Consider the following 72089-nt stretch of genomic DNA (forward strand, 5'->3'; position numbering starts at 1 on the left):
ATATCCAACGACTGCTATTCATAAAATCGTCGTACAACGCACAGGTACATCACCTGTATTATATAATTAACAGGGAAATTTACTTTTACAATCTTTGGCTGTGGTGTACCTGCCATAGAGTCATGGGACATGACTGGTAGGGAGTCCAGCATTAAAGAGGTTGTGTCAAGGTATAAAGTTATTCCTTATTCACAGGATAGGGGATAACTTTATGATCAGTAGGGGTCAACCCCTTTAAACTGATTCCAATGACGCCAAAGTTGCCCATGTGAAAGAGGCCTAATACAAATATTATACAACTACTGTAAAGCGCCACTCCGGACATTTTTTTTATTCATTCATAATGTAGCCATCTCCCCGTATATAAAAGTTGGCTAGTGTTACCTTGGTTAGTTATTCCCTTCTCTCTGAAACTCCCAATCTCCTCCTCTTCAGATAGTTATATAATCTCAGGTCTATTTGGGGTTATGATGTCTGAAACTAGTCAATTTCACAGTCCGTATGATGCTATTGTCAGACTTCTAGCACAGTAATTGCCTAGAGGGGAGTACAGGCATTCATGTCACAGTTACAGATGATGATTAGAGGCTCCTGGCACACAGATATAATAAAGGAGATCACAGCTCATCCTCCTGACTGTATGCTTATTGTCTATAGATTATTTAGGATATTATAGAAGGTAAGGGTAATAAAACTGTTCCCCTAACAGACAAAATGGTATAGTTTCTGCTAATATTGGGCTGATGCATCATGGGATTGGTTTGAAGGTAAAAAAATTTAGCCTCAAGAAGGTGCCTGAAAAGTATCAAACAGGAGGCTGCAGTGCATGCAATACACAGAGGATACCCCAGAGTTTGACAGACAAAAAGTTGAGGGGGGCATGGATGGAAAAATGTGTTTTTGCCAAAGTGATCTCTTATATATATATATATATATATATATATATATATATATGAGACATCAGGAAGTGAGAGAATTAGATTCCGTCCGTAAAATTTGGACGCTAATTCTTTTGCGCTTAGAATTGAATAATCGAGTTGGGACCCTTTAACTTTTCCTATTTATGACATAATCAATGCTCATGCCAAATTACATCAGGAAGTGAGAGAATTAGATTCCATGTGTAAAATTTGGACGCTAATTCTTTTGCGCTTAGAATTGAAAAATCGAGTTGGGACCCATTAACGTTTCCTATTCATGACATAATCAATGCTCATGCCAAATTTCAAGTTTCTATGACATTGGGAAGCGAGAAAATTAGATTGCGTACGTAAAATTTGGACGCTAATTCTTTGGCGCTTAGAATTGAATAATCGAGTTGGGACCCATTAACTTTTCCTTTTTATGACATAATCAATGCTTGTGCCAAAGTTCAAGTTTCTATGACATTGGGAAGCGAGAAAATTAGATTCCGTACGTAAAATTTGGACGCTAATTCTTTTGCGCTTAGAATTGAATAATCGAGTTGGGACCCTTTAATTTTCCTATTTATGACATAATCAATGCTTGTGCCAAATTACATCAGGAAATGAGAAAATTAGATTCCGTACGTAAAATTTGGACGCTAATTCTTTGGCGCTTAGAATTGAATAATCGAGTTGGGACCCATTAACGTTTCCTATTTATGACATAATCAATGCTCGTGCCAAATTTCAAGTTTCTATGACTTTGGAAAGTGAGAGAATTAGATTCCATACGTAAAATTTGGACGCTAATTCTTTTGCACTTAGAATTGAATAATCGAGTTGGGACCTATTAACTTTTCCTATTTCTGACATAATCAATGCTTATGCCAAATTTCAAATTTCTATGACATTGGAAAGTGAGAGAATTAAATTCCGTACATAAAATTTGGACGCTAATTCTTTTGCGCTTAGAATTGAATAATCGAGTTGGGACCCATTAGCTTTTCCTATTTATGACATAATCAATGCTCGTGCCAAATTTCAAGTTTTTATGATATCGGGAAGTGAGAGAATCGGTGGCAATGATGGAAATCGAACGATCTACGTGGGGGGGGCGTAACTGTCGACGCTCGCACGTGCGCCATTTATCATAGGATAGTTGTACTATGCCTATAATCTTCCCAGGAGTGTACTCAACAACTTCCCAAAGTTTCATGGCGATCGGATGAATGGTGTAGTAGCACATAAAGGACAAACAGACAGACACGCAGACACGCATACATTCAATTTTATATATATAGATGATACATTAATAGAATGGTCCCACAAAGTGTTTGTTACATGCTGCCGCCTGACCATTAAGCATGAACAGTCACTAATCATTAGTGAGTCGCTACTAGCCGACACCTTCAGCCTCATAGTGGCCGCAGTACTGTTGTATCTTGTCTCCACCAGAAGAATGGGTGGAGATGAGATGCACACTAACAAGCAATGCCCACAACTTGATTGGCTGGGCCCTGCCGCTCTCTCTTGTCCCCTTACCGGCTTCTGCGCTGTCAGTGTCCTCGCTGGCTTCACATATTGCAAGCATTATGCAAGACTGGAGAAGCCAGAGCGCCGGGGGCCAGTGACACCCCACGCTCTCCCTTCTCCCCTTCACAGATCCTGCGCTGTCAGTTTCCTTGGTGCCGTCACATATTGCAAGCATTATTCAATGTCGTCGAGGAGAGAGACAGCGGGTGACCGACTTTGGCGTAGCAGGGACGGGAGACGGCAGAGCGCCGGGGGCAGTGCCAGCGAGCGGGGGGATCAAAGGTACCAACGGCCACAGGGAAGAAGCTCTGCGGCCACTGCGAACCTACGAGCCCACAACGTCAGGAGTTTGACAGCAGGGCCGACACCGGCAGGGCAGAAGGTTTCCAGGCACTGTGGAGCTACGAGCTCACAGTGGTGCCGCCTTCAGGGGTTTGCCACCCTCAGAACTTGACAGCGGGGGAATGTCATGGACGGGAGGAGGGAACAGACACCGCCGAAACTGGAAGAGCTAATTATCCGGCAAAGCCAATCAAGTTGTGGGCGTTGGTTTTGGGCGTGCATCTTGTCTCCACCCATTCTTCTAGTAAAGACAAGATACAACAGTACCAGTGGCCGCACTATATACATGCAATAGCTGTGCTATGAACACTTCATGGGACACACAATAAATCTGATCTCCTCATGCCCTTGTACTCACTCTTTGGTAAATCAATCCCTCTTTCTACCAATATAAATTATGCTAAACTATGTGCAGCCCCTTTGTAAATGAAGAGTTTGGAGGAGACCATTGAACAGTTTTATTCCCGTATACTCTGGACAACTGCTGCTATGTGATCTTCAGAAGTCCAAGTTTTCTTCTTGCAGTCGCACGCTCTGGTTATGTCTCATGCAGGAGGTATCTGATCATCGTCTGGGGAATCTCTAAGCGGTGAAGATGTTGTATCTTTCCCTCTTGTCTCACCAATGTCAGGATAGTCAGACGGCACTGCGACATCAGAGACTTTGGATGCACTGCGAAGTGACAGAAATGAATACTTTTAAAAATATATCACGATCGACATATTCCTGCAGCCAAAAAATCCATCATGAACCCGTGGCAAAATCTGCACGTGTTACATGTGGATTGCCACGGAATTCACCCCATGCAGTATGAATAGTAAAATCCATAACAAAAATACGTAGAATAGATTGATATCATGTGGATATGAAATCTGCAGGGCAGGTCGATTTACGCTGCCAAATTTTGTTTTATGCAGCCTATATATGGTAAAATCTCATCCACTACGCTGCTGCTATAAATGCGGCAAACTTTCCACGCACAATTCAGTGGCGAAAAATCGGTGGCATTTAAAGAGGTTCACAACTTTAGGGTGCAAAATTTCACATAGGTCCTAATGTGTGAAAACACAACTCTAAACTGTCTAAACTTTGCCACTCTTCCAAGTTACACTCCTTGACTTTGAAACTGCCGCTGTCATCCACTGCAGCATGTGACATGGTGAGTCAGCTAATTAGGGCACGTCTACGCCATAACTTCCTGTCATGCAGGTGCGTATGCGCTACTCTGTAGCACCATCCTGGGGCGCAAGTGCAGAGACCAATATTCCTAGTGGCACAGGCCGAGTTGTGTAAGCAGCTGTGTACATCCTAGCCCTAGAAGAATGGCGCATGTGCAGCTGCTTATTCAACTCGGACTGTACCGATAGAAATACCGGTGACTGCGTTTGCACCCCGAGACATAGTAACATAGTATGCACGAGGCTGAAAAAAAAAAATGTCCATCCAGCTCAGCCTATTTTCCCCCTCCCCACCCCCTTGTTGATCCAGAGGAAGGCAAAAAAAAACACTGAGACAGATGCCAATTTACCCCATTTTACGGGAAAAAATTCCTTCTTGTCTCCATAATGGCAATCAGAATAATCCCTGGACCCGGATCAACATCCCCTCTGGTTATTTAATGTCTACATCCTGCAATCTCGTAGCGCTCCAAAAAGACGTCTAGTCCCCACTGAAACTCCTCCATTGAGATGACGCTATAGAGCAGAAAGATTTCAAAACTTAGTCAAAACTATGCCATGATGAATTGCTGTGGTTCTCAAGGCCAAAGTGGATTCAACATGGCCGTTCAGTGTTTTTTCATACATGTCATTATGCCTCTTCCTTTGGAAACACAGTGTACCCGATTCCCGATGGCTAAAACTTGCATACGTGCAGATGGCAAGTACACTGTGTTTTAATGGAGGAGGCATGAAGACGTGTTTGGTGACAGGCCCCACCATCTGGATCCATGTTATGGAGGAAAATGGAACCATGGAAAACGGGACACATCTTCAATAAAAAGTATATTACATAAAGCCATCATTGGCAATCATTGGTAAATTGTACCAATAGAGTGGCCAACCCCTTTAAGGCACAGCTATTATTAATGACCTTACATCCTTCGTACTTACCCCATAAGCTTCTGTATGATTTAAATGATTTTCCCACAGCCCATGCCATAACCCCTAGGAACTCCACTTATCCAAAATCTGCCATGTGTGAACACACCTTTAAAATTTAAGCTGCTACTTATGCTTTTAGAGAAGCGCTTTTCTCTAGCTGAACATTTTTATTACATGTCAATCAAACTAGAAAACAAAAGGAAAACTGGTGGGGGTCTAAATATTATTAGAGCCCATTCTTGAGATCCCCATCAAAAAATTGGATTTTTCTAGACATAGCCACCTCTCCACTAAAAATGGCGTCAAAGTTGCCAAGCCTCCACCAATTTTGCTTTTATGGCATGTCCGATTGGCACTTATTGCATTTTATAAGGACACTTGTATTTGTTTGCAAGGACTCTTCATTGCAACTTCAACAATTACCTCTTTCTCTCGCCAGAAGTTCCATTGCCTCTTGATTGGGGAATGACTTAGAAATGTGCATATCCGGCAAATAGACATTCGCTCCAAAATCAATAAGTAACTTCATAAATGATGTCCTACATCCATGTTTGAGGCACACATCTAGTACTGTTTTAGGATGTTTTATCCTTCTAAGAAGTTTCTCATCTGTGCAGTTGTAATCTGGGTCAGCCCCACAAAGGAGCAAGGTCCTAAAACACTCCAAGTGCCCATAGACAGCGGAGAGGTACAACGGTCCTGTAGTTGTTGCAATGTTTGTAGCCCAGTCAGGTAACTTGCATTTGACATTGGGTTCCGCACCGTAATCTAATAGTTCTCTTAGGATACTGACGTTGCCTTCTCTGGCGGCATTCAGTACCGGAGTGCAGTTGTTATAGACACTTCCCGATGGACAAGCTCCAGCCTTGAGTAACTCTCGGACACAATCAAAATGGCCAGCACTGACTGCCGTGAATAAAGGAGTTTGGGCCTTCACATCTAAGATGTCCACTTCTGCCCCATTAGCCAGGAGTATCTTCAAACATTCCAGAGAGCCTTTGGAGGCAGCTAAGCGAAGAGGCGTTACTGGAACACCCCAGCCACTTGGACTGTTGATCATTTGCTTATATTTGTATTCTGAAAGCAGACTTGTTAAGTATTCGGGGTTATCCATGGTCACCGCCAAATGTAATTCACGACTCTCTTCAGCTGCCTGCTCGCCTTCTTCTCTTGGCCTTAGAATGGAAAACATCTTTGTGATATCCATGATGCTCATCTTCAGACATCTGCAGATTACCATTTTCCAGATCAATAATAGATGTTAAGGCTACGAAAAAAAAAAGTAAATATTTTTAGTCAAATTACTCCACAATGGAGAGTTTTTTTAGGACATCAAGTTTTCATTCATTGTATCATTTTGTGGCGTTCGTTTGAGGACAAATTCTGATGACTGAGAAACTAATTCAAATAATGGGCAGCTTGGAACTTCTGCGTGAATTCTGTGACAAAATTTATAAGCTCCTTTTGGACTCATTTAGGACTACAGCGAAGCTGTGGACCTCTGTAGAACTTCTGGTGACTCAGATATATGTAAGAAGGTCTCATCTCTACAAGTTTATGGACCGTCTTCATTTGTCCTGCATGAATCGGAGAGAACCCAATGAAGGATGAAAGGGCAGGACGCTCTACAGAGAGCACCAGAATTTTCATTTTAGTAATCTTTGGGGGACTTCATAGCTGGTGGTTTTATAGAGCTGTCCATACCCACTCCATAAATCTTGGAAGATCCCGTTGTTTTCATAGGGACCTGCCAAAAATATGAAGTATATGAGAGCAGCCTGAAAAAAGTCATTATCTGCTCCCAGGGGAAACAAGGATGGTTTGGATTTCCCCTTTGGACCCACTCTCGGTCAGCAGCTTATTTCCTTTCTTTGCTATTTCTGCGTAACTTTTTATGTGATACCTGTGAAGGTAACTATTTTTATTTATAGCCAGTTCAATAGGAATTTATCAGCTACTTTTAGCCCTATGAGCTAAGCTTATGGAGTGAAACTAGGTGACCCATTGAGTTACTTCCACTAGTATCAGCACTGAAAGCTGCCGCTGAATACATAGGGGGGCTCCATTAAGTAGTCCACCCATTATAAAGTTAGAATGGGCAGGCTACTTAGCAGCCTTGCTCAATGTATTTAGAGGTAGGGGAACCGCAGGGAAACAAGGATAACACTTACATCCCTTGACTCAGTGCGGGTCACCTACTTCCAGCCCCTAAGCTTAGCTCATAGGACTAAGTAGATTCACTTTTTCTTTCTATATTCTAATTACTATGGCAGTAAGGTCAGATCATACCTTCTTGCTACAGTTGCTTTTTTCAGCAGAAAAAGCCACACTGGAGCTGAGAAAATTGAGAATGATTATCTCTCATCCTTGGGGTTTGCTGTTCGCATGAGGCAACCGTGCCGAACATTCAATATACGACTTGACTATGTTTGTTCTTTACACTCAGCTCATTGGCTATTTGACTTTGAGCTGAAGACTTATAATTGGAGACAGATAGATGCCTTTACATAGAACAATTATTGCTCAAAAAAATCGTTGGATCACTCGAATTTGAACGCTCAGTGTAAATATGACTGAATGATGAACGATAATTCATTCATTTTATGCAGGCATCAAAATCGTTGTTGGCTCATTCAATAATCCAGTTTAAACACTGATCATTCAGTCCTTCTCTTCACTTATACAGCAAACTGAATGATCCCGTAATAAAAAAATCCCCAAAACGATTTATCTTTGTATTTAAATTGGCGGCCGAGTAAACAAACAAACAATTTCCTGCCCGGTGTAAAGCCGGTCTCACACAAACGGGTCGGATTCCGCATGCAGGAGCCTGCAGTGGAATCCAGCACCGAGTGCTGCCGGCATCCACGCGTACCTTCATTTATCTATACTGCGGATGGTCCGGACAGCTTGCCATCGGTCATGCATAGTACAGATTTTTCTTTAAAATCACTGCTTTTCCCGTGCTGTCGCTAAGCGATGACATGGGTACCCAATCCGGAATGGAAGTCCGTAATGACTTCAATGGAAGCCGTCCGCACAGAATCCAGACAAAAAGAGAGCATGCTGTGATTTTATTTCCGCAAGTGGAAATCGGAATTGCTGTCCGCTCATGCCAGCGGACATCCCCATGCTCTATTCTTGTTAATGGGTGCGGAATACCGCGGATTGTCCACACAGGCGACGATTCTGCTATCCAAATCCTGTCGCCTAAAAATGCCCTGAGGATTTGCTACCTGACAACCCTATTTAAAAGGCTGCTGCATTGAGGCAGTTTATCCCTAGGAAGCATTCTGTCTATGACTTCACAATTGATTGGAACTTTGCTGATAACAGAGATAAGGAGAGACTTCTTGGCCATTCCCTATCAACGTCTTAATTATCAATCTAAAGAAAGATGTAGGAGAATAAACTGGTAATTCTTGTGCTTACTACTATTATGTAATTATATGGCATCAATATACTTCTATAAGTAATAAGTGATTCAGATTACTAAACTATTCACTTTTTAAGATCGTTAAATTAAAGGGATCATCAAGAAAGGCACAGTCTATATGCCCCATTAGGAGTCAGGCCCAAAGTTATCATTGACCACACCTCGGAGATAGTTGACAACAGATTCCTCCGACTCCAACATAAACCCTACACTCAACACTTGGTCAAGTGATACTATGTGATAACAAAGACCTATTGATACAGTGTAATAGTGGTGTAGAAAACACGTGTACTCCTCATGCTTGTTTGCTTGAAATAATATTAAAAGTGTGCATCTGGTGGTATTAATAACGGAGAGGTAAAAACAGCAGAATTTTGCCTGGATTTATATACAAAAAGGTAACAAAAAGTATATCTGTGATGTTATACATTATGTTCCGATTGCTTAGATTTTTTAGCTAACTTTTTTTTAATCCCCTTTAGTAATCTCCATTGTTAATAAAGTGAATTAGTTCACTTATTTGTTTTATGTTTTAAATGTAACAAATATTATTATTATTACTACTGAATAAATCCTGCAATACTTGTATTGCGACTCATTCTCATGTTCCATTTAAATTTCCATGTAATCTCCGTCCCATTCTTCCCCATGGATCTAGTTTGTCCAACTGAAATATGAATGTAAATACCCCTTTATGAAAAATTCTGCAGAAAATTGCAATGATATATAAATATATATATTAGGTGTTGGCAGCCAGTGCCAGTCTATAGCACTGGCCTGTAAAATACTGTAAATGACACTAATTACATTTCTTTCATTTAAGCCACTGATTAGAAATACAACATACTCACGGGTCTCTCAGGCCAAGATGTAATAATAATAAACCCTCAATGTGTCCACCCGGAGGTAATTGTCTCTTACCTTTATGAGCTGTGTGATGAGTCGAGTCAATGCAATTGTCCAGGGGGGGATAACATCCTGAAGCCCAAGTTGCCAACCTCACATTTCTTCCTGCCGCTCTTACCAGGCAGGATCCAATAATTAACCAAACTAGTGCGGGACTGTAACGGCAAGTGACTAAAACAAACTTCCAACAAATGGATAAGGACTGAGCTAAAAATACTTCTGGAGAGGCTCTGCTCGCCATGTCCATTCTTGGATAGCTGACCTCACTAGATGGGTAAATATAGAGAGGGGCTTGGCAGGTGCTCATTCTAGTGCTAGGATCTACACAGTGAGACAAGGGGCATGGGGGCAGACATTGTTATTTACAGCTTCAATTACAGACAGCTGATTTACCCTTCCCTACAAGTATACGGACCGAATGCATGACACCAATCTATTGTATCAACACATTTATAGATGCAATTGTAAGATTTTACTGGTACAGTATTCAAAAAACAATTGTAAACTGTGTTCCACCTGGTCCACTGGGTCCACCAAAGGAACACCACTCTAAAAGGATCATCAAGGACTGATTGGTACTTTATAAAGAATCCCACAAAAAGTTATAAAACTCAATAGCCAGTGCTTCATAAGACTGGTTGGACCTTGAAGATCCTCTCATGTGCCAGTCCAATCCTGAGTATAGATATATTTGATGTCACTACAAAATTATTAACCTTTGCTCCCTAACCCTCCTGGTCACTTCTATGGTGTATGCTCTAATAATATAATTACCACAATGATAAATATGTATTATGAATATCAGTTTGGGGTTTGTATGAGAGATATATTAGGGTGCTTTCACATCTTTGTTGGGGGTTCCGTTTTTCTGCTCCATTCGGGGAGCATGAAAAAGGAATCCCCTGACCAAACGCCTCGGTCTTACGATGGAACAAAACAGCACCGAATGGGGTCTATTCGGTTTTCGCTCAGCTGCCGCTATTTTGTCCCGGGTCTCTCTCTGGCCGGAGAGTCCAACGTAGATGTGAAACCACCCTTACTAGATTTTCTCTTTTCTACACTACATTTTGTACTATTTTGTTATTACCACTATTTCAGTTCTGGTCTCTAGAGATTAGTCCCTATAGGCTGAGTAGCAGAAATGATCTGCATTGGGGATTTTTTTTTTGCTACCCACTGACTTATTACATCATTAAAAAATATTTTGCATGTCGGAATCCCTTTCCTTTTACTTCTTGCAATGTCCTCTGCTGAGGTGGCTTGAAGATCAGCAAATATTGAGCTGTCTGTGATTGTCCTTATGCAGTACTGTGCAAAAATGATGCAAAAAAGTATGCTTTCAAAAATAGAAGTGTTAATAGTTTTTTTTCCCTTTACTCATATTTACTTAAAGGGGTTTTCAAGGGTTCGAAAAACACGGCTCCCCGAATGGAGTAGGAAAACGGAACCCCTGATGCAGATAAGATAGCACGCTTAAACCAAAAATTTTAGTACAAGATGTGTCCTCCTTTCTATTGCTTAGTTGCTTCCCCCTCCTAGGGCTCTTTCACACCAGCGTATATCAGCTGCCGTTTTCATGGCTGACCATTATACGCTACAATCTGATGCATTGGATTCCAATGCATCAGATCACATGGCTGTATTCCCACTACGTAAAAGCACCCAGCCACGCCAATATAGCGCCGGGCGTTTTCATGCCAGGTCGAAAAGATAGTCCTAAAACTATCTTTCCGGACGGAATACATCAGCCACTGCATGGACTCCTATGTGAGCCAATGACAGCAGGCGGAAAAAGAAGGTGGGAGGGAGTTTAGCAGTGTGACTGCTAAACTCCCTCACTCTTATCTCCTCCCCTCTGGTTGTTTGCAATGGGAGGGGGCATAGCTAAGCTCCGTCCCCTCCCATTGCTAGCTGCTGAGAAGGGGCAGGTGCTTAGCCCATGCCCACTCCCATTGCAAACAGTGGAGGTGAGTCGGGAAGGGGAGGCAACAGCATTGCGGCCTCGGCGTATATGCGCTGGGGCCCATGCTGTCTGAACGGGCGCACAAACGTTAGATTTCTGCACCCATTTACGCAGGGGCGCACGTAAAAACGCCAAGACCGTGTAAAAGAGCCCTTAGGCATCGATTCCACCAGTTTTCTACACACCACCTTTCACTTCTTGATCCTGGAACAGATCTTTGTTTTTCCAATTAATTTGCACAGTACTGTAACATGTGAGTCGGTGCCTGTACTGTATCTATCCTTAGGTCAGGCCATGTCTCCTCTGCTACATGTAGTGCTCCAGCCTCCGGTGAGGTTTGTGAAGTACAACTGAGTTTGGTGCTGTGACTGCTAAATGTCACTTTGAAGGGAGATGTGATAGCCAGAGTGACATAGCCGTTATCTTCTTCAGCTGGCCTGGGCCACTGACGATTGCCATGTAACTGGTTGTGCTGCACTTCTACAGTATGGATTATTCAATATTCTGGTCTAAACTTTGTGATTAGAGATTGCTATAAAATAGCAATAGCTTTTACTTAAAGAGGACCTATTACATCCTCCAAGGAGTGGGATCAGCTGCATATATTTACAGCTGCATCCCTACCGATTTCTCTGGTGTTTTTTCCCCCGTTGACCCTGCAAATCACTTGTTACTTTCCATGTCGAACACTGGTCAAGTGAGCGGTGTCCACCACAGTGCTGACGAAATGTTACATCATCCACTGACACTGAGTGGTGGAGGCGACCCACCTGACAGGAGACTAGTGTCGGGCGCGGGAAGTAACCAGAACTTTTACAAGAAAATAGAAGGGGGTTCAGAATAAAAATAGAACTTCTAGAGAGATTACTGGGGACGTGGCTGTAAACCCCAATTCACATCTGCTTTGGAGGTTTCATTCTGAGCCTCTGGCACAGATCCAGCAAAAAATCCAGGACAGAATAGAGCGCAGCATGTTGCACTATTTTGTCCAGTCCAATGCATGTGTTGAATCTGGAGGTCCTAGCATTTTTGTTGTTCTGCTATGCAGAATGGGGCTGAACAATGGAAATCTCCTGGAACAAGTGCTTAGTTTCTTTAACCCCTTAATGATAGGTTCATTTTATGCCCAAAGATCTAAAAAAAATCCTAAAATATTGGTTTTGTCATCACATTCCTAGAGCCATAACTTAATCTGTCCATCGACATAGCCATATGAGGCCAATATATAAAAAGTGGTATCTGTGCAAAGAGGTGTATATGCTATGTAATGCTTGTTGCAGCTACCAAGTCATTTGGCACAAAGAACTAAATAAATAAAATATTTAACATAATGAAATATTTATTTATGCAGCCATATAAACGAGTTGTATTTTTTGGGAACATGTATAACTTTTTACATTTTTTTTTTTTTTTTGGGGGGGGGGGGTAATTGCAAAAGAAAATCCTCCATTGGTTTTTATTTAAAGGGAACCTGTCAGTCCTCACAGCACCTTAAATTACGTTATGGTTCAGTTAGGGAACATGACAAGGAGCTGGGTGCTGTAGTTTTTTATACTTACAGCTCCCACAACACACTGCTGTCGCCTACCAAAGATTTTGCGGTGCTCAAAAAACAGACTTTTTTCAGATTCCTGTTTCCACAGTCTCCCATACAAGTCTATGGAAGAGTGCGCACACGACAACAAAAAGCAGTCAGATTGTGATCACTTTTTATTCCATTTTTTTCTAGAGGCAAGATTAACAAAATATGCAATTCTGATATATTTTTTTTGCGGTATTCACCGTGCGGTATTAATATGTCAAATTGTGTTTCTGGTTGGTACCGTATGGTGAGCCATATGATTTTTTTGATCCCTTTCTATTCAATTTTTCGTGAGGCAATATATACAAAATTAGCCATTTTCACCATGTTTATTATATTATAACAAATGTATAATAAATTTGTGATAATTAACATTTTTTTACATAGTAAAAGGAAATTTGGCGTTTTGACTTATATATTTTTTTTTTACACTTTTTAAAAACCTTTTATATTTGTCTGACCATGGGACTTGAATGTCAGTACGTGTGATCATTAGTATGATACACTACTATACTGCAGTCTATTATATTGGTTGAGCCTCATAGGCCACTGTAGTCGGCAGTTCCAGAGGCCAACTTAAAGCCTCCCAGTGTAAGAGCAACCCATCGGTACCCTGTGATCACATCACGTCTGATGGGTGACAGGAGCCCCTCCTCTTTGTCGGCCTTTGACATTCAGCAGTCACGATGAATGTAGCATATAAAAGGTTTTAACAGCAAGGATAGGTGACTTTCTTCAGTCCCCGCTGTTCATTCATGTGCCGGGCTGTCATCTGACAGCTGGGTGTCCTACCGCCACGGGAGATGCAGTGCTGCTAAAAAGGCGCATGCATCAGGATAAAGTCCATTACTAAAAATGCATATGGGCGGTCACTAAGGGTTTAAGTACCTATGAGTGGGTAGGATACCCTGAAGACACACCCAGTGTTGAGATGCAGTGTGGTCCATTATGTTTGTGGGGATGACAATGTAATAAACATACCCCATATGTGTTCAAGCTATCAATAGCAGGCAGCTAACCAACTTGCTGATGGTTTCCATGTGGCAACAGGATTTTTGCACTATAGTGTAAACAAACTGAAAATACAATAATCAATATACTGTATGTAATAACAAGATTCTACACGTGTCAAGATAGCCAAAGGTAATAAAATCGGCAGCTGTCATCTCAGTATGTTATATAGATGCTTTGCATTTTTTCCTTATACCGGAGTAAATCCAGTAAAACAGGTGCAAACTATTAAAGACAAATAGTTCGAGTAGTTGGCATAGTCTAAGGGAATCCGGAATGGCTGGACAAACCATTTACTAATGAGGTATGCTCACACTTCTTCCTATACTCTGTGCAGCTTCTTGGAAGAGGTCAGATACACTTGCTGTATACTTAAGGACATGAATAACATAGAAGGTAGATTAAAGGGAATATATCGCATATATTGTTTTTATGAAGTAAAACCAGATAGAAAAACATTTTCCATTTTTCTAACCTGTTTTTATTTTCTGATAGTAGAATTTTTTTATTCTGGAGTCTGTACATGACTATGGGGGTGGCCATCTTGCCTGAACAACATTTAACAGCATTCAGAGATACTTTACAGCAGCTTCATGGGCCATTCAAACAATGGAGAGATCCATTGACTTGCATGGGAGGCTGTTCTAGACACGCTGTGACCAGAAATTATTGTGGAGAGAGGGGGAGTAGATAGATTGCGACTAGTTTTGAATATAGATTGCAGCCACAAAAAAAAAAAAAAAATCAATAATTATTTAACATAGGTTTAACACAAAAATGCGATTCATATAATAGGTCATTTTTTGAGGACGCATTTCCCTTAAGGCCCTTGAAAAGAGGACAGCGATTCAGACCTGTTGTAGGACTCAACGCTACAGGAGAGCTACTTTATCATAAACCAAGGGACTGGGGAATCGGCCCAAGAGACGTTAACAGAACTAGAATAATAAACAGCAGGCTCTTTTGTGTTGGGTGGCTGTTCCACTATAAGGGGGCAGCGGCAGTGCAAGGGCTTGTTGTGCAGTAAAATGATGACTTGTGTTAGGCTTGTGATTTGCAGAGCTGAGCCTTTGTTGTCTGGTGCCCTGTGAGGTACTTTGTAATTTTGACAGGTTGTCAGATAGCTCCACGGATGATGTGGGCAATTATTGGTTGAGCATGGGTAAGGACAGTTAAAGGGGTTGTTTGCTTTTCTTTCACTGATGACCTATTTGCTGGATAGCTCATCGGTAGTTGAGGGACGGGGGTCTGCCGCTGTCCAGTGCAGTGAGCCGGATGTTGTCATAGTCAGGCAGGGAAAGAAGTGCCAGAGCCAGCTTCACTCTCATTGAAATCAAGGGTAGAGCCACACAACTGCGACACTTCCTGCTTGCAGCGTCACATCCAGTCCTGACCAGGAGATGGGCAGGAAGTGACGCTTCCTCCCATCCGCTTACGACCAAGTGCGTCTGCTGCACAGGACGGCGAGCCAGATGATCAGCTGATGGACAAGGGTCCCGAGCGGCCAATCCCCATCCATCAACTACTAGTAGGTCATTAGTAGAAAAAAAAAAAAAAAGGGCAGACAACCCTTTAATTAAAATTTCTTTAATTTCTGTCCATGATTATCTTTAAAGGGGTATTTCCATTTTATACACTAATGGGACCTGCATCTAACTCTAGAACAGGAGTTCCTGAACCCCCTTTTTGGCTGGCGAGACAAATGTTGGCTGCTACATCCAGACACAGAAGTAATAGAAAGGTGGCTGTAGCGGGAAGGGAGTCTGGGGACCCCTGTTGTGGAGTTAGGTGGGGTCTCATTAATATCCAGGATGGAAATACTCTGGAAATGGTTTGCTTTGCTAGATCCCAGTTTGCACTTTACCAATCCCCTGGTCATAATATTACCCCACAGTGTAGGATTGCCTAAAACAACCTAAAAGGCATGGGTTTGGGACTATGAGAGTAACTAAGACAAGATAGCGCTTACTTAAACTTTTACTCATATTCTGTGTATGGCTGCAAAAGACAAAGATCCGTTCAGTGGTCATCAATGTGTTATTGGGGGTGGGAGGCCAAACATTGATGACCTACCCACTTCTTAGGTGTAAATACTCTCGACCTCAAACATTGAATTTACATTTGTCTTAATATACAACTATTGACAGATCCAACATTGGAGACAATTTAGTGAATGAACCCAAAAGAAGTCAGGACAAGGTTATTTTTAAAAAATGTTGAAAATGTTTTAATTTTTTTTGTTAAGAAAGACAGACAACAGTAACATGGAGGATCCAAACAGTGCAACTGATATACAGGACTTTCATACAAGGCATTTACAACATTGGCAAAGTTCACTGATCCCTACCATATTCTAGTTTGAAAACGAATCAAAACGTATTTAATAGACTTTACGTTCATTGTGTAGAATATCCCATCGTCAAAAATTGTAACAAGAAATACTCTTGAAAGTACTGCAAAATATTCCAGACAATAAGTATTTATACATGGCGGCAATCACTCCTTAAAGCGACCCTCTGATCCCAAGACATCGGTAGGGAGGGGTAACTATTACCTGCCATCAGCCATTTGTGCCAGTGTGCCACAGATCCATTATCTCCAGGGATCCCTATGCAATTTTCTAAGATCTACCTAAGGCATACCAATAGGGCATTAGTACCGTAAGACGCTACCCCCTGCTCTGATGGGTCCCAGTGCAGCTCACTGGCCAATTTAAAGCATTGTGAAGTGTCTCAGACTACTAATGTACAGCATGCATTGGCAACGGGAGGAGCTGCAACCGTCATTTGAAGAGGGGCACCGGAAACCACAGCACGCCTGCAGAAATGGAGACTGGCAGGCAATATTACCCCTCCAGTCCTGGGACAAAATGTTCCCGGGACTGGAGAGTTGCTTTAATTCTTCAGTTTGGCAGATTGCGCCTAGCCCACCATTCTAAGAGCCTTGCTTCTGCATATACTCCTTAGTGAGCATAAGAATGGTCCATAAGGGCCGTCATCTTTGTCCTCAGGTAGGGACCCAGGGAAGACCTGTACTTACGATATGGCAGTGCAAATCACTATTTCCAGTGCAGATTGTGCAACATTATAGACCAACACTGACAGGAACTAGTTTAAAGGGGTACTATGACATTAAGGAGAAAATAAAGCGTTTACTTGAAATAATACAAATCTCGCCCATGGGCCATGTATTGCAGATCAGCACACTACACTTCAATAAGGCTGAGCTGCAATACCGGATAAATCCTATGTACAAGAGTGGCGCTATTCTAGTAAAAGAAAAGAAAACTTTTTCTGATCTCAGACAACCCATTTAAAAGTACGGTAGTTAGGTTTAAGAGAACACCCTGCAATATATATTCAGTAGGACAGTTTACTAGGTTTCATTTATAGCGGACCACTCATTAGAAACGGATAGTTTATAGCTAGACCAAAATGACAGGATCAGCTAAAAAGGGTTCTCTGGAAGTTGGGGTTGGTGGGATTTATTTCAGTTGCCACATCCATACATGCAGTCTGTCAGTGCTTAATTGGGAATACAGGATTGGGAACCCTCCCATAGACCTTTCCTCATCAAGGTCAGATTTTCAATACTCTTACATCCCATTTATGGACACTCACAAGAGGTTTCACTGTAGACCCCTCCATACAGGCCTCTTTATGGCCCCCGCAGCATGCGCCAGTTTGTAACTTCCAGAGGACCCCTTTCATGACTTCTAGTATGGTAAGAACATTTCTAGACCTATCAGGCGGCTTCAGGATGAGACTTTCGTAATATTGTGTACTTACATTTAGATTCTGCACGTAGACATTCAGTGCGGTCAAATATGAAACAGAATTTTGCTACGATTGATATTATAGTTTACAAGAACACTATTGAACAAGCCGTTTAAATGCATTGCATGCTTTACATTTATTAAAGGCTGCTATAATATCACATATAAAATCCAAGTCCCAAAGCTTAAGACATTCATTGCATCCATATGCATTACTTAGGCAAAAAAGGAACACATCCTACTCTCCTTCAGGGGTCCGCAAGCTTTGGCGCTCCAGCCGTTATTATAGTCAATGGGAGCGCCGCTTTGTTCTGTCATAAAACAGAACCGTTCGGCCAGGGGGTACTATATACCTAGCGGACCAGGGAAATGGAGTCCCCTAACGCTGATGAGAACGAACCCTTACATGTGTGTTGTGAAATAGTGTTAGTGCCATTAAATTGGCAACAGATACAGATGCCCCTACCTCCTCCTCTATACACAATATTAGGAAGTAGCTTCAGACCAACTGGATTTCAAGGGGGCCTTCTAGATGCCCTCTTAAAATCAGATGGCAAATTGAATAAGCTGCCCCAATGGTGTTTGACGACTTCTTATATCTCATTTTCCACGTATTTGATAACAGCAACCAAAGTAAGGCTGTACTGCCACGGGCAAGTGCGATGTGCGTCAGTGAAACACTGTCCGTCTTACCTGTGATTTCTCTATATTTTTCATTGCGTTTGTGCGGAAAAAATACACAATTTGCATCATATTTAGAGCAATTTTTCACGCACATTGTAGTTCCAATAGTAAAATGCTTTATTAAAAAAAAAGGGATCACATACACATGCAGATCACATGGCATGCGAGTGCAATGCATATAACGCTGCCATAGAAATTAATGAGCGATTCTTGTACAAGAATTCGTCAAAGACATGCAGTTCCGAGTGGGGGGGGGGGGGGGGGGAAGCGCTCATATGAATTAACCCATTCAAATTAATGGGTTCTTTTTCTGTGCGAGTTCTGTTCATCTAGCAATCGGACAGAACTGGAGCGAGAAGAAGAAAAAAAAAAAAAAGGAATTTCCGGAGTGAATACAGCCTAAATGATCAAAAGCTAAAACACGATAAAGGTCCGGGCTCTGAAACCGCACAGATTATGCAATCATTCAACAGCAAATTCTTGTTTGTTTTCTGCAAAATCATCGTTGGCTCGTTTACTTAGAGCAGCGTTCGTTCAGTCCTTCTAAGTCACTTACGTATACAGCTAATGAATAGAGATGAGCGAACGTACTCGTTTCGAGTAATTACTCGATCGAGCACCGCCATTTTCGAGTACTTCAGTACTCGGGTGAAAAGATTCGGGGGGCGCCGGGAGAGGCGCGGGGGGTAGCAGCAGGGAACAGGGGGGAGCCTTCTCTCTCTCCCTCTCCCCCCCACTCCCCGCTGGAACCCCCCCCCCCTCACCCACGGCGCCCCCCAAATTTTTTCGCCCGAGTACAGAAGTACTCGAAAATCGCGGTATTCGGGCGGAAAAGGGGCGTGGCCGAGCACGTTCGCTCAGCTCTACTAATGAACGATTTCTTGGTTCAATGAGCCAAAACTGTATCTGCCGTATAAATAGCCTGCCCGAGTGAACGATGACATAATTAGCTCAAACGATAAATCGGCTCATCTTAAAGGACCCTTACTTCAGAAAGATTGTTAATCCGGGGATTATTCTGATTGCCAGATTTGGAGTTGGGGAGAAATGTATTCCTTAAAATGAAGAAAATTGTCTTCTACCTCATTGCATTCTTTTTGCCTTCCTCTGGATCAACATTTCGGGATAACAGGCTGGACTGGATGGACTTGTGCCTTCTTTTCAGTCTTCCATATTATATGCTTCAGCATGTATTGCATGGTCGGTTGGCAGTGGGGATAGGTCAGTGAGTATACAGATACAAATCTTTTCTACTAGTTATTCATTACTTTAGTGTATGTGGGTGGCACGTGGGCTGCTTTAATGAAATCAGTGACAATAAATTAAAGACATTTAGAAAATCCATTTAACCCTTTGCAATCCAATTTTGGATTCAAGGTTTCCTAGGGGGTTCGCTCTTTCTGCCATTATACAACAGCACCATCTGCTGGCTAGAGCCAGTACTGTGGTATGAAGCATGCTGGAGAGGCCCCGACAACAGAGCGGCTAGTAATATACAGTAAGAATACCCTGCTGGACGTCTTCCGACATCGGAGCTGTACAGCCTTCAATCAGAATGTCTTTAGACATCAGACAGTGGAGTGTAAAGAGTTAAACAAGATATTATATAGTTTTGGATTTACACAGGGTCTTGTGCCATATAGAACAGACAAAATGGTCATCGGAAAAATATCCCTTTCATTTAGGAGCACAAGAAATAGTTTATCGCAATCCGGAGAGACAGACAAGATAATGACGTCTTCTGGGCAAATGACAATTCTGACTGTTTAAACTTGTTTGTTTAGTTACATGAAATCCCCCCAACATTCCTGGATGGTGGGCTCATGCATGCGATCTACTACAAGACAACGCTGGGGCTGAAATAGGCAACCTGCCATTCATTTCATAACAGTCGTACGCACCAGAAAAGTTGAAGCTTGGCTTCTAGTAGTAAAACCGCTGTTATTTTAGATCCATGACTCCCAGTTTGCTCCGGGAATAAACCTTCCCACTGCTCAGATCCACATTTTACAAGGGCTGATAAATCGTTTAGATTCTCGTTAGTTCATCGTTCAGTGTCTGCATGCAAAAAACTGACCGACGGATTGTTCCGTCTAAACAGGCAGTGAATAGAGGCGGGTGGGCTGGAACAACTCCGACGCGCTTCGCCTCCATTCACTGCACAATGCTGGATCTTGTGTAAAAGCATAGGAATGTTTATTGCTGGGACGTCCTGTCGGGCATCTGCACCCAATATCATCCGATGTAAAAGGGCCCTTACTGTTAGAGGAAAGCACGATAAATCACAGTATACAGCAGCGTACGACACAGACCCTATATTTACAATGTATACATACACACATTCTATAATAGGCATTATAAATTTCCCATAAAAGTTCATAGAAACTAAATTCACTTATGATTTAGAACAGAAAAAAAACAACAATCAAGAATTTACAGTTTTCCCTTTTAAAAGCTCTCAGTTAATGAAATTAATGTAAAATGTGCAAAATATCATGTAAACGTTAAATCACAAAAAGCAACTGAAAATAAAGTGAATGCAAAATATCTGGGCATGATAAATGGCAACAAAGTTAGCTTTTTGCATATTAGGGTTTTAACAGCTTTTGTCTTTTATTGCCCAAGTTAATATCTTATGCATTTAACAGGTTACAAGTAAGGAATCGTAACTAGAGATGAGCGAGTATACTTGCTAAGGCACATTATTCGAGCGAGTAGAGCCTTAGCCGAGTATCTTCCCGCTCGTCTCTAAAGATACGGGGGCCGACGCGGGTGACAGGTGAGTTGGGGAGCGGGGGGGGGGGGGGGAGGGGGGAGGGGAAGAGAGAGAGATCTCCCCTCCGTTCCTCCCCGCTCTCCCCCGCCGCTCCCCGCCTCCCGAATCTTTAGAGACGAGCGGGGAGATACTCGGCTAAGGCACTACTCGCTCGAGTAATGTGCCTTAGCGAGTATACTCGCTCATCTCTAATCGTAACGCTTTGACCTTTACATTTCCGTACAAAGTACTCTTGGAATAAAAACAGGAAGTTCCACTGGTGCCGGGTAACAGTGCAATCGAATGAGTTAATGGAGGGTTATAGAAGGAACAAGGGATGATATCAGAGGTATTTAATCATACATTTCAGGGATGGAAATAGTCAGCCAAGTCCTTCCTGTTTGATACATCCATTCCTGGATAGATACTGCAAACGTAACAGTTTTAGTACAAAGTGGAGACCAAAGTCAGTGTCAATAAGGGTATTGGCACTTTAACACTAAAGGCCTAGAATGTAATGCGTATTATTGACCCATCTGGCAATAGATAAGCAGAACAAAGCTGACTGAACAGAACAGTCAAGGAATCTATTGAAGAAAATGATCTTCCCCTTCACTGCTCAGCAAATCCTGCCTGGTACCCAAATGACCTAGCTGCCATTCCAAAGATGTAGCCACCGGTGGGCAAATGAAGTATCAGTGTTGACTGACAGATCAGCCAAATCTTCAACGAGACCAACGGCCTGTCCAAGATTTTGGTATGTGGCATCCATGGCATAAGCATGATCATGAAGGCTCATTAATGTCCGAGTTTTAGACATTTTACTTTTGCCTTTACTCAGCAATGATAAAATGATGAATTTTGTTCTCTTCTTCCCTTATGGGGATGGTGTAATGATACTGCCATTCCCACTTACGTCAGTGGAAGGTAGCGCCTTATTGTCAGACGAGTCTCTGTGAGGGAGGTGATTGACACTGGTCCCATGTGGTCCCTCTGCCATTTCCCTTTTTAGGCACACATCACTATTTACCACAGAACCGTTGGAAAGGTGAGCAGGAAGCCCTTCTGCAACATCGTCTGAGATCAGCTTGGACAGGTCTTCCATTGCTGGTACGTCCTCAAAGTGTTTTGTCAGGGTGCGAGTGTCTCCAAGGGGGGTGTTCTGGCCGAGAAGCTTCTGGTTTGGAACAGACCAATGTTAAAGAGCAATATACATAAGGCAGAAATATGTTGTTCAGTCAAATAGATCAACTTACATCCTCCATATCAGTTTCACTGGTTTTTAAAGTTGCCTTCCTGTTCATACATTCAAGCAGATAGTCCAGGACAGATTGTCTTGGGTGCATTCCCTTGTCAAATCGGTTGTACATTCCACACCAGAACCTGGAAATACATATAAAAAGAGAATTAAAAAAATGGTAATTGGAAGTTCTGATAGGGTATAATGGAAATAGTCAAGTCACAAAGTCATCAAATCCCTTCACATGACCAGACAAATGGTATCAGACAAAGCAAGGGTGAAGTCCACCATGGCATGGCGTTGGTCAAGTCTACTCTCGACCTCTGGGGTTGATCAAAATCAGCGTCACCCCCACCCCTCCCCCGCCCTCCATTCCCAGATTGATTTGCCACATACTGCTACTAAATATAATATTTTCTTTTTTCTGTATCTTGTTGTTATACTATTTATACATCTTCTTTGTATCGTTCGATCTAATTTGTATCCTTTGATTATGTCTTTCTTTATACCACAGGATGTATTTTATGGATATTGTCTATGTATCACATATCCACGTTTTATCACTAAGGTAAACTTCATTTATATTTAGCCTCAGTACGTGAATCAATTTATTCTTGCTGTGGAACTCACTCTAAGACAAACTCCACAAAGTAGATCTGGGAGCTATAGCGTTCCTATGGGGTGAGGTTTTATTCCCAGATCACTTGATTGATTTTTTTTAATTTCAATTACGGTATTTTTTTAAAAGTCTTTCTGGCTTAATTTAAACAACTCATAAAAGCTAAGGCTGTACAGTATCGCACACTGGTGAGTGCAATGCAGGCCAATGAAAAACTGACCATTTTTCATGAGTTTTCCCTGCGATTTTCATGCATATGCGAGGCATTAGAAATGTGCTTTTTATATCAGATTTAGGCACGGTTTTTAACACGCTTGAAAAAACAAACAAAACACGTGGTTCCAATTGAAGAATGCTTTAAAAACGGATCACTCTTGCATACAAATTGTATGACATGTGACCATGATGCATTTTTTTAACGCGACCATAGAAAATAACATACGATTAGAGATGAGCGAGCCTACTCGGCCACGCCCCTTTTTCGCCCGAGTACCGCGATTTTCGAGTACTTCCGTACTCGGGCGAAAAGATTCGGGGGGCGCCGTGGGTGAGTGGGGGGTTGCAGCGGGGAGTGGGGGGGGGAGAGGGAGAGAGAGAGGGCTCCCCCGTTCCCCGCTGCTACCCCCCGTGCCGCCACGCCTCCCCCCGAATCTTTTCACCCGAGTACTGAAGTACTCGAAAATCGCGGTGCTCGATCGAGTAATTACTTGAAACGAGTAGGTTTGCTCATCTCTACATACAATTCTTAAACAAGAATTGCCAAAAAATAGGACATGCAGCGGGCTATCGGTTTGAGTGAGGGGAAAAAAAAATAAAAATCTCTTGTGAGAATGAACCCATTCAAATGAGTGGGTTCATTTCCCACGCGAGTTCTGTTCATCTTGAGAATGGAAAGAACTCGCATGGGAACATCGCCTGTGTGAATACAGCCCAATATAGCAAGAAATGATTATCAGTTATCGTATCAGGTATGGAATGCACTAGGAGATCAATGTAGTTAAGCCGCATATGATCAAAAAAAACTGATAATAGCAAATAGCTAAAAAAAATTAAAAATTAATTGCTGTCTGCTGCAATGAGGCGTAACCCTGCAGTTTTACTTACTTAAAGCAGAATGGGTAGGTATTTGGCTGGAGTGCATTGTATGCATTTGATATATACAAGGGGTTCACAAGCTCCTGCTTCCTTTGTAGAAGAAACGGCCACAATGAATGTGCATTTTCAAAGATTCTGTTGGAAACAACAAACAAAGGATGAAGAAAGCCGGATGAACAGTAGACTTAGGCTTTATGTAAACTCTAAAGTCGAACTCACACGAACAAGTCGGATTCTGTCTGTGAGCCCGTCCGGTGACCCTGCGTACGGCAAGTTACTGTATTGCATATGACCATGGAGGCTCGCAGGCGGTCGTGTGCAGTACAGGGTTTTCTTTTTGTTTGTATGTCCCACGCCTTCGCTTAGCAATGACGCAGATACCTACAGCCCACATGCAATGTTAATTGCGTATGGGCTGCAGGTTACACGCCTCCATTGACATCAATGGAGGCCGTCCGCGTTGATACCGTGGTAAAGTAGAGCATGCCGTGATTTTTATTCCGCTCACTGAATACACAAGCCGTACCCGCGGGTGTGAAGTAAAATTTGAAAATGCATGCCTTTCAATGCCCGTGTTTTATAGCGGATCATTCGTGCAGAATCTGCAATTCAAATCCAGTCGTGCGGGACCGGCCGAAGGACTCATTCACACGACCGCATCTGTAAAACGTTTCGGGAGTCCAGAAGTGTTTTACCGGTCTGTGTGAGCCAGCGGAGACCACGTATGGAAGCGAGTGAACTGCTCATGACCGTGTATCTGACGTGAGCGTCTGTCTTTTTTTTTTTATTACTATTTCCCCGCTGTCTCATAGCAGAGTTGTGTATGCCTGGCTACCCATACACAATGTATTGTGTAGGGACAGTGTTGCATACTCTGTCCATAGAAAAGAAGAGGGCTCACGCTGAGTGGTATGCGGAGAAATAGAGAAATGCTGCCTTCTTTTTCTTGCGCGTATCTACACCTTAATGTGAACAGATCAATAAAAGTCCATTTACTTTCATTGACTCTATTCACCGCCAAAATCACGGCCGTATGACTGAGCCCTTAAGGCTTTGGCACAGTAGGCATAAAAATCAATGTACACAGAAGGATTTGTAAAATGATTACACAGAAACAATATATGCAAGATAATTCCTGCGCTAGTAAAGATAACAGGTGAAATAAAAACACTAGTTGTTGCCGGTAGAAGACTGTATTTCAGCATCACTATATTACGTACAGGGTATTATAACCACTGATTTGACACATTACAGAATGTGTTGATCAGCAACCTTCCCAGTGGCTGAACCGCCATGAATGCAGACAAGAAGAGAAGAAAACCACGGGGACCTGGCCCGGACTCTTTCAGATACTCACTTAAGTTCTTGCCGTTCTTTTTGGGAGTTACCAACGAAGTTTCCAAACTGGCAGGAAAAGACATGATCGTGAATTTCGAGTAGATATTTTTCACTGAACTCGAAGGCACTTGGGAACTGCTCCATGAGATGCCACACACACTCCAAAAACTGCGTAAACACCGGAGACGTTTCTTTGGGATCAAACTCTAAATGATGACATCTGCAGTAGGGAGAACAATAAGCGTCTGTCAGTTCTGTATCAAACCTGCCATTTTACAGAACGCCCATGTACTAACAGCGTCTACATAGAACCTTTTGTTCTGCCCTAGGACGGTCTTGGACATAAATTATAGTTAGATGCTGGTATTATAGGTTTAGTTTTCTTTGCCTTTCCAAATTATTTTCTTAAATGGAAAAAAAACCCTCACTAGGAAGGATTTCTGTCCCATTTAGAGGTTATGCCTCTGTAAGAACTACATATCACATTGTTAAGTCTCGTATTCTGGTTGTTTGTGAAATACAGAAAAAATGGCAAGTACTGTTATTAAGACCGTTGGTACTGCGGCCTCTTTATTGGTGGGTGCCCCAGATGTCAGACCCCAACAAATCATAAAGTGGTGCCATATCTTGGCAATATGGCATCAAGGTATAAGTTGCCAACTTATTCATATATTTTCAGGAGTAATACAGGCATTGCAGTGGACAAGTGCTCCAACTTTGTCATTTTAGTATTTGCTAAAACCAACTCCTCCTTTTAGGTGCTGAAAGGACCTCTTTAAATACCTACCTTTGTGAAAACTTGTGTCCTAGTGAAATCCATTCTTTTTCAATAAGTACCTATGGAAATAACGAGTTCATTTTAACTGTACCTGCATATTTTCCTACTTAATAAAAAGGAAAAACAAGAATAGCAACAACATGATCCGAGGCAGCTTAGAAACGACATAAACATTGTAAGGTAACTAAAGCGGACCTCACACTGGATATAAAGGCTTGAATATGGCGGGTTTTCATGATCGTTATCCATTTATCACACACTCACATCTTACGCAGCCTTACCATGAATCCCTTAATGGTCCTGTAAAATGGATCTAGAAGAATGCTAGCCAGTGAACAGACTTGTGCGGTGCGATCCCAGCCATCGGAGCAGTGGACCAGGACACTGGCATTTTCATCTCTAACTGCCTGCCAAGAACAAGACAGAAAGCCGATCGATTAAAGAGGGAATTCTTTTAAATTAGGATTACAGCGTTCTGGAAGGCTTGACAATATGTCAATGAGCAAAATTAGACTCATGGAGGATCTCAAGGAAGCCGATCATTTCTCTAGCAAGCAACAACTGCCAAGAAGTAGCGAGAATGGTAAGTTTAGTAATTTTCCCAAGACCTTGCAGTTGGGCACAGGCAGTGCTGAAGGTTCAGACCTCTCAAGGGCCGAGTCAAGTACATGTATTGCCAGGAAAAATAAATAAAGTACCTAGGGGTTTTCGGAATCAAATAAAACTTTTTGCCCGATTAGAACATTGATATAAGTAACAGATTACTATATCCCAGCAAAGGGATACATTTATTGCAGAAAACTGACCCCTTGAAGGATATCTAGTACCCTGTTGTACTGTCTCTATATTGAATACAAGATGTGATAAGGGGGTATGGAGGCTCTAGTACCCTGTTGTACCACCTCTAGCTTGGATACAAGATGTGATACGGGGGGGCATGGAGGCTCTAGTACCCTGTTGTACTGTCTCTATATTGAATACAAGATGTGATAAGGGGGTATGGAGGCTCTAGTACCCTGTTGTACCACCTCTAGCTTGGATACAAGATGTGATACGGGGGGGCATGGAGGCTCTAGTACCCTGTTGTACTGTCTCTATATTGAATACAAGAGGTGATAAGGGGGTATGGAGGCTCTGGTACCCTGTTGTACCGCATCCAGCTTGGCTACAAGATGTAATACGAAAGGGCATGGAGGCTCTAGTACCCTGTTGTACTGTCTCTATATTGAATACAAGAGGTGATAAGGGGGTATGGAGGCTCTGGTACCCTGTTGTACCGCATCCAGCTTGGCTACAAGATGTAATACGAAAGGGCATGGAGGCTCTAGTACCCTGTTGTACTGTCTCTATATTGAATACAAGATGTGATAAGGGGGTATGGAGGCTCTGGTACCGTTGTACCGCATCCAGCTTGGATACAAGATGTGATACGGATGGGCATGGAGGCTCTAGTACCCTGGTCTACTGCCTCTAGCTTGGATACAAGATGTGATACGGGCGGGCATGGAAGCTCGGCTTTTCTACCCTGTTGTACCACCTCTAGCTTGGATAGAAGATGTAATACGAGTGGGCATGGAGGCATATAGGTTCTGTATCCTGAAGCATACTGCTCCACATGTCCTGTAACTTCGCCTCTAGATCGTGCAAACTTGTAGGCTATGGAAGTTGGCGTCCCAGATGGTCCCATACATGTTCTATTGGTGATAAATCTGGCGACCGGACAGCCACGGAAGTGTAACAATGTTGTGGGGGCTCCTGTGGCCCCCTTGTGTGTGCGGCCGAGCATTAATCTGCTGGGAAATACCTCTTGGAAGCTGCAATCAGAGGAACACATGTGGCTGCAGGATGTCCTGAACATATCGCTGAGCTGTCATTGTACCTCGTAGCACTACTAGGGGTGACCAGCTGTCGTATGTGATGGCCTATCAGACCATCACACCAGCAGGGGGCAGTGTGCCGTTCCACAGCAAAGGCAGGATTGAGGCGCTCACGCCGAGGTCTCCATAGATGAGCACAGCTGTCGTCAGTACCCAAACTAAACCTGGATTGGTCGCTGAAGACAACCCAATTCCACTGCAAAGCAGTCCAGTTTCGTCATTCACGACATCACTGCAAACGGAGAGGATGGTGGATGTCAAAGGCCGTACATGTAATGGGCGCCGTGAGACCAACTGTCCTTCAGCCAAGTGCCTGGAAATGGTTCTGATAGACACAAGGGCCTGTAACAATGGTGCCACCTGTCTCTGGATGGCGAACAACGGAACAGTTGGAACTGCTAATGCTTTTCAGTTGATCACACTGTCCATTCTAATGGTGTCCTGAGCCCGGTCACCTTGTGTGCCCTTACACATCCACTGGTCTTAACACCTCCTAATGGTCTGGTCAGACGCTCCTCTCTACTGGTGGTCTGTAGGGGGCATCCTGAGGCCAGTCACCTTGTGTGCCCTTACGCATCCACTAGTCCCAACACCTCCTAACAGTCCGGTCAGAACAGCCCAGGTGACAGGCAATTCGTTGATCAGACCATCAGCTTCTCACACTCCAATAATGCCCCCCCTCTCAGACTCTGTTAACGGGGTGAAATCTCTTGTATTGTTTCGTAGAGGCGTCTAGTGGTCAATTTAACACACGGAGCCCCAGAGACTTTTTATATGCCAAGGGGGTAAACCACTTTTAGGGCCGCAGGTGACAAGACCGTTACACCAATGATGAGAATTGTGATGATTGGATTATCTGTCTGAGATGTAATTGCATGCCGAGTTTTGCAGCAAAACTACAACCACTTCTAGGGGTTTCATTTTTTTGACAAAATGTATTTAATATATTCTTCTCATTACTTGGGTCCCATCTGCTGCACCTTGAGGGCCATGGATCCCCTCTATTCCCCGTGCAGCTGGAGCCACGTATGTTTAGTGGAGCGACTCGTTAATAATTCTGTGCCACAGAATTGGAATTTTGACAGCCTCCAAGGGAACAGGCCAATAACTATCTGGCTGCAAGTCTCCTTCCCTTACAAGATGAGCTTTATTACAGGCTATACTGTTGCTTGGATACGTCGGTGTAAGCCGCTGATATCACTAGAAACTGCTAGAAACCATTTCATGCGCTTTGTCCCTCATAAATTGGAAGCTGGGGACCACGTTGTCATAATGCTGCAATTATAAGAAAATCGATTCTTTCAAATGCAACTAATCAGAAATGGGAGGAAGATGAGAATGAGTACAAGATCTCCCCATAGCAAGCACTCAGATTCCAGTAATTCTTCAATAGGGGTTCTATCATTAAAAGAAAAAAAATTCTATACTTACCTTTTCCTTCCCCGTCAGTCTACTTACCAGATCTTCTCCTGTAGTCTGGGGTCAGAAAGGGGGGGGGGGTGGCTTCATCCCCCGCTGTCCGATTCCTCTGCTTCCTATGAGGTTACCTACATTCACAGGCAGTCTCCTTCCTGCCCAGCAACGTATGTTACGTCACAGTCCAGCATGGAGAGTGCTGAGCTATTGCAGAGACTGCTCATGTATGCTGTCTCGGTAATAGACCAGGATTCCTTTCTAGCCAGTAAACGCAGAGGTACATGACCTTCACTGACACGGTCGGAAGAGAATGCAAGGAATGCAGCCTTCATAATAAGCCAGCCAGTGTGCGGTGACCCGGGGGACTGGACAATCTCAGCGATGAGAAGATGTGGTAAGGAAACTGACAGGAAAGAAACAGAGTATAGATTTTTGACAAATGACAAAACCTCTTTAAAGCAAAGTTAGAAAACGGCCCAGTTGGCAGATAGTTGAGTAATTTTGTATTAAGGTTTCTACTAGTGGAAGACGACACCGACGATGTGAACTTGAGATGGATTTTTTTTATGTTACTCTTTTCTAACTTTTTAGATGAGGGTACCACATGACAAATAAGCAGCTCACATACCTTTGCTAGAAAAACGGAAGCATCCATTACTGCTTTTATGTGCCGCAGCCAGCCAGAGTTCTCCAAGACGGTAAGGAAACCACTCATGGACGGGTTCTTGAGTTCACAAGCTAAATTATAAAAAAAAAAAAAAAAGACAAAAATTACTAATAAAATACCTCTATAATCGATATATTCCACAGAAGCACCATTTCAAGAGTATAGTAATAAGTATAGAAGTTTGCGTATTCTATTAAAATTCCAGTGCACAACAAGAAGGGGAAAAAAAATAGTTAGCGCTCAGGGTAAAAGGACCAGCCATAAACAAGCAATGCAGAAAAAAATAGCACTTACTTTGAGTGGGGAGTATATGGAAACTGATATTACCCCCCTAAATCCAGGATAGCATGAAATATAGCAATGATCCAGTAAAGAATTCCACCAATCTAGAAGGCGGCTATCATCCACAGGATTTATTGATAATTTGTGGATGAATAGACAAATAATGCAGCACCAGTAGTACAGGACGACACGTTTTGTGGCAGGACCTGCACGAAACACGTGCCGCTGTACTCCTGGTGTTGCACTATTTGTCTGTTCATCCACAAATTATCAATAAATCCTGTGGATTACAGACTTCTTCTGAATTGCTGGATTTCCTTACTGGATCACTGCTATATTATTATAAACCAGCCTGGATTTGTGGGGGATGGGGAGGGGGAATATCAGTTTCCATATCGCCCACCACACCCCCACCTTCAAAAGTAAGCGCTTTACTACTTATTCTGCATTGCTTATCTATGGCTGGTCTATTACAATGAGCACTACCTAGTTTTTCTTCCTGTTGTGTCCGAGTCCTGTATGGTTCCTGGATTCATGTGGTTCCAAACTTCTTTGACGGATGTCCTGTCAATGGGGAAGTGGAACCTGCAGTCTTGTATTCAGTGACCTTCTCAGCTCTTAGGTGTACAGGGTTTACAACAAAGGAGAAAAGATGGCTCTTTAAAAACACTTCTTTTATTCTTCTTTAATTAAAAAATCCACTAAATTAAAAACGATTGGTACCGCGTGATACCATGTCAACGCATAGATGCGTTTAGACAGACACCGCTTTCTTGATCATAGCTGTGTTGTGCGTTTTGGTGTACAGGGTTTACTTTCTTTGGGTTTCTCCATTTACACCACCTGAATGTTTGATTTGTTTCTTCTGCTGCCTCTCAGACAGCCGCTTGATCGCAGAGCTTTCCAGCGCTGTGATTTTTGAGTGGAGTCTGCTCTATTTTTGCCGATTAGCGCGGCTCATCCATGATGAGGTTTGCTAAACTCCGCTGTCGGCCACAGTATCGCTGCGCCCAAAAGTGAAAGTAAATAGTGGCAAAACACTGCCTCTTTCCGGAACGCTTTACACTTCATCCTACTGACGTCTGGAGCACTATCATATACCATTTTTATAATGTCTACATTTACAATCTAAATTCTAGTGCATTCTAGGAGCCTGTTAGGGTCCATCTTTCTGGAATTGCTTTTACAGAATCCAAACTCCAAGCAGCCAACGGTCTCCAGAACTCCGTTCGGCCATTCGTGACAGTGGATTAATCACAGATCCATCAATCTTTGTTTACAGCAAATAATATGATAGCATCTTACACATACTACTACTGTACCTTGTATTAACATGAGATTACTGCTACAGGACATTGTAATTAGACGGACGTTTCATATGCTGGTCTTAATCAAGTCTATTGGACCTAATGCAACAATTATATTTAAAGGCACAGGCCTGTTAAACGTGATGCATCTTTGTTACCATTGCACCAGAAACGGACATCTATGCCATCTTTGAGCAGCCATAGATTTGGGCTATAAGTTTCTTGCAATTTCTGAATCATGTAATGGTAAATCTGTCGGGTCACAGAGGGTATGGCTCCTTTACTAAAAGCTGCCCACTTTCAGAGAAGCCCATACCCTTTGAAATTTGTCCATAGCTTAAAAAGTTACAAATGTTAGTGCAAAAAGACATACAAATGGCGTATTTTTTTTTTTTTTAATTCCCCACAATGTATATAACTATAGCTTAGATCTGATGTCTGGACTGTATGACTGGAACCTCGCTGTATGGCATCATTGCCCTGGATTATCAGCAGAGAGGATTGTAATGTAAATATAGAAAATACAACTTATGACCTGCGTCTATGATGTGTACGGTCATTTGTGATTCTCGTGGTTTAAATTCCATTGCCGCTATATGTACTACACTTATGAATTTAAGGGTGTAGGCTGAAGATAGCAAGAGGCAATGATGCCTTTACACGGTACGACTGTTGGGTGCATTACTGCCTGACAGCCATACCAGAGACCATCGCTGCGGTGCTTTACACAGGAGCAAGAGTTGTGAATGGAGGCAGAGCTGCGGGGATCGCTCCAGCCCGTCTGCCTCCATTCACAGTAAACAGGATTCGCTCAAAGATTAAGTACTTCCAGTTTACACAAACCGACAGTCGTGTGGTTTTTAGTTCTGCTAAAAACTTAGCGGCTCCAACAAGTACCCTGTCGGTGGCCGCGCTTGTACACGGGACAATTATCACTTGAATTTACTGTTTAAGGTGATAATCACCCTGTGTAGAGGTACCAACAGGTCTCTTGTTGTGCAGGTATACTGTGTGTGTGTAAGGCTGGGTTCACACAGGGCAGAAAGCCTGCAGAATGACCGCACTGAAAAACTGCGAGATTTCTGCAAAATAAGCGCAGCTTCAAAACCCGCAGCCTTTAGCCACGGGTTTTAAAGCAGCCTCACCACCTGCATTTCCACTGCAGCCATCTCTGTCCATAGAGAGGAGAGAGGCCACTGCGGAAATAAAAAAGGAAGTGACATGCTGCGTCTGTTTTCTGTGCCACACGTCAGTTTCCGTGCGGCTTGGCCGCAGCGTGTGGACAAGATTTTTGCAAAATCGCGCGCACTTTGATGGCTAATCCTGGGATTAGGAGCCGCATGTGGAATTGCCATGCGGACGTTCTGCACAGAGATTCCGCGGCAATTCCGTCCGGTGTGAACCCAGCCTAGGGAGTCCATCTGAGCGAGGCCGCCTTGTTGTGATAGCTTCATACAATTTAATAAAAATGCCCGCTAAGAACCAAAAAGTATTGTTTTCACCTGAACATTTATTTCACCTTCTTAGGAGACTTTGTCCTGTGGATTGCGATTGGTCAAACCCATGACTTAGGAAAGCTACCTGCCCTTGGACACATTCCCCTGAAATATTTCTCAACAGGATGCTAAAAAGCAACCTCATTTAATTTGATTAATACCATACACCCTCTCCATACAGCCGTGATGGTGTGTGTGGGTGAGGCCTCCTGCTTGGGACACTCCTATACTGGCCCGACCCCTAGATCATGCTATATCTCCTCGCTGGCAGCCAGAAAATTGTGGCATTAATTTTGTAAAAAACTAAAAACCTAAATAAGGATTATAACTGCAGATATATATTGAATATTTTTTTGCAAAGCCCCAGTCTTAGGAGTCAGAGAAATACAGCCATCGGTGACCACATAGTTCAGGGTCTGCACATACCTTCTAACAGCTTCTGCAGACTTCCTCGCATAACATGGATGTTCTCAATACCAATAAACTGGAAGCGGATGTTGGGATAGTTGTCTTCATTCTCGTAGCCCTTTCCTGCCGCTCTGTTCGCCATGGCATTCAACTATTGGGTAAAAAATTGATCAGAAAGTTAAACTCAAAGTAAAACATTACACAATATTTTAACAAGGATGCACTGAAGTCCCAAAGTTAGGATCTTGGGGGACAGTTGAATAAACGTGTTATTTTCACATCCCGTGTCCATACAAAATAGTTTGCAGCCCACAGCATTCATAGACTTCAGCAGAAAGTCTTGCAGCAGATGCACAGACTGTGGGAAATGAAACAGCATATCTACACATTTAAAGTCGCAGGTTTGGGGACAGCAGGGAGCCCTCAGCAACTTTCTGTGCACATTTACTCTAGGGCAAGTATAGCAGCTCTTTAACCCCGAACACCGGCCACGGCAGAGATGCCACAAGCGTCCATTGAGCGCTCTCGAAATTACCAGGGTCAAGAACAATGATCACAAGACAGAGCTTAAATATCGTCTTGTATAAGCGGTTATATTGAAATAAAGCACAGCTACAGCAGATTCCTGTAGACAAGAGCCGCAGTCAGTCAACAGCTGGGACCGATCCTATTAAGTTTCTATTAGTGAAAACGTCTTTTCCTGCTACCGTTACATAAATACGCCTACAATTCCATTTATTTTTATTGCAACTGGAAGAAGAAAAATATCCATCCCTGTACCGTAGGACTAGGTAGATAAAGCAACAGGGAACATCAGTATTTGTAGCCAATATAGGCGTCCTAAGCAGCGCCCCTCATCCCACGAGATCCATATGCTCTAATAGTTCATAGAAATATGGATTGGCTCCCATTAAAATACAACACTTTAAAGGTCTCAAACGTCTTTTTAACGACTTGTTGAGAAACATTTCAAGAAATTTTGACAAGGTGTGAAGGGGAGACTATAGGTTAATCATGCAAGTTTCTTCATTGACCGCTTTGCCCAAATCACATTTAAGGCTCATTTACAAGCAAAGACAATCTCTTTCAAACGATGGAAAGTTTTAGCGATCTTTTTGCATTGAGAGACATCTCTCTGCAGGTGAACTACAGTTTAAGTTCACCTTAAAATCATTGCTCAGACGAAAAGCGTACGATGCCCGCATTTACATGTAATGATTATCGCTCATTTTCGGTCGTTTGAACTAATTTTGAACGATAATCTTCACGTGTAAATGGGCCTTTACCATTGCTCAGCAGGTCTCGCCTATCAACATGTAGATGGGAACCAACTAAACAAAAATCTAAGCTTAAGAATTATACCGAATCTGGGATGAATTGTGTCCTGCAGGTCATTAGCATTTTTTCTAGTCTGTATTTGCCATAAAGCACAAAGTAGTCCAGATAATGATGTGAAGTGATATTTCTACATTGTATCCATAATATGTTGTACTCCGTTATTTTAGTCTGTGCCATCAACCTTGAACGGAGCAGCAGGGCGAATGCAAACGAGCCCTTTAACACTGTACTCAGTCTAAAGGCGGCAAGACACATTAGATAAAAGTAGATTTTCATTCAATAGTTGTTTACTAGAGTTGAGCGAACCTACTTGGCCACACCCCTTTTCGCCCGAGCGCCACGATTTTCGAGTACTTCCGTACTCGGGCGAAAAGATTCGGGAGGCGCCGTGGGTGAGTGGGGGGTTGCAGCGGGGAGTGGGGAGGGGCGGGGGGGAGAGGGAGAGAGAGAGGGCTCCCCCCGTTCCCCGCTGCTACCCCCCGCTCCACCACGCCTCCCCCCGCCCCCCAGCGCCCCCCGAATCTTTTCAACCGAGTACTGAAGTACTCGAAAATCGCGGTGCTCGATCGAGTAATTACTCGAAACGAGTATATTCGCTCATCTCTATTGTTTACCCATCAACCGCCTGGTGAACGACTGTAGAAGTAGCCATACACACTTGAGTTCATACTGACTATTTCAGTTGGTCAAACCAACCATACATGTTCAATGACAGAGGGGGACGGACAATCTTTTAGGGAATGTTATTTAAAAAAAGACTGCTTGTGGACAAAAGGTTTTGCTGGGAAGGACCAAATTTTCGCCCGGCCATTGGAACAAAAATGTCCAATGCGCCCAACTTCCTTCTAGACGATAACAGTGCCATTAGTTGGCTACAAAGAACGTTCATTGTTAAATTTCATTCAAAGAACAATCGTTTTGGTAGAAACTAGCAATTTTCATCAACTTTAGGCTACATGCACACGAGTGCGTATCTCAACGAGTTTTGTGCGTTGCGAAACACAAACTTGCGCGAATATGAACTCAATTCCTTTGAATGCAGTCATACACATGAGCGATTGTTTTTGGCCCTCACAGCAATGCTGCAAGGTAAAAGGAGAAAAAAAAAATTTAAAAAAACGCATGTCCTATTTTTTCGTGACCTTGGAACGCATCGCCCGTTGTTTTCAATGGGACAGACAAACACAATGCTTGCTGTGCGATAGGCATGCGAGTGCGGTGTGATGTTTCCCCTTTGAAGTCAACGCAAAACGCTTGCCAATTCTCTGACGCACGGGATAGCAGCGCCAAAGGATCGCAATTCCCCAGAAGTGATGCGGGGCACTTTTGCATGAAAACCACCTCATATCCGCGGATGTGCACATTGACAAGCGTAATATGAGGACAGGTTTCTCGGCCCGATATTGTGCTTGCACATGTGAATGTAGCCTTAGTCTAATACCCTGTTTCCCTGAAAATAAGACATACCCTGAAAATAAGACATAGCATGACTGTCCAGAATTTTTGAGGATGCAAAATGACTTTTCAGGTTTTTTGAGGATGCTTGAAATATAAGCCCTACTCCAAACTTAAGCCCTGCTAACAGTTAATTTAAAAAGTCAATTTAAATAGTGTCCAGGCAGCTATACATGTAAAAAAGTTAAACCTTTTTGAACAAAAATTAATATAAGACACTGTCTTATTTTCGGGGAAACACGGTATGTAGGAGCCTTCGCACAGGCTGTAAATGCTGAAGGATTTCCACAGCAGAAAATCCACAACATTAACAGTACAAGCAATTTGGACAAGAAAATCTCATCCACATGGGGTGGAAAAAATTCCAGGAAGAATCTGCAGTCCACTTAAAAAAACGCTGCAGATTCTAAACCCCCAACATGTCAATTTATGCTGCGGATTTTGACCGAATTACAAAGGTCAGAACCATGGCAAATCTGCACCAAAATCCGTGCCAAAGCCATTCAGGTGCAGATTTCCCATTTCAGGAATACCGCAGCATATACAGCCTGTTTGAAGGCACCTAGGAGTTTCCACTTTAAAGGAGATGTCTCGAGGCAGGAGTGGATTTTTTTTTTTGCCCAGTCCCCCTAATTAAGCATACATTACTAAGCCCCCCTGTAAATGACTTTTCTAGCTGGTTTGTACTTACCGTTCCAGCGTTTCAGCAACTTATAAAAATTTTCTCAAGATGGCCGCCAGCTCTTTTCCCGTCGCTTGCTGTAGCCCGACGTGCGCGCTCCCGAGACGCTACCAGCTGTGTCTCCCTGACAACCAGACGCCCCGCAGCCGCCGACCGGACCCCTGGAGTGAACACGGCCGACCAGTCACCCACCGCCAGGCAGCAGGTAACCGGCGCAGCCCCCCCCCCCGGCACAGCGGCAGCCCCCCCATCGCAGCGGCAGCCCCCCCCCCCCCCCGGCACAGCGACAGCCCCCCCATCGCAGCGGCAGCCCCCCCCCCCGGCACAGCGACAGCCCCCCCATCGCAGCGACAGCCCCCCCCCCCCCCCCGGCGCACCCCGCCCCCCGGCGCACCCCGCCCCCCCGGCCCATCACTTACCAGGACGGCGGGACAGCTTCTCTGGACAGCTGGGCGGCTCTGCACCTTCCTCTAACAGAGGATGGTACAGAATGGCCGCTCCAGCGCGCTCCCGAGAAGTTACAGCTCGTCTGCGCATGCGCAGAAGAGCTGTAGCAGCGAGCACACTGAAGCGGCTCGTGCTCAGACCAGAAGAAAGGACTGCGCAAGCGCGTCTAAAAAAGCAAGCCGCCGGCGATTTTAGACGGATCCATGGAGACGAGGACGCTAGCAACGGAGCAGGTAAGTGGAATAACTTCTGTATGGCTCATATTTAATGCACAATGTATATTACAAAGTGCATTAATATGGCCATACAGAAGTGTATAACCCCACTTGCTGCCGCGAGACAACCCCTTTAAAGGTAAAGTACAGTATCCCCCGTCACAGAGGTGATTACTGCAGGCCTGCACATATTCAAGTTTAACTTATTTGCAGATATTCAGCATATAAATGAGTTACAGTTTAAGGATCAGGACAACACGGTAACTATAATGATCAGCCTGGAGCGGAAAGCTTTCCTGGGAACATTAACAAACAGGAGGACAGAGTAAACCCCAACCACGATCCAGTGTCAGAATTGTTACCTTGGGTCTTGTGTCTACGACATACATGAAGGGACTTCCTGGATTGGCTTTGCTGATTATCTCGAGCATCTTCTCATCCTCCACACAACGAGTACTGAAGCCGGACAGCGGCTGACTACATCTGCAAATCACAGCCTAAAAACAAAGAAAAAGCATATCTGAAACTTAGGCCTCATGTCCACTTGCAAATTAAGATTTTAAATCCGCAGCGTTTTTCCTGCACGCGGATCCGCGCCCCGTAGGGATGCATTAGACACCCGCAGGTAGTTAAATGTCATTTTTCCCTGCGGATGTCATTTTTCCCTGCAGGCGCAGGTCCCGCGTGCAGGAAAAAAATCCGGACCATGCTCCATTTAGGTGCAGGTCTCCCGTGGGGACGGCTCCTGCGGGCTTCTATTGAAGCCTATGGAAGCCGTCCGGATCCGCAGGGAGACCCGCGCCTGAATTAAACTCACCTGCTCCGGGCGATGCATGTCTTCCTTCCTTCGCGGCCGGATCTTCTTTCTACGGCCCAGCGGATGTGCCCAGCACGCAGCCGGCAGGCCGAGCACATCCGCCGGGCCCAAGAAAGAAGATCCGGCCACGAAGAAGGGAAGACACGCACGGCCCGCAGCAGGTGAGTTTATTCTTATTTTCAGCCCTCATGTCCGTGGGGCAGGAGGGACCCGCTGTAGATTCTCCATGGAGAATCCGTAGCGGGCCTGATTTTCCCAGTGGAAATGAGGCCTTAGAATGTTTCTAACACAATAATAATTACAATAAGGCCAAGCTGAGAAATGCCGCTACACTTACATAGCTTCTGCAACTCGTGGGTACGGTTCACCTCTGTGCAGGTAGTTAGGGCTCTTTTACACGGGACGACTGTTGAGCACAAGAGCGTCCCAGCGAGGATCGCTCCTGTGCTTTTACACAACAGTGATGATCGCTCACTGGATGGAGGTGGAGCGGGACGGAGATCACGCCAACCGCCTGCCTCCATTGATAGTACACAGGCAGTCGTTCATAGATGAATGACTGCCTGATTACACGGGCCCATTGTCATCTGATTTTTATGCCTGCGCTATCTGAATGACAAACGAATTATTGGTTGTTCAGATCCTGCCGGCATTTACACTCAACAATATTGTTTTGATTCCTGTGATCCTGCGAGAATCTGAACGACATTTTAAGTGTAAAAGGGCCCTTACTCTCTTCCCCACACCTCTGTAGGTTTAAGAGATAGATACATAGAGAGAGAGGCAGCCTGCAGACGGCCAGGTCGGATCCCGCTGCGAGAATTCTCACAGCGGGATGCGGACCCGTGCCCCCGCACAGCCCTGCAGCTTACCCGCTCCCGGCATCTTCATTCTCTGCTATGTGCCAGCTAGCCGGTGCATGCGCAGAGAGGAGCCGACCCGTCACCACTGACATTTGGTTCTGCGAGACCCGCACAGAAATAGAACATGCCGCCATTTGTTTTCCGCGTGTGATTTCACGCGGACAAATCGCGGCCGTCTGCCTAGGATTGCATTTCCTAATGCAATCCTATGGCAGCGGCCACGGGCGGAAATTCTGCGGGAAATCCCGCCACGGAATTTCCGCCCGTGTGCAGGGGGCCTGAACTTGAAGGAGTTTGGTGTGCTCTTTAGCTCACCTACTAAGCTATTAGGTAGTGAAAATAGTTAAACTTTATAAATGTAGCGAGCTCATCGTGAACTTTGATCAGACATTAATGGCGGTCATAAATTATGGCCGGTTAATTTGTTAAGAAGAAGCTCACACTATGGATACGGGAATTACAGCTAATATTGTGATGATCGGACTGTTTGTTATACCTTATAGACTTCCGGAATATCATCTTTTCTAAATGATCACACAACAGAACCACAGCCGGGTGCGGAAACATGTTGTGGTAGATCACAGATAAGAACAGCCTCCTCTGCAGATCATAGGCTTCACACGCTTCTCCAGTAAATGAAGAAGAGCCATACATCTTGGCCAACCCTTTTACTGTCAGACCTTCTAGAAATACTTTTGCCTCCATCAATACTTTTTCTGGTTTTCTTGTATTACACTTTTCCGTGGTGCTGTGATCTTCGTTGGTTTACAACTGCTGTGTGAGCAATCGTGTGTCTCAACTGCAACCCTATCACTACTGCAATGGTATATACCTGCCATGTAAATACTGTATGTTATATAAGCAGGTGGGTTTTATATATTCTGGTTAATAAGGTTACAATAGAAGAGCGCATATACTGCTTTAACTTGGATTTGTGATTGCAGCATGTAGCATTTCAGGTTTCTCATTCACAACACCACTGCAAATGAAGGGGACGGTGTTGGGGTGTTAATGGCAGGATGTGGAATGGGTGCCGTGACACCACACTTCCTTCTCCTAATCCCCTGGATATGGTCCGGGCAAAGACAACAAAACTGGTAGATCTCTTCTTGCTTGGCGGATCAAATAATCCTCTAGACTAGTGGTCTGTCCGGAGCCTGTTCGCCATGTGTGATTGCCCTCACGTAACCACTGCTCCCACCTCCTAGCACCTTGGGCAGATCGGCCTAGATGACTGACTATTCATTGAAACGATCATCCTACTTCTTTCATTCCAATGATGCCTCCTGTCTTTGAGTGCATCATGGAGAAATGTCTAGTAGTCAACTATCTCTCCACGAGAGAGACATTACACGAAAGTAGCCCCAAAGAGCCTCTGTATAGGGAGACTGGTGGAGTGACCCAATGTGTAATCAGACCACAACTGTAATCGCTTACATATAAGGACAAGTTCTGCAGCAATCCGACATGTCTATCTGGTTACATTATTTGTCTGTCGATCAGTGTACTTGGTCCCCGAGATGACGGTTTGTGAAGGCTACAATGGATGGACTCTGCTGGGAAATCCAGCCTGTTATTGCAGGCAGAACAATTAGCAGATTGTCCAATATGCTGGGGAGAAACAGGATTGTTTAACAGCAGGTCTGACAAGTGGTTATTTATGACAGTGGAAGTGCACTTATTATCTGTTATCCGCACATGTTGTTCGGTGATACTGAAGAAGTCACCCGCTATTGGCCTTAACCCAATCAGGAAATCCAAGCTTCCTTTTCTAAATAGCAGCAGGCCTAATCATGGGTTTTGCGCACATGTGACTCACATTGTTGTCTTTGTGATAGTATGATAGCACTGGGAACCGCTCCCTGCTCCTGAACTTTGAGCTTCCAATAATTGTAGATTCAGAGGCTTCTTTAGGTACAACCAGGCAAGTTGGGTAGGTGCTGCAGACCTGCAAAAGCAGACACATTGCTTGTCAGGATGGAGCAGAAAACTTTTTAACTTGTCACAACTATTTTAAAGTAAACCCCAATCCGTAGAGGATAACTTTATGATCAGCAGACGTCCCACCGATGACAACGGGGGTCTGGTCAGTCCCAGAGGGAACAGAGCGGAGGATGTGCTCCATACACATCAGTGACCGCACTGGAGTTAGCTGAAGCGCTTGAACTCTGTAATCTTCAGTATTGTCATTGAAGTGAATGGAGCGGCAGAGCACCTATACAACCCATTCACTTGGGAGACTGACCAGACCCCTTTTCTCAAGATCGGTGGGGGTCCCAGGAGTAGGACCCCTGCTGATCATAAGGTTAACCCCGTGTGGATAGACAATGACTTTCTTACTTGGCACAAGCCCTTTATGAACACTTAAGTTCAGCTAATTACTTCTAAAGTTACTGAAGGCCTATTTCGAAAGCGTTTTTAGAAAAAGAAAAAAAAAAAAAAGCTAAAAAACTAAAAATATTTTTTTTACTACATTTTCAAAAAAGAGCGCAAAAAAGCAGTCTTAAAACACAATAAGAGCCAAGTAATATCTTGAGTGCGAGACATACAGGAGCACATTTCAACATGATGGCTGGAAGTTGTCTAAACTAAGCTGCAAGAAACTAATGCTACACACACAAAAAGCAGAGCAAGAACATAAAAATTCCCATTCCACAAAACCTCTTCCTGCAGCGACATACTGGTTATATATTTGTATTTATACACAGTAGCCAATTGGAAGAGAAACTGCAGGGTGGGGGCGGGGCTAGTATTAGCCTGCACCAATGATGGGACAGGGGGTGTGTCTCAGACTACCTCAGGCTCCCTGTACACAATGTAAATAAGCTGTAGTCAGAACAGCTCTATCCTAATGCAGCAGAGCTGAAAAAGCAGCCAAGCACTGAGGAAATAAAGCAGTAAAGCCTCACCTATATGACTTGCATATCATTTCTGAGAGCACGACTGGACAGTTATTTTAACGGAAACTTGTCACTCCAAAATCAATTTTAAAGCTGCCAGCACAATGTATTGCAGCATTACAAAAGCATTACACACATGCTTGCACCCCAAAGAAACAATTTAGTAATAACTGAAAATCTTTACTTTATATCTTCCATGCTCCGTATGCAATGTACCACCTCAAGTCACCGAGGCGGAACCATGAGCCCTCCAAAACCACGCATCATAGACGAAGCCTGGCACCGAGATCTCAAGCGTGCAATGTGCACCCATCCTAACGCATCTTCCCGCATATGCGCCATGCTGCAAGGTGTATACACTTCGACTTCACCAGCACTCCCGTGAAAGCGCATGTGCAATGTACATTGTACTGGCGGCTTTAAAATAGATTTGCGGTACAGGTTCTCTTTAAGTGGCAACACCAAGGGTATGTTTACAGTGCGGAATTCTCCACTGAAAATTCCCGTGCTTCCTGACACTGGTCTGTGTGTGGGATTTTCTCTGTAGACATACATATTCCGCATGCAGAATTCCGATGCAGTGACGGCACAGAAGCTAAAATGTAGTGACACGCACTTTTTTCACAATCTGAATTCCACACGCGGAATTTGTCCATTGACTGGGCGAATGCCGTGAGTAGACTTGTGCCAAGACCAGGGCAGAAATCCGCGGATTTAGGAGGTGAATTCCACCGTGTGAACGTACCCTATAGGCACAGCTATACGTACCAGAAATGTGGCACATTTTTCCCACATGCCCTGCTGTGCAGTGTTTTCAGATCTGCCGCAGACTGTAGACTAGTGAAGTAGGCAGCACAATCTGCACGTTGCACATGAAGATTGGAGGAGGAATTTTCTGCTGCGTGTGGACCTGGCCTAACACTCATCTACTCTAATGCTCGGCAGTAGAGATGAGCGAGCATACTCGCTAAGGGCAATTGCTCGAGCGAGCATTGCCCTTAGCGAGTACCTTCCCGCTCGAGAGAGAAGGTTCGGCTGCCGGCTGGGGGAGCGGTGAGTAGCGGCAGTCAGCAGGGGGGAGCAGGGGAGAGAGAGGGAGAGAGAGATCTCCCCTCCGTTCCTCCCCATTCTCCCCCGCAGCTCCCTGCCCGCCGCCGGCACCCGAACCTTTTCTCTCGAGCGGGCAGGTACTCGCTAAGGGCAATGCTCGCTCGAGCAATTGCCCTTAGCGAGTATGCTCGCTCATCACTACTCGGCACACATAACATGATCACACGCCAAGAGGACACAGGAAAAAAAAAAAAAAAAAAACACTGTCCACCAGTAGGAATCCAGGGCCAAGTTTAAGCACAAACATTTTCTGTCTCAGGGGGTTAATTCTCGGTCATCGTGTATATGAGATTTGCATAATGAGACAACAAACCCGTTATGCTCATCTGATACAAATTATTCAAGCTTCCAAGCAGTTGTTCTGAATTATGTTGATTCTCGCTGGAGGAAAGCACCTATGATGTTCCATCATTCTATTTCTTTTGCTCCTTTGGTGTGTAGGCGCCATTGTTGATGCTTAGCGCCGGGACATGAAAGCATCAGACGTATGTTGCAAATATTTTACACTACAGAAGCAAACTTTACTACAGGCTGTTACTTTAAGGGCTCATTCACAAGACAGCGAGCATAAAACGCTGCGTGTATCACACCACAGTTTACAAGCATGTGCGAGTCGCCTATCGCCGCGCGTGGCAGCAAGTGCACTGCGCATGACAACGTATCTAATGCATGCTGTAATGCGCAGTGCGACTTGTTTCTTTTTTTACGTTTTTTTAATTCCCATTCTGCCTCGTAACGGCGCTGCATATGTATCATCGCCCATACGTAATGTATTGCGTATGGACAGCGTTGCATACGCTACCCATACAAACGTATATGGCCGTCCTAGCGTGATACGCAGTGAAATAGAGCGTGCTGCGATCTTTTTCCCCGCAGTTTACACGTTAATGTGAACAGAGCAACGAAAATCCATATACTTAAATTGACTCCATTCACCGTGTATCACGTGGCTGTGCATCGCTGCGTAATACGTGGTGAAATCGCAGTCATGTGAATGAGCCCTAATTGTCTGATATGAGATGCTCAAGACGTCCCATTATTTGTGAATACAAACCTTAAAATCTTTGTTGAGGTCACTCAGCACCCAATAGTTATTAGGGATTCCCATACGCATGTATTCCATTTTCAGGTCGATTAACTTCCATTCCATAAGGCGCTCGTCCTGATCAGACTTGGGATTGTAGGAGAAGGCATACAAGTCTTCATATTTTACTAACAAAACATAAAAATACAAGAGTCAGCTACAATTTCATTTTGAAAACCGTGTAATGCAGTAATAGAGCACCATTTCCTCATACCTAGAGCATTTTGCCCATGTTATACGAGCTGCAAACTCCAGCCAGATTGGGGGTTTAATGACGCAGACCAACAGCGCCAGAGATCCGATACTGCTAGTGTTACCAGACCAACAGTCGGAATTTGCATACATTATGTTTGTATACAATCAGTTTATTTTTTCGCTTTTATAGGCAGGTTGTGTTAGCAATAGCCCGGGTATCAGAATTGCAGCGAGAATGTAGATGCCAATGTGTTCTGAATAGAGATGAGCAAGCATACTCGCTGAGGCACATTACTCGAGCGAGTAGTGCCTTAGCCGAGTATCTCCCCGCTCGTCTCTAAAGATTCAGGGGTCGATGGCGGGCGGGGAGCGGCGGGGGAACGGAGGGGAGATCTCTCTCTCCCTCTCTCCCCCCCCCCCACAACTCACCTGTCACCCGCGCCGGCCCCCGAATCTTTAGAGACGAGCGGAGAGATACTCAGCTAAGGCACTACTCGCTCGAGTAATGTGCCTTTGTGAGTATACTCGCTCATCTCTAGTTCTGAAGAGTTGCCTTAAAAAAAGCGGCACACCAGAAGACATCCCTTAAGCTGGGCTCACACAGGCAAATTTGGATTACAGATTCCGTAAATCGCTATCCGTGCGGGTGGTCCACCATAAAACACAGACATTGAAAGGCATGCATTTTCGTTCACACTCATGGATATGAACTGTGTATTCCGCGAGCGGAAGAAAGATTGCCTCAGAATCCGCACAGACGGCCTCCATTGGTGTCACTCAAGGCCGTCCAACCTGCAGCCCGCAGGCAATTAACATTGCGTATGGGCTGCGGTTACCCGCATCATCGCTAAGCGACAGGGCAGGAAATACAAATATACAAGAAGAAACTGCACTGTGCATGACCGCCGGTGAGACACTGCGGTCATTCGCAATACAGTAATCGCAGGGTCGCCGGCTAGGCTCACAGCCGGAATCCTCTGCAGGCCTCCAGCATGCAGAATTTTGGTCCGCCCACGCGAGCCTGACCTTAGGACATGTTTACATCTGCATTTGCACACTGTTACAAGTTTCTGTCCGTCTGCTCTGTTACAGTAGCAGAACAAGGAAAGAACACCAATGCCATAGACCACTGGGGCCAGACGGATCCCAGCAACTATAATAGGGTCCATCGGGCTTCCGTTATGGTTGCTTTACTGCAAAGGTCCGCCCCGCACACTACGCCATTGTTCACTCAGTTGTGAACGAGGCCTTAAATGGTCACCATAAAACATTAGAAGATGGTCATTAAGGTAGACAGACAGGCAGATGGAGGAAGCTTCGTTTTATTTCCCCCACAATCACCCCGGAAGCAAAAACAAAGTACCTGGCTGGGAAAGCTTGAGCAGTGAAGTGTACACCTCGTGGCAATCCCGTTCCCGCAGGATAACAAAATGAGCCACTCGGAAATTTTTGCAGCGAATGATCAGTGGACACCCAGTCGTGCTGAGAGGCGGCTTCTCCACAGAGGCGATGTGGTGGTGAGCAATCTGGGAGACAAAGGTGGAGAGCAGAAGGAAACCAGTTTTAATTCAGTATTTTGAAAGCTAGAGCTAACATTAGGAATAACGAGTAAAAGTAACTGCAAAGGCGGTTCACATCTATATTATCCTATAGGTGTCATCTGCCGGCTCTACGTCTTCTCCTCTTGGGGTCCCGTCCTCTTTTCCATCTACACAGCCCCTACTGGACAAACTATCAGCACATTTGGCTTTCAGTACTAGCTGTATACGAAGGACGCCCAATTATACACCGCTTTCCGTGACATCACACCTGCACTATTACAGAACACCAGTGATGGTCGGTCCGGAGTCTCTAACAGCTTGTCCTCTCTACCCGACACGGACTCCTTCAGAAACGGAACTTATTGTGTTTCCACCGTCTACTAACCAACCATTTCAGTGTGTGGTGCTCCCGGACCTCCTCAGCAGCACACCCGCTGTCTTGGGATCATATCTTTCCTTTACTCCCCATATTCAGTCACTTGATCCGTCACCTGCACCTCAAACATCTCCAGAATCAGCCCTTTTCTCACTTTGGAAACAACAAATACTGATCCATTCTCGTAGTCCCTACTGTACCTCAATACGGATCGGTCTTCCCCTCACCAAACTGTTCGTTCTCCAAACCATCCTAAATGCAGCAGCCAAGCTTTCTTTTTTTTTAATCACCGCGCCAATGCTCGCCTCTGTGCCGATCACCGCATTGGTTGCACTTCTACTATAGACTACAATACAAACTCATCACTCTCAGCCATAGGGATCTCCACAGTGCCGCACCAGCCTATATCTCCTCTCTATCTACCACCCTACTCATGCTCTCTGTTCAACTAATGCCCTTTGACTAAGTTACTTCGTAGTCAGAACCTCCCAACAGCCTATGAACAAGATTGGCACTTTTTCTGATTTCATATCTGTCTACATGTATATACAGAAAACCTTTAAAAGGTTTGTTCCACTATTTGTTTTACTTTGAGACACTTTGCTGCAGCTCTGTACATTGTGAAGTGGCCCAGGTTGGTCCTGCAGGTTGAGTCTCATTCACTTCAATAGGACTGCTGCAGTACCAACCTGGGCCACTGCACAATGCACGGAGCTGCTGCAAAACAGCACAAAGTGGAACAAATAGAGGATAAGGGTTTGACATATGGTTTATAGACTTCTCACTCAGTTGTGTGAGAAGAAGCATCAGCCAGGATCTCAGCTACATTTCATCTAATCTAATTTCATGCTCCTTTCAGTCTATATACTCACCCAGGTCTCCTTGCGTACCCCAGCAGCAGCATCCACGTAAATAAGGTGGGTGGCAGTCAGGTATAACGTGCCGTGGGCAGGCCTCTTGTTTGTGAATCTGTCTAATAACTTTACATTCTCCACCTGTAATAAAAAGAAAAGCGTGAATAGAAGCGCCGGATACACCGCGACTATACAGCATTCGAACATGGCGGGGCTGCTACGCCGCGCCAGTACCTACCGCCATGCCCTCCAGTCATCAACAGGGGGGGGGGGGGGGAGGGGGGGGGGTCGTTGTGCTCACCCCTTTCAGGGTGGTTGTACATGGGACAACTATTGTCACTCAACAGAGTAAATGTGAACAGTTGTTCCATGAAACATGGCCATGGGTGGCGACGAGGATTCATTAGCTAATCACTTCATTTCTACCCACCTAAAATTAGTCGCTGGTTTAGGCAATTGTCATCTTTCAATGAACAGCCAACAACTTTGCAGGAAGCTACACGCTTGTTGGGTGTGCGTCTTCCGCTGAACACTGATTGGCTCTCAAACATTTTTCCCTTCCATTTAAATGAGTTTTTCATACAAAAACTATTGATGACCTATCATCGGGATAGGTCATCAATCGCTGGGGACCAGTCACACGAGATTCCCAGCAATCACTTGATCGCCCGTCCGTCAGTGCAGCAGGCCAGACAAGCATCATAGCAGACAGGACCAGAAGTGGCCTGCTGGCTTCACTCCCATTGAGATCAATGGGAGCCGACACAGCCATTACACTACCATGGCCCCCCCTGGTGTCAGACTGAAGTGCCGGAAGCATAATAAGCCGCTTCAGTTCCAACTAATTTTAATGCGAGTGAAGCCGGATAGGAGACGGGACAGGAAGTGCCCTATGACGCACACCCAACCCGCTGCACTGACAGCCGAGCGATCAGATGATCGCTGGGAATCCCGTTCAGAGCGGCCCCCGAAATTATCTATATATGACTTATCCGGAGCATAGATCATCATTTTTTGCCTGGAAAACTTGGTCTCCGGCCGGTTTGGCCTTCGAGGGACCGCTCGGCGCCGCGGTCGCCGGCCGGTTTGGCCTTCGAGGGAACGCTCGGTGCTCGCTGTAGTGAGTGTTCTCCCAAGGACTGCTTACATGTATTTTTATGCCTTCAGTGGACTCAGCAACCAATGAATCGGTGCCGGAGTAGGGGGAAAAAATTCCAAATACACACCTGCTGAAGGACCTCCTGCCCCCTAGCTAGTCAAGTGATATTTCAGCCCTGGTAAATGCTCCCGACAATTTGTTCAGCTATGACAAAATTAAACAAGAAGCGCTCTTTATAAGACCCTCTCTACAAAACCATCATACAGCGTGTGTTGGCTGCGTCTAAAGCTCAAGGATGCAGGATGAGCTTAAAAGTTCATTTCACTAGGAGGTCCGTGATCTCGAGAGACGCGCCGTCAGAATTTTAGTTTTTTTTCCCCTTTTTGCTCACTCCGTCTCCAAGAAAGAAAAAAAACGTAATAAAAAGCGATCAAAAAGTGGTATGTACTCCAGAACGGTAACAATAGAAACTACCGGGCGGCCCACAAACAACAGCCTCACACAACTAGATTGCTGAAAAACATGTGAAAAAGTTGCGACTGTCAGAAGACGACGGCGGCGGCAAATAGTTTTTTTCCCAAAAAATATTTTATTTTTTTTTAAAAGTAGTGCAGCAAAAAACCTCTATAAACGCTTATCGCAGTAACCGTGCAGAATAACGTGATCCCGGCACTCTTGTTGCAGCGCGCGCGCCGCAGGAACAAGACCCTCCCAAAGATGGCGGAGCTGCGCTTTTATTTCCCATTTAGATTTTTTTTCAAAGTTTTTCGGTCCATTAAATCACATTGTTGAAAAATACAACTTATCCTGCAAAAAAACGGCGCGCAGACGGCGGCGGATAAAATAAAGGTGGTGCTAAAAGTAGGGAGGAAAAAAACTATAATGAAAGAAAGAAATGGTCTGCGGCCTGAAGGGGTTAAATTCTGTTGTGGAGACGGGTAGAAAAAGCGGCTTGTTCGCCGTCTACCCTCCGCTCTACAGGCGGACGCGCCGCCGAGGCTGAGGACGGATCACTGAACACGTTCATTCAGCTGGGGCTGCGGCTGGTACTCCGCAGCGTATCCGTCCCGTGTGAACACAGCCCGAGGGGCACACAGGAGGACCCGCAGGCAGCCGGAGAGGGCAGCGCTGCCACCTCACCCACCCAAGCATGGCACACGCCGGCCGCCAGCGCCCCTCACCTTCGGGGTGGAGATGTGCTCCATGGTCGTCGCTCCCGTGCTTCACCTCCGATAGTCCCACGCCCCTCCCGCCATGTTCCTGCCGGCCTCCTCCGAGTCAGCTGACCTCACGTGACGACAAAACTCGCGACAGCTCGGAGCCCTGACAACTTCCTGTACACAAGTGCTGTTACCATGGAGACGGGAGCCGAGCTGTCCCCTAACCAATCACCGTGAATCAGCCAACCGAAATAACCAATCACCGTGAATGTGTAAATCCAAACAACCAATCAGGTGGCGAATGGTGTGGAGATGGGGTGTAAATAGCCGGCCGGCATTTGAACGTTTTCCACAACACTTCTGCCCTATTCAGCAATTCCCGCAACCTGATTGGTTGTTTGGGTTGGCAGATTCACAATTCCAGCAACCTGATTGGTTGTTTGGGTTGGCTGATTCACCAAGCAACCAATCAGGTTGCTGGAATTGCTGAATAGGGCAAAAGTGTTGTGGAATAAGCAGCCGGCGTGGCTGCTGGTCACCTGTGAGGAGGCGGCGGGCCTCAGTGTGCTAGTGGGATGGGGCCCCTCTCTAACCGTCTGCAGGACATCTGCTTGCTGTCAGTGACTGGTGGCTTGTGGTGGCCATACACAGATACGTGTTGGCGGGACGCGGTATTGGCTAGTCATATATATATATGTACATACAGTACATCTTAGGGTGCGGTCACACATTGGCATACGCAGCGTATTCACGGACCAGAACGCACCGCCTCCGTGCGCGGCCGCCTCATGGTGCTCTTGTTGCGTGTGTAAATACACCAAAAAAATGCACAAAATCCCAATCATTTTGTGCCTAAATATGCCGGTTTCCTACGTATTTAGGCGCGTCCGTCCGGAATACACAGCGTGTTCGCGGTCCGGAATACGCTGATTCCGTGTTTCTGCCCGTTAGTGATTTTTGTTGTTGCACATGTAAATGCGCTAAAGACGTACAAAATCCCACTGATTTCTTGCATAAATACGCAGCGAGTCCGCAGGTTTCCTGCATCGCGCCGTGCGCCCATCCGCAATGCGCAGCGTATTCACGGAATGAAATGTATATTTCACCAATTCATGGCGCACATTCAGGTTCCCTGTGTATTTATGTGCGCCCATCCTGTAAACGCAGCGTATTCACGGACTGACATGTGCTGATCCGTGCCGATTTCTGCCTAGAAGCTCATAAATGCCGTTGCTTTCTAGCGTCCAATCACAGCGCAGCTTTCAATCCTTATACTGCTGAGGTAACATGAAAGCTGCGCTGTGATTGGTTGCTATTTCTTATACTGCTAAGGTAAAATTAATGCTGGCCGTGATTGGTGGGTATATATTATATCGCTGAGGTAACATGAAAGCTGTGCTGTGATTGGTTGTTATATATTATACTGCTGAGGTAACATGAAAGCTGCGCTGTGATAGGTTGCTATATATTATAAAGCTGAGGTAACATTAAAGCTGCGCTGTGATTGGTTGTTATATATTATACTGCTCAGGTAACATGTAAGCTGCGCTGTGATTGGTTGCTATTTCTTATAGTGCTGAGGTAACATGAAAACTGCGCTGTGATTGGTTGCTACAGGTAACAAAGTTTTTTTTTTATTCGCCTGTCATACTAGTTTGGTGCCGGGATTTCTGCGCCCCCCTGTACAACTACCATCACTGGAACGTTGTTTACTGGGAAATGTTTTAACCCCTTAATGATTGGGTTTTTTTAGGGACTTTACTCACGTGGTGGTTTTATGGCCCTCTTTTGCTGCGTTTTTTTTTTTTTTCCTTGACCTATGGGGCTATTTTTTAATATCTTTTTTCACTGAATTTTCTTTTTTGCTATTTAGTTTTATTAGGAGTAAAAAGTTAAAGGGGTTGTCCCGCGAAACAAAGTTGGGTTATACACTTCTGTATGGCCATATTAATGCACTTTGTAATGTACATTGTGCATTAATTATGAGCCATACAGAAGTTATTCACTTACCTGCTCCGTTGCTAGCGTCCTCGTTTCCATGGAGCCGTCTAATTTTCAGCGTCTAATCGCCGGATTAGAAGCGCTTGCGCAGTCCGGGTCTTCTTCTTTTCTGAATGGGGCCGCTCGTGCCGGAGAGCGACTCCTTGTAGCTCCGCCCCGTCACTTGCCAGTTCCAGCCAATCAGGAGGCTGGAATCGGCAATGGACCGCACAGAAGCCCTGCGGTCCACCGAGGGAAAAGATCCCGGCGGCCATCTTCAGCAGGTAAGTAAGAAGTCACCGGAGCGCGGGGATTCAGGTAAGTGCTGTCCGGTGTTCTTGTTTTACCCCCGCATCGGGGTTGTCTCGCGCCGAACGGGGGGGCTGTTGAAAAAAAAAAACCCGTTTCGGCGCGGGACAACCCCTTTAAAGAAAAAATTTGATTAATTTTTTTAAATTTATAGTTGTTTATTAGGGATGAGCGAGTATACTCGCTAAGGCACTACTCGCTCCAGTAATGTGCCTTAGACGAGTATCTCTCTGCTCGTCCCTGAAGATTCGGGGGCCGCCGCAGAGCAGGGAGCTGCGGGGGAGAGCAAGGAGGAATGGAGGAGATCTCTCTCTCTCCTTCTCTCCCGCCCGCTCTCCCCTGCTCCCCGCTGCAACTCACCTGTCAGCCGCAGCGGCACCCGAATCTTCAGGGACGAGCAGGGAGATACTCGGCTAAGGCACATTACTCGAGCGAGCAGTGCCTTAGCGAGTATACTCGCTCATCCCTATTGTTTATAGTATATTTATGCTAATATAAAGGAATGGATTCCTCATTTTGTTGCGGATATTGTGATATAATTTATCTCGGGTTACGGCTGCATATGGTGACGGTTTTGGTCGGTGTCGGCGGTGGGTCATTTTCTTTCTTACATGTATATTTTTATGTTATTCTGTAATTTTTTTAAACTTAATTTAGTAACTATTTTTTCAGCATCTGTCCCCTATGACTTCATATAAGATCTTTGGGGGCCACGTGATCTGTAGGAGTAGTCGCTGACAGAGCTGGTCACGTGATCCGTAGGAGTAGTCGCTGACAGAGCTGGTCACGTGATCCGTAGGAGTAGTCGCTGACAGAGCTGGTCACGTGATCCGTAGGAGTAGTCACTGACAGAGCTGGTCACGTGATCCGTAGGAGTAGTCGCTGACAGAGCTGGTCACGTGATCCGTAGGAGTAGTCGCTGACAGAGCTGGTCACGTGATCCGTAGGAGTAGTCGCTGACAGAGCTGGTCACGTGATCCGTAGGAGTAGTCGCTGACAGAGCTGGTCACGTGATCCGTAGGAGTAGTCGCTGACAGAGCTGGTCACGTGATCCGTAGGAGTAGTCGCTGACAGAGCTGGTCACGTGATCCGTAGGAGTAGTCGCTGACAGAGCTGGTCACGTGATCCGTAGGAGTAGTCGCTGACAGAGCTGGTCACGTGATCCGTAGGAGTAGTCGCTGACAGAGCTGGTCACGTGATCCGTAGGAGTAGTCGCTGACAGAGCTGGTCACGTGATCCGTAGGAGTAGTCGCTGACAGAGCTGGTCACGTGATCCGTAGGAGTAGTCGCTGACAGAGCTGGTCACGTGATCCGTAGGAGTAGTCGCTGACAGAGCTGGTCACGTGATCCGTAGGAGTAGTCGCTGACAGAGCTGGTCACCTGATCCGTAGGAGTAGTCGCTGACAGAGCTGGTCATCTGATCCATAGGAGTAGTCGCTGACAGTGCTGGTCACGTGATCCGTAGGAGTAGTCGCTGACAGTGCTGGTCACGTGATCCATAGGAGTAGTGGCTGACAGAGCTGGTCACGTGATCCGTAGGAGTAGTCGCTGACAGAGCTGGTCACGTGATCCTTAGGAGTACATTTACTTTGCTTGGTCATTAAACGTGTTTTGTCATTACAACAAAACTCCACCAGCTCGGCCTGGCCTAAAATAAAAAAAGAGGGCATACTCGCCTGTCCTGGAGCCCCAGGACGCAGCTGAGAGCTGCCGCCGGTATCGGTGGCGACTTCTGGGTAGGCGGTCCGGCGGAAGTCAGGTGTCTGCTGCCAATCAGAGGTTGCAGCATCACTGTACATACCTTACTGTACATGCTCCTGGTAAATATGTACGGTGACGCTGTGACCTCTGATTGGCAGCAGACGACACCTGACTTCCAACGGGCCGTCTACCCAGAAGTCGCCACCGATGCCGGCGGCTCTCAGCTGCGCCCTGGGGCTTGCAAAAGAGAAGCTTGCAGAAGTTTTTGAAAAATTCCACCAGTGTCCACAAAAGTAGGCTAGTGGAGCAACAGGCAACGCAAAGGGACCGCCATGTTGGTTTGTCCTGAGTATTTAGTGTCTGACAGCTGCAAAGGACTCCGAAACATCCTTTGAACTGCGCCTCATATTCTGTGTAGTCCTCTTGGTCCATACAATGTACTTTCTAGTAACTTCCAAAAAGTCACAAAGCTCTAAACATGGCTCCACGCTGGGGTCGTGGGACAGTCTCTGAGTTGATTTTCGAGGGCCATTTGTAATCCACTGCTGAATGTCACAGATGGCTTCTGACTGATGCAGGCCTTGGTTTCTTCATATTTGCGACAGACCTGACTTGGTGCCATTTCTGAATCAGGCTCTGAATACAACCACAGAAAATGACCGTTACTTACTGAGTGAGGAGTGCATATGTGTGGGAGTATACGCCATGCATCCACCCCCCTCATTATCAAGAGGCAGTGTGAGTGGTTGTCTTATCGGTGTCCTGCACAGGTGTTATTGGCTCCTCCATTTGGTAGTCAGCTACCTGCATGGTGAGAGGATGCATCTATATGCACTCCTCACTCAGTAAGTAACGGCCATTTTCTGTGATTGTTTTTCATTTTTTATTTCCCCTGCTGTGAGGCTCTGAATACAATGTTTAGCAGGAGGTTTTTATCAAACTACTAACGACCACTTGTCTTAATGTTTTTGTGTGAGTGCTTCTCGTTCCCCGCCTCGGCTGATGTCATCGCTCCGCCCCCCTGGTGACATCATCGAAGGTCCTACAACATATATAAAACACAGGGTTTGACCGACAGAAGAACAGCACAGTTAGGGCTCAGGGAAGGGGAGGACAAAAATAACACACTGAGAATACAACTAAGCCATTATTATCTCAGAAGACACTGACAGAAGACAACAACCTACCACCATCACAGAGAGCCGGTGAGCTAAAGGACCTGTGGTGATGTCACTGCTGTGAGAGGAGCCAAGCTGTGTGTGGGGTGTAGTAGAGCTGTGTGTGTGCATGTACTATGTAGCAGGGCTGTGTGACACATTGCGCCACCAGAAACACTGGTACTATAATTTCCTACACAACTCAGCAGTCCTGACAGAACACACTGACCTACCACCACCACAAAGATCCAGTGGGCTGAAGGACTTGTGGTGATGTCACTGCTATGGGAAGAGCTAAGCTGTGTTTGTCTTGTGTGGTAATCAAGCTACTGTGAGTGTGATGTGCCACCAGAAACACTGGTAACTATAAAGTCCTAATAATTACTAGTACTTGAGTATTTGTCAGCAAAGGCCTCTAACATCTCCTTAATTCATCTGCTTTCCACAATACGTATTTCCTGTTGTTGCTGTGCACGTGTTCTCCCATAGACTAGTATGGGAGAGCGCACGCACAGCAATCTGAGAAGAGTCACTTTGTCTTGCAGTGTGCAATCTTCGATGGGCGACGATGCAGGAACCAGGGAGCGGGTGAGTATAAAAAACACATCACCCATGTTTATGGTGCTGTAGGAAGGTGACAGGTTCCCTCTAACCCTGGAATACTACTCTTCACCTTATGACATTTTCCTAATTTTTCAATCTTCTACCGCTATTAATTTCATTACTTTTATTACAACAAACCTGTATTGAGCTCTTCTATCTATGATGAGCTACTTGGCAATCGTTGTACATCTACTTTAGAAAAGGTGCAGTATTACCGTCTGTCCGGGAAGGTGTAGTATCGCAAGGTTAAATAATGCTGATAGTCACCCCAATTTCCTTGGGCATATTTACTTGTATGCTTTCCTATGCAAATATATTTTCATGTTCAAATCCAGCCAATAAAATGTATATTTAATTGAATTTGTGGCGTTCTGAGACATGATCACATCCAGCTATACTGCAATCGATAAATTAATTTCTTTTATGCTAATGAGACCTGAAACTAATAAGAAGACAAGGTCACTTTTGCTGTGTAATTGCATTCAATACTATATTGAATAATTAAATAGCTCCCTGGAACTGTGCAGAGCTCAGCAAGAAATGGCCATGCATGGCTCAGGAGCGTGGAGATTAAAGTGCTTCTAGTCATTATAGACAAGGCATAATTTTCATGACATGAACTTGGAGAAAAGTAGAATTTATTATGGGTCATTCCATGTCAACTGGACCAGTTTTAAAAATCGTCCCCACTCGACCATCTCCAATTTTGCTGAAAATTTACATGGATGTACATATATGTTTGAAATGAGGTGCTGTAAAGTTTTAGCTCTGGATATCATATACCTGGAGCACCACAGCCCTTCGCGTGGAGGTCCCACAAACCACACGGCATCAACAGCAAAGATTTTGCAAAGGCTGACATGTGGCCATTGCAGAACCATGGTAGTTGTGATGCTGAAATTCAACATACGAGCTCAACTTGTGCCTTTGAACACAAAAAATGTACTATTAACACTTACACAACAATATGTGACTCGCAATTTAACCTCAAAGTGGCTTCAAAATTACGTTGCGTAAAGCGCAAGCCACATTTTGACACTGTACAACTCAAAACCAGTTGGTCGGTTCTGCTTTTCCCAGTCCACTAACCAGTAGCCGGCCCTAGCATCTGCATGCTTTTTTCACAAGAATAGTTTTAACTTATTTTTCTGATTAAGGCAAAAAAAGTCATCGAATCAAGAAGAATCAGCTCCATGCTCCGTTGGCCTTGCCAAGAATCCGACATGTCACCTGAACACATACAGCCGAGGCAAAGCACTGAAGTTGTTTCAGGAGTTTGAATGTCAACATTTTGGTGTCAAAATTTGGAGCTTTTTAGCCCGACTGAACAACTGTAGCTTTTGTTTCAAATCCGCCATAAGGAGGTGTAGTCCTGACACATTTCAGACTGTGATGGTTTTGGTTGCTCAACATCTTCTAACTCAAAGCCCCCAGCTGATGCAAATTTGTGGAGGAGTGCATTTTGCGAAAATTGTGATGTAATACATTTCGAAAGAAAAATCATAATATAAAGAAAGGCTTGAAAGTTATACTATCGAAAGCGTCTCATTCGAGATCTCGCAATGACACCTTGCCCGTGGACAGCCAGCCTTAGTGTAATGAGTTCAATGTGTTTATTCCCTGCACAAATGTGCAGGAAAATATAGCATGCTGTATATTTTTTGCGTGACCAAAATGCGTATGTAAAATACGGCATGTAAACAAACCCATTGAAATCAATGGGTTCTATTCCCTACATATTGCGCGCGCAAACTGGTTCGCAAATACAGCCTTGTGAATAAGCCCTAACTCATCCTTCACAGCAGAGAAAAATCATTTCCTAGGGCCAGATTGGTGTGACTGCTAATGAAATGATTCAGGTGAACAATAAATGAAAAAATGCCCGCGCTCTTCAGACTAAACCACCGGGACCAGGCTCCACACACTTCTTTGTATAAGTTTTATTAAATATTTCCCGTGCAACACGTTTCGTCGTCGCACATGACGACTTTCTCTAGCACTGTGCTTGAGAAAGTCGTCATGTGCAACGATGAAACGCGTTACACGGGAAATATTTAATAAAACTTATACAAAGAAGAAGTGTGTGGAGCCTGGTCCCAGTGGTTTAGTCTGAAGAGCGCGGGCATTTTTTCATTTATTGTTCACCTGAATTACTTCTGAGTGGGTCCTGCTGCAAAGCAGGACACAGAAGCCCGCAGCACATCGGACAACACCAGGGGATATATAAGCCTACGAGGAGTGGAGGTGTTGGTGGGGCTTCTAATTAGGAGCGCTCACCTAACACCGGGTGAGTCTATTTTTGAATTCAACATTCGTAACGAGATAACTGCTATAAAGATCGTAATTATACGTTGCAATATCACTCTATACTATCACGGGTAACGCCTCCCTGACGTGTTTGTATTGCTAATGAAATGAAGGCATCTAGGACATACAGTCCGTCGGGGTGATGAATCGAGCCTACTTCTGATGCCAAGAGAGTCAAGGATGAGATATCTTCCGTAAGCCCCAGCTCTTTAAGTTGGACAAACACCTCCGGATTACTCACCCAGAATTGTCTGGAAATGGCTGAGATGATCTACCCACATGTTCCATTAACCACATATAGGGCTGAAATGTCTTCTTTGTATGCCTCTGCCTAGGTCAAATCCCTCACCACTCCTCTTAGAAGTGCCAAGGACCTTCCTCCCAGCTGGTTTATGTAAATCAGAGGAGTCTTCCTCTTATCCTGTTTCAGGTCTGTCCATCAGAGAAGTGAGCTCCTGGTTTGCTGACTGAAATTGAATGTCTGGTCCAGGGAGTTTCTCTGCTGGTTGCATCTCTCCTGCCATTCTGACGAAAGAGGTCTGAGATGCCATTTGTCCCATGGAACTGTGTCTATGACTGTAGACATAAGGTCAAGTACACACATGACCTGGCACATAAAAAACAGGTCTATGTTCTACAGACTCTGAACATGGGAGATTAATGAAGCCATCGGCTTAGAATAGGAACTATGACACTTGGTTCATTTATCTTCTCAGACAAGCCTTTAAGTGCCTTATGAGCCAGTTGCTCACCTGAAAATGAATGTGTTGTATCTGTGAATCCCATCTGATAACTAGCAACCAGAATCTTCCTTTGACCTAGCCCATAAGATATTCAAGTAGTCATCTTTGAGATCCAGCTTTACCAAATAATCGTCCCTTTCGATCTGAGACACCGCCACCCTTTTTGTCTCCATCCTGAACCATTCTTCTCAGAAAAACTAGATATTTAGATATCTCGGGTTGATTATGGTTCTCCTGAACCTCCCATGTGGTACAAGTATCAGGAAAAGTGAGAGTAAACCTCCAGAGCCAACTGTTCCTCCCGAACTTCTCTGACATTTTTGAGAAAACTCTCACAAGGCTTGGAGCATGACCAGTGTTCTTGCAGGACAGACAGACAGCATAATAGAGATAAACATGCCTTCTTTGAAATGGCGTCTGGGCACCAGAATTTAACTTGCTTGCCCCCTTGCAGTGGGGATGATTCTACTCTTCCCTTGGATCATCTGTATTACCCTGGGAAAGAGCTAAATTGATCTTTTTTGTTTGAGATATTTTCCCTTCTGTATTGACATTTGGGGGAAATCCTCAATCCTCTTTATTCTTCCTCTTCAGATTATCTACTGGAAAACACACAGACGTCATCACTACAATACAGTTATGGCTGACACAGTACTAGGTGCTACAGAGACATGAGAGGGATGCTGTGTGGTTAACACAACTGGAAGAGAAATAATACTTTCAAAGTGAGGGTTCTTCTAGGTTCAGATCCTGGGACCTCTTGTACCCAAATTGAAAATCATAACTATAGACCAATGATCTGCTTTTGATGCTCTAGAGGTATGCTCTGCAACAAAAGATCCAACTTCCTCCTTACATACGGTTTTCAGAGGAGAAACAATCCTGTAGGTTTTCCCTGAGTTCTGTAATGGACCAGGTAAAGTCCTAAGCTCAGAATCTTCCTGAAGCTCCAATCTCTAGTCTAGCAATATCCTCCAAATAGCTAGACACAGCAATAATCTAACTCACAGAGACTCTTCACTCTTCTTAAAATGCAGCAGGGATAAGAAGATTATCTTCCTGGAGCTCTCATCTGGGGTCTGTGAGACGATTGTTGGGTTTAGCCGGGTCTAGCTGCTCAGAGGATGTTACTAAGTGTAATTTTTACACTTAGTAACATCTTATAGGTTAAATATCATTACAAGAATTCTTGACTTCTAGAACTTTGGAAGTGGACACCAACTGACTATGTGCAACGTGGAAGTGGAGAGGAGCCATATGGTGAGCTTCGATGTATGCTATATATTTACATACCTACCAGGGAAAAAAAACAAATTTTACCTACCAGAAATGCTAGCTGTTGTTTCTATTAAAGGAAAAGGTGGAAATTCTTCAGGAAAGAATAGCTACATTGAAACTCATTAAGGAAGATGAGGATTTCTTTTCAGAGCAGAAGTATCTCTTCAGAATGTTGAAGGAAAAAATATTCTGTGTACCTGCAGAAGCAGAGGAATGGAAGCATGTGACCCAAAGAAGCAGGAGGATCAGAAGTCAGCCAGCACCCATACTGCTCAGGAACCAGGACCAGGCTCTTACACAGGAGAACAATGATGAGACATCTCAAGAAATGATTTTACCCACAAAGAACAGCATGCTAAGCACTGAAAATCCTCATGGATAGAGAAAAAGAAATGTTATTGTGAAGAAGAAAAAGAGAGTGTTGGTTCTGAGGGATTCCCTATTGAGAGGATCAGAGGCTGCTGTCTGCAGACCTGACACCTAACAGAGGTGTGCTGTCTTCCAGGTGCACAAATCAAAGATGTGTCTGATAGGCTATCAAGACTCTTCAGTCCTACAGACTACTACCCATTCCTACTAATGCAAGTAGGGACAAATGACACTGCAAAAAAGGATCTTGCAACTATCTGCAAAGACTTTGGAGACCTTGATAGGAAAGTGAAGGAACTAGGAGCACAGGTGGTCTTTTCTCCCACCCTTCGAATGGATGGCCATGGAATAAGGAGATGGAACAGGATTCTAGAGGTGAATAACTGGCTATGTCGATAGTGCCGTTGGCAAACATTTGGAGTTCTAGACAATGGAGTGAATTAAGGCCCATTTACACGGAGCGATGATCGCTCAAACGACAGTTTGAGTGACAGCTTTAAGCGATCATTTTGCATAAACTATTAAGTAGCTACTCAGCTACTTAATAGCTTATTGGCGTGCAAATGAAGCCTTTAGCTGAATGCAGTTAATAGCGGAGGGATCTTATCTGTATTCAGCTCCTTTGTTCTCCGATGGGTTAAATAGCTGAAACAATGCTACCTGTGGAGAACTCAACGTGCGGTCCTGATAAGACCGCACAATGATTTTTAGGCTGGCTTGAATTTAACATTTAACTAGCAGTGCACAAAAAGTGCACGATGGCCGCGCGTTTAGACGCAACGATTATCACCCAAACGATCGCTTTTGAGCGATCATCGCTCCGTGTAAATGGGCCTTTACCTATATGATGGACTCCGTGCTAGACACTGGTTGTGTCAGGAAAACCAGGGAAAGCAGGAGTCGGGGGTCCCTACAACGTAGCCCACAACCCCTGTCCCTGCCTACTTGCCTCCACTCCTGACTAACCCCAGGTGGGCAACTGGGCGGCAGTCCCTACACTGGCTAGGGGAGTGCTGGGGAAATCCACAATCCCTGGAAACAGAAAACAAACGGACAGACAAACAGGCAACCAGAACGAAGCACAAAGGAAAAACCGCAACCCAGTCCAGGAACAAGCCAAGGTCAAGCACAAAAGTCAGTCCGGAGAAACACAGTACAGAAGGAGGAGACAAAGTCAGGTCAGGGGAAAAGCCGAGGTCAAAACACTAATAAACAGGAATACAAGGTAACGCTGGTGAGTGCAAGGAAGCCTATACAAACACTGGCAGTGTCCAGAAGCAACTGAGGGGTTTAAATGCTGTCAGAGCTCCTGCCCCAGCAGCTGATTAGGGCGGAGCACCTGACAGCAGCAGGACAATCAGAAATGCTGGGAGAACCTCCCTCAGCACTAGCAGACCAGGCTAGGTCAGTGGAGATGCAGCAGGCTGCCATGGAAACAGGAACACGGCGCCGGGCAGCAGCTGCCATGCTCCTAGCACCTCTGCGCCGTATAGGAGCCGGGCGGGCAGGGGTGATGACTGGCGTAGGAGTCCCCCTGCATCGTGCAATTGCAGCAGGGGCAACAGCGTCTGCCGTGCGGCCACGGCGACCCCGATAGCAGCCAATCCTGATAGTACCCCCCCTCTTACGGGGGGGACACTGGACCCCCATGACCCGGCGCTGGCTTGAGGGGGTAGGTCCTATGAAAGTGACGGACTAGCCGCGGAGCATGGACATCCTTGGCCGGAACCCATGACCGCTCCTCAGGTCCAAACCCCTTCCAGTGCACTAAATACTGGTAAGCACCCCGTACCCGCCTGGAGTCCAGAATTCGTTCTATCTCGAATTCCATCTCTCCTTGGACAAGGGTGGGAGGAGGAGGTTTGCGGGTGGGCAATACCGGGGGAAAGAACCTCTTCAAGAGCAACTTGTGGAAGACGTTATGCACCTTCCAGGAGTCAGGTAAGGTTAGTTCATAGGCCACCAGGTTAATAACCTTGGAAATAGGGAATGGCCCAACAAAACGAGGAGCTAACTTGAGAGATGGTACCTTCAACTTTAAATTTCTTGTGGACAGATAGACCAGTTCACCAATTACAAAGGGGTCAGATAGAGTGCGTTTACCAGCACCTTGTTTCTGCAACTTCTCCTGCGATTCCAGTAAGTTCTTGCGAACCTGGACCCAGACTGCATCCAGCTCCCCAGTAAAGGAATCAGCCGACGGGTTATCCGACGGCAGGGAGACAGATATGGTAAAGCGGGGATGAAACCCATAGTTGCAGAAGAAAGGGGAAAACTGAGATGATGAGCTGGTATGGTTATTTATAGCGAATTCCGCCAAAGGCAAAAACTTCACCCATTGTTTCTGGTTGTCCGAGACAAACAGACGAAGGTACTGAGTGAGTTCCTGATTCATACGCTCCGTCTGTCCGTTGGACTCAGGGTGAAAGGCGGAGGAGAACGACAGGTTAACATCGATACGCTTACAGAACGCCTGCCAGAACCGTGCCCCGAACTGTACCCCCCGATCAGAAACAATATCTTCTGGAACACCGTGCAAACGGACTATTTCCTTAACCCCTTAACGACCAGCCCATAGTGTTTTTACGTCCTCCCGAAGTGGGCCTTATTCTCTGAGGACGTAAAAACATGCTTCCTGCAGAGAATAATGCCCCTCGGGCTGTGGACGTGACAGCTCCATGCTGTTGGTGTCCGCAGGTAGCTGACAGCATGGAGCTGTCATCCCGGGCTGTTCGGAGCCCCCCCCGGCATTGCGATCGGCGCTATGCAATGGATAGCGCCGATCGCAAAAAAGTAAATAAAAGTGCAATAAAAGTTAAAGATTCAGCTGCTCTGATGGATCGGATCCATCGGAGCAGCTGAAATTACTCACCGATGTCCGTCGCACGACTCCAAGCTGTCCCGATGCTCCGGGCGCCGTAGCCGTCCTTCTGCGCATGCGCGCCTGGCGGCATTACGTCAGCCGCATGCGCAGAAGGCCCGGCGGTGCGGGAGACTTAAAATCTCCTGGCTCCCGGCTCCTGTAGGTAGCCGGGAGGCAGGAGATGTCAGCGGGGACTGCGGTGAGCGGTCCCCGATACCGCGATCGCCGTTATCCAATGGATAGCGGCGATCGCAAAAAAGTTAAAAAAAAAGTGTAAAAAAAGAAAAGTTTCACCTCCCCTCATGGATCGGATGCATGAGGGGAGGTGAAAATACTCACCTCAGGTCCGCCGATGTCCTCCGGCCGGTGTCTGGACCCCCCGCTGGCTTCTGCGATGTGCCGATGCGGCGCACATGCGCAGAAGCCGGCGAGCCCGGCAAATTCAAAATCTCCCTGCACCCGGCTGTCACAGATAGCCGAGTGCAGGGAGATATGACTGGGGACCGCTGTATGCGGTTTCCAGTCATATGATCACCGTTATCCATCAGATAACGGTGATCATATAAAGTTACAAAGTAAAAAAAAAAAAAAAGTTAAAAGTAAAAAAAAGTTTAAAAAGTTAAAGTTTCATCTCCCCTTATGGATCGTATCCGTAAGGGGGGATGAAATTACGTACCCAAGGTCCCGGATTTGTTCCCTGGTGGGATGTTGATCCGCGGATGTTACCCCAGCTTCGGCGCATGCGCCCGTCAGCATGATGGCGGACGCATGCGCAAAAGTGAAAGATTGCCCAAGAAATATAAAATCTCCCTGCTGCTGGCTACAAAAGGTAGCCAAGAGCCTGGAGATGTCACGGGGAGCCGCGGTATGCGGTTACTGGTCATGTGATCGCCATTATCCAATGCATAATGGCGATCACGTAAAAGTTCTTTAAAAAGTGGCAGTTTCATTTCCCCTCACCGATGCCATCGGTGGGGGGAGATGAAACATCTTCTCGGAGGCTTCCGCATTTGAATCCAGATGCGATTATCCTCCATGGACCCTTCTGGCTGCTGCGCATGCGCCCGCCGGCAAAATGCCGGACACATTCGCAGGAGCCGGGAAGCCCAGGAAATGTTAAATCTCCTTGCTCCCAGCGACCAACGGTTGCTGAGTGCTTGGAGCAGTGAAGGGTGGCCTCGTTGAGCGGTCCCCGGTCACATGATAAAGTAGCGAACTAACATTAGGCCGGTCACGCGTGACCGGAGAGGAATTACAGGTTCTGCATGCGCTTGATCAGCGGTAATCCACAGATCAATCGCATGCATTGGATTACACAATTCCCCCCAATTAGCGGGTCGGAATTACGTAATCCACTCGCAGAAACAGAACACAGCATGCTATATTTTACCACGAATATCTGCGACCTAGAGCCCTTTGTGCTCTATGACCGCGGATATACTCGCACCCCATATGTAAAAAACATTGTGTACGGGCTGCGGGTACCCGAGTCATCTCTAAGCGACGGCGCGGGAAATGCAAACAAAAAACCGCCTGTGTGAGTAGGCAGTTATGCGCAGAACATTACGCGGCCGTACGCAGGGTCACAGCCGGGCTCACAGCTGGGATCCGCTGCGCACCTCCGCAAGCAGATTCCGCCTACGGCTACGTGAGCCCGGCGTTATTCAGACCGCTACCTGTAATCCGTAATTTACAAGAAGCCCCGGGAACGCTCGCCTTCCTGCAGTTCCAGGAGCAGCTTGTTGAGCGCCTTCTCTGTGAGACCGCTGCACCGCAGCAAGATTACAAAGCCTCACAGCGCCACTTTCTACACCCCATCCCCGCTGCTGAGGTTACGAAATACCCCCCAAAATACATGAGAGGAGGGGGGGGGATACCCGGTTTTCTTGCCCCATGTGCCCAGCCCAACCAGCCTCCGTAATTACCCCTGTCTTCGGACATAAAACGCATTTATATTATTACCTTTATCTAATATTTAGGGAATGCCAAAAAATGGGGATGGCGGGGGGGGGGGGGGGGGGATTATTTTTAGTATAAGTGGGCAATGGGGCCTTGAATTTATTCAGTTCTGCCCTGAAATCCAGCGGGCATTCCCTCCATTATGGGCCTAGCCATGTGTCCTGTAAGTAGATTAGGGCCACAATGGGTATGTTTCTGAACAGGGGACAAACAGGGGTATCCATTTTGGGGGGAAAGTCTTCATTCCTATGTACACTGTACAAAAAAAACTGTTTTTAAATTGACAAAATTGCCAAACAAATGAAAATCGTAATTTTTTCCTTTTGCTTTGCTTAGATTCATTCAAATACTGTGGGGTCAAAATATGCAGTACACCCCTAGATGAATTTGTTAAGGGGTCTAGTTTTTAAAATGGGTCATTTGTGGGGGTTCTCTATCGTTTTGGCCGCTCAATGGCTCTATAAGTGGGCAATGGGGACTGGAATTTATTCCGTTGTACCCTGAAATCCAACGGGTGCTCCTTCCATTATAGGCCTAGCTATGTTTCCTTTAAGTAGATTAGGGCCACAATGGGTATGTTTCTGAACACGGGACAAATGGGGGTATCCATTTTGGGGCGAAAGTCTTCATTCCTATGTACACTTTCCAAAAAAAACAGTTTTTAAATTGACACAATTGCCAAAAAAATGAAAATCGTAATTTTTTCCTTCTGCTTGGCTTAGATTCATTCAAAAACTGTGAAGTCAAAAAAGTCATTATACCCCTAGATAAATTCGTTAGGGGGTCTACTTTTCAAAATGGGGTCACTTGTGGGGGTTCTCCATCGTTTTGGTCACTCAATGGCTCTACAAGTGGGCAATAGGGCCTAAATCTCCTTCAAGCAAAATTTCTGTTCCGAAAGCCACCGGTTGCTCCTTTCATTTTGGGCCCCATTGTGCATATAGACGTAATACTAGGGCCACAATGGGTATGTTTCTGTGCACAGGACAAACAGGGGTATCCATTTTGGGGTGCAAGTCTTCATTCATATATGTGTGGTACAAAAAAAACTGCTTTTGAAATGACAGAATTACCAAAAAATGAAAATCGTATTTTTTTTCCTTCGGCTTGGCTTAGATTCATTCAAAAACTGTGAAGTCAAAAAAGTCATTATACCCCTAGATAAATTCGTTAAGGGGTCTACTTTTCAAAATGGGGTCACTTGTGGGCGTTCTCCATCGTTTTGGTCACTCAAGGGCTCTACAAGTGGGCAATGGGGACTAAATCTCCTTCAAGCAAAATTTCTGTTCCGAAAGCCACCGGTTGCTCCTTTCATTTTGGGCCCCATTGTGCATCCAGACATATGATTAGGGCCACAATGGGTATGCTTCTGAGCACGGGAGAAACAGGGGTATCCATTTTGGGGTGCAAGTCTTCATTCATATATGTGCTGTACAAAAAAACTGCTTTTAAAATGACAGAATTACCAAAAAAATGAAAATTGTAATTTTTTTCCTTCGGCTTGGCTTAGATTCATTCAAAAACTGTGAAGTCAAAAAAGTCATTATACCCCTAGATAAATTCGTTAAGGGGTCTACTTTTCAAAATGGGGTCACTTGTGGGGGTTCTCCATAGTTTTGGTCACTCAATGGCTCTACAAGTGGGCAATGGGGCCTAAATCTCCTTCAAGCAAAATTTCTGTTCCGAAAGCCACCGATTGCTCCTTTCATTTTGGGCCCCATTGTGCATCCAAACGTAAGATTAGGGCCACAATGGGTATGTTTCTGAGCACGGGACAAACAGGGGTATCCATTCTGGGGTGCAAATCCTAATTTTCATGTGTACTATAGAAAAAAGTCCTGTCTTTAAAATGACATATTTGCAAAAATATGAAATTTTTGTTTTTCTCTTCTAAATTGCATTGACTCCTGAAAAAAAACTGTGGGGTTAAAATACTCATGACACCCCTCAGTGAATACGTTAAAGGGTGTAGTTTTTAAAATGGGGTCACTTGTGGGGGTATCTATCATTTTGACTCCTATGAGCCTTTCCAATCTTGGATTGGTGTAGGAAAACAAAGTGTTCCTCAAAATGCTGAAAAGTAATGTTACATTTGTACGTCTCCTAAATGGTTAAAAAAAACCGAAAGTTTTTCCAATGTGCGCCCAAAATAAAGTAAACGGATGGAAATATAAATCTTAGCAAAAATTTCTATATTATGTTTGCACATATTTGAGATATTGCAGTTGGAAATGTGAAAAATGACAATTTTTTCAAAATTTTCCCAATTTTGGCGCTCTTAATAAATAAACACAAATTCTATCAGTCTTTTTTTTCCACCTAAATGAAGTACAACATGTGGCGAAAAAACAATGTCAGAATCGCTTGGATATGCAAAACCTTTCTGGTCTTTTTCCATGTTAAAGTGACACATGTCAGATTTGCAAAATTTGGCCTGGTCATTAAGGCGTAAACAGGCTTGGTCACTAAGGGGTTAATAAACAGATTAGCTAGGTCCCTAGCTGAGGGTAATTTACTTAATGGGACAAAATGGGCCATCTTAGAAAACCTATCGACCACTACCCAGATAACGGTATGACCCTGTGACGGGGGTAAATCCGTAATGAAATCCATGGCTATGTGCGACCAAGGTTTACTTGGAGCTGGTAGGGGAAGAATAGGGCCTTCACGGCGTCTCCTAACATTCTTCCACCGAGCACAAACAGTGCAGGCCTTGACAAAACCCCGGACATCTCTGGACATCTGGGGCCACCAGTATAACCGGGAACAGAAATCCAATGTCCCCTTAATGCCAGGATGACCGGTCAGAACTGAAGAGTGTATCTCTTCGAGAACCCATAATCTCAGAGAGAGGGGAACAAACAGTTTGCCCTCCGGAAGGGCCTCCGGGGCAGCTTGCTGGGCGGCATATAGCAGAGATGAGATATCGGAGGTTAAGGCCACTAGAACCACTCTGGGAGAGGGGATCCCCTCTGGCTGAGGATCCACGGGTTCAGGCCCATCAAAGCTACGCGACAACGCGTTGGGCTTAGAACATACATCAGCAAATTTGGTCAAATTATGCGGCCGGGTCAGTTCCTTGCATTCAGTGGTATGGACCTGACCGGCAGGCATGTGGTCACTGCACCCTGCCCCCCATCGGACTAGCTCCAGAGTCTCCCAGTTGATGACTGGGTTATGGACCTTTAACCACGGCAGGCTGAGCACCACGTCCACCGACAAGTTTTCCATGACCAAAAAGGTACAAAGTTCTGTGTGTAAGGTCCCTACAGAAAACTTCAGCTCTGGAGTGACCCGACTGACATGTCCAGCTACTAAGGGTGTAGAATCAAGTCCAGACACCTGGACGGGAGGATCAAGGTTTCTTAACACCTTGGCTATGGGAGCAATGAAATCAAAATTAATGAAATTGGCGGCAGCCCCAGAATCTATGAAGGCTTGGCCTGAAACATGGAAGGAATCAAACACAATAGAGCATGGTAACAACAACTTGGAACATTCTGGGGGTACCTGGGCTCCTAAGTGATCCTCCCGGACAGCACATAGGAGTGGAAGTCTTCCCAATTGTGGCCTCTTCTCGCAGGATGCGATCCGGTGTCTAGGTTCTCCACAGTACAAGCACAGTCGGTTCTTGAGACGAAACTCCTTGCGTTGTCTGGGAGACATGGATCCAAGTTCCATGGGTTCTGCGGGAACAGCTGGTGAAACCTGGGCGTCGGTCTCGCGGGCTGATAACCCAGAACTGGTCCTGGGGAAGCATCTTGCCCTGAGAGCAATATTCCTCCGCTGCCAGTCTACCCTGTCGCAGTTCTAATAATCTGGAAACCGCATACCCGGCCCTATCTGGCTCGTCATAGATCTGGCCTAACGCGGTAAAGAAAGAGTCCAGGGACTGCCTGATGGGCGAGTCGGCGGGCAAGGAAAGAGCCCAATTCTGCGGGTCACCTCTCAAGCAGGATATGACAACTCCCACTTTTTGGAACTCGGTTCCAGAGGAGTACGGACGCAAACTGAAATACAGCTTACACCCCTCCCGGAAGGAGAAAAACTGTCTCCGGTTCCCAGAAAAGAAATCAGCGAGGGTAGCTTTGGGCTCAAGCTTATCAGTATAAGCAGGAGACAGCACCGCTGGTGCGCTGGCTGCGGCCTGTTCCTGCTGGAGGAGCCGTGTGATTAAATCTTGCACCCAATCTGTCAGGCCCTGCACCTGATTAGCTAGGGCTGAAACAACCTCCATAGATGGACTTAGTTTGGCTGGGCGGATGTAGGGACCAAAGAAAGTCTTTTGGGCCAGTGTTTCTGTCAGGAAAACCAGGGAAAGCAGGAGTCGGGGGTCCCTGCAACGTAGCCCACAACCCCTGTCCCTGCCTACTTGCCTCCACTCCTGGCTAACCCCAGGCGGGCAACTGTGCAACGGTCTCTACACTGGCTAGGGGAGTGCTGGAGAAATCCACAATCCCTGGAAACAGAAAACAAACGGACAGACAAACAGGCAACCAGAACGAAGCACAGAGGAAAAACCGCAACCCAGTCCAGGAACAAGCTAAGGTCAAGCACAAAAGTCAGTCCAGAGAAACACAGTACAGAAGGAGGAGACGAAGTCAGGTCAGGGGAAAAGCCGAGGTCAAAACACTAATAAACAGGAATACAAGGTAACACTGGTGAGTCCAAGGAAGCCTATACAAACACTGGCAGTGTCCAGAAGCAACTGAGGGGTTTAAATGCTGTCAGAGCTCCTGCCCCAGCAGCTGATTGGGGCGGAGCACCTGACAGCAGCAGGACAATCAGAAATTCTGGGAGAACCTCCCTCAGCACTAGCAGACCAGGCTAGGTCAGTGGAGATGCAGCAGGCTGCCATGGAAACAGGAACACGGCGCCGGGCAGCAGCTGCCATGCTCCTAGCACCTCTGTGCCGTGTAGGAGCCGGGCGGGCAGGGGTGATGACCGGCGTAGGAGTCCCCCTGCATTGCGCAACTGCAGCAGGGGCGACAGCGTCTACCGTGCGGCCACGACGACCCCGATAGCAGCCAATCCTGACAGGTTGCACTTTACAAAGACAGGTAAGCATATATTTGGTGGGCGCCTTGCTACATTCTTTAGGAGAGCTTTAAACTAGAACAATATGGGAAGGAAAGTGAAAGGCCAGGTAAAAATATACAGCTAATTAATTCAATTGAGAACCTTATGATTAGAAGTGGAAAGAAAGAACAAACACAAAAAATTGAAAAGTAAAGTACAGGAATAAGAGACACTAATCAAAAACTAAAATGTTTCTACACAAATGCACAGAGCATAGGAAACAAGCAAGGAGAATTGGAGCTCCTAAAACAGGAAGAGAAATATGATGTTATAGGCCTCAAACTTGGTGGGATGATACTCATGATTGGAGTACAAGGCTTGAAGGACACAACTTATTTATAAGAAACAGACCTAAAGAGAAGAGAGAGAGAGTATTTAAAAAGATCTAAAGCTTGAACAGTGGGCAGCGACTAAAAGAATGGTATTTAACATTACATCTGGGCAAGAAAAATGAAGAAAGCACATACAGAATAGGAGGAATTGGGCTAAACAGCAGCACATGTGAAAAAGACTTGGGTATACTAATAGATCATAGACTGAACATGAGTCAACAATGTGATGCAGCAGCCAAAAAAGCAAAGACAATTATGGGATGTATTAAGAGAAGCATAGAGTCTAGATCACGAAAGGTATTTCTCCCCCTCTACTCTCCCTTGGTAAGACCTCATCTGCAATACTGTCTCCAGTTCTGGGCACACCAATTTTAAAAAGACATCGAGAAACTGTAGCAAGATCAGAAAAGAGTTAGCAGGATGATGAGCGGTCTGCAAACTGCAGTGGCTCAGAGTTAAGGGGGCCCCTCCATAATGTTCTATGTCTGTCTCGTGTCAATGTCTTGTCAGTGTCTTGTTTGCTTTGTGAGGGTATATGTATATATTGCCATATGTTTTTTATGCTTTTATACCTGTATGCAAGTTCTATTCAAAGTTAAAATGAGAAAAACTTATATGTCGCCTTACATCAGATATTCCAAAAGTTTGCAAGGCCGAGAGAGATGTGTCCAGAAATTCATAGATAATACAGAACCGAACACGAAGGCCGCGTGCTTGGCTGTTTTCCCAGAGGCGCCGTATCAAGATAACGACTGTTTAACTACGTATATAATCATCAGTGCCTCAGCCGGAAATCCGGACTTTACATATATGGTTATACGGTGAATTTGAGCCAATGAGACCATCACCCATTCCTAGTGATGAGACCAAAGGGTATAAGATCCCATGTAATCTGTAATAAAGTGCGCAGTCATGTCCCCGTGTGAGGAACTATACCAGACCTCCGTGTGTGGTGTCTCTTCTTTACCGCCGGCAGCGGGGCATTGGGGTGGGCCTGATTGGTGCTGTACGCAGAAATTTCCCTGACAGCGGAATGCATTAGTTGTATGTGTATTTGGTGTTTGCAGGACTGAAAGAGTTAATGTCTGGTGTGTTCCATCCTGTCTTGAAAATGAATTGTATTTAGTGTATCGTTTGTGGTCACATGAATAGGATATATGTATATGTGTTTGAAAGAATGCAAGAAGAGGGGAAAAAGGGAGAGTCGGACAGTCAGTCTGAATCTGTCAATAAGTGAGCCACACAGACAAATGGGTCTGTGTGTGGAGTATGGAGGAGCATGAACGACTTCCTCGCACTCGGCCTGGGCCCATTCGACCCAGGAGACCTTGGCACTTCTGCTGAGTGCCGAGAGAAGGACAGACCACTTCATAGCTAGAAGAATAATGGGAGTGAGTGAGTGTTTGCTGGTGGAGAAAGCGAGTTTGCCGGGAGAGGAATGTTACAAATAACTTCGACTGTGGACTATCCAAATACCCCGACGTCACAGTGCAGAGGGATCAGCCCTATTCTCAGTTACACAAGGAAAGACTAGAAGCAATGTGATGAAACTGAAAGGGAGGAGACAGATTATATATTAGAAAAACTTTCGGATAGTAAGGGTGATCAATGAGTGGAACAGGTTGCCATGGGAAGTGGCAAGTTCTCCTTCAATGGAAGTCTTCAAACAGAGGCTGGAGAGACATCTGTCTGGGATCATTTTGTGATCGTGCATTGAGCAGTGGATTGGACCTGATGACCCTGGAGGTTCCTTCCA

At 45.1% G+C, this 72089-nt stretch overlaps 2 protein-coding genes across 4 annotated transcripts; both read right to left on the reverse strand.

Moving 5' to 3' along the window:
* Positions 1-2177: 2177 nt before the first annotated feature.
* On the reverse strand, positions 2178-9400 carry LOC136580815 (ankyrin repeat and SOCS box protein 12-like). Its single transcript, XM_066581673.1, has 3 exons — positions 9240-9400; positions 5306-6149; positions 2178-3452 (listed from the first exon to the last, which is right to left on the reverse strand). The coding sequence occupies exons 2-3, from the start codon at positions 6120-6122 to the stop codon at positions 3319-3321; spliced, it is 951 nt and encodes a 316-aa protein (XP_066437770.1). The 5' UTR covers positions 6123-6149; positions 9240-9400; the 3' UTR covers positions 2178-3318.
* Positions 9401-21058: 11658 nt separating this feature from the next.
* On the reverse strand, positions 21059-49778 carry LOC136580823 (myotubularin-related protein 8-like). 3 transcript variants are annotated; one of them, XM_066581682.1, is made up of 14 exons: positions 49675-49778; positions 47413-47535; positions 45987-46149; positions 44399-44556; positions 41154-41282; positions 38017-38151; positions 33536-33668; positions 29986-30095; positions 26346-26471; positions 26074-26123; positions 25306-25506; positions 23958-24083; positions 22251-22377; positions 21059-22168 (listed from the first exon to the last, which is right to left on the reverse strand). In XM_066581682.1, the coding sequence occupies exons 1-14, from the start codon at positions 49696-49698 to the stop codon at positions 21872-21874; spliced, it is 1902 nt and encodes a 633-aa protein (XP_066437779.1). In that variant the 5' UTR covers positions 49699-49778; the 3' UTR covers positions 21059-21871. The 3 variants fall into 3 exon arrangements, with proteins under 3 accessions (XP_066437779.1, XP_066437780.1, XP_066437777.1); XM_066581683.1 differs by having other exon boundaries at positions 21060-22171; positions 47431-47535; XM_066581680.1 differs by having other exon boundaries at positions 21060-22171.
* Positions 49779-72089: the final 22311 nt, after the last annotated feature.

This window comes from Eleutherodactylus coqui, chromosome 10, assembly GCF_035609145.1.
Source record: "Eleutherodactylus coqui strain aEleCoq1 chromosome 10, aEleCoq1.hap1, whole genome shotgun sequence".
NCBI lineage: Eukaryota > Metazoa > Chordata > Amphibia > Anura > Eleutherodactylidae > Eleutherodactylus > Eleutherodactylus coqui.

Excerpts from the sequence above, each read along its gene's own strand:
- LOC136580815 (XM_066581673.1), bottom strand. The coding sequence starts at position 6,122 with ATGGTAATCTGCAGATGTCTGAAGATGAGCATCATGGATATCACAAAG. Across the intron at positions 3,453-5,305 it reads ACTTCTGGCGAGAGAAAGAG|TGCATCCAAAGTCTCTGATG; the intron begins GTAATTGTTGAA and ends GTCACTTCGCAG.
- LOC136580823 (XM_066581680.1), bottom strand. The coding sequence starts at position 49,698 with ATGGAGCACATCTCCACCCCGAAG. Across the intron at positions 46,150-47,412 it reads GGGTACGCAAGGAGACCTGG|ATTGCTCACCACCACATCGC; the intron begins GTGAGTATATAG and ends TTTGTCTCCCAG. Across the intron at positions 44,557-45,986 it reads GCTCAAGCTTTCCCAGCCAG|TAAAATATGAAGACTTGTAT; the intron begins GTACTTTGTTTT and ends ATGTTTTGTTAG.